This window comes from Taudactylus pleione, unplaced genomic scaffold (genome assembly GCF_031769625.1).
Source record: "Taudactylus pleione unplaced genomic scaffold, aTauple2 ptg000136l, whole genome shotgun sequence".
Classification (NCBI taxonomy): Eukaryota; Metazoa; Chordata; class Amphibia; order Anura; family Myobatrachidae; genus Taudactylus; species Taudactylus pleione.
In genome coordinates, this window is record NW_028284538.1 from 7,385,041 (window position 1) to 7,457,129 (window position 72,089).

Sequence of the window (72,089 nt, forward strand, 5' to 3'; positions counted from 1 at the left end):
GAATTACAGCTTTTTAGAAGCATGCTTTTTAAAGACGTACGCTACCGGTGTATCCTGCGGGAATAACCCGCTTCGTAAACTGTACTCATCAAGCGTGTTGTTTCTTAAATCAACCAGTAAATACCCATAAGGTGCTCTGGTCGCGCCTTCAAAAGCCTCTAAAAAGAACATCGATTTACCGGGATACATCTGCCTAGCCAGCGTTGTCACTTGCAATTTATCCCTAAGGTTTTTAAAAAGAACCATATATTTTGTATTTAAATGTATAGTTCTGCTCTTTTTACCCTGACAAAACATATTTTGCACAAGGTACATGATACTGAGATTTCTATGGTGTACATACTTTGTGAATCTTTCTCAATCTCCGAATTATTACTAGCCGACTCCATCAGATCATCAACCACTGCTAAATTAACCTTATCGGGTGGGAAAAGTTGGTCGTCGTTAAAAGTCTGAGGTAGCCCCTCTATAAAGCGCATACAGGGGTAATCACGCAGCAGATGATCGTACATTGACTGCCAGCAAGCGTAAAACCAAACAATATTATCGGGAATGTGCGAGAGGTGCGTAGTGGAATTATGCAGCAGCATTTTCACAAAATAACTTTTACCCGAGTTGGAGGGGCCTGCTAAAATACATGAAAAGGGGTGTTGCAGCCTGATGTCCATCTTAAAACCCAAACGGTAGCGTTGTAAAGTTATCTGTAAGCTTTTGTTTAGTGTAAACGCACTTTTGCGTTTTCTGCAGCACTCGCGTTTCAATCTGCCAAAACCTTTTAAAACACACTATACCGGGCTGGCGAATCACAATATTTTTCTGGTCGTCGCCTTCGGGGTTTAAAGGATAATCTAAGACCAGGTCTTTCAGGCTGTCAAAGTTGACATGTTGCACATTATCAACATGAAGCGTGATTCCTTTAACTTTTAAACTAGTCTTTCCGTTATTTAAACGATATCCATATGACTTGGGCCCCGCTGAGACAAACTCTGTTATATGCGCACCAGCCAGGATTTCGCTAGTCAGTTCACCTAGATAATCACCCAATGGTGGATTCCAATCACCGGGCCTGCTGACAAAAATGACCGAGTCTGTATCATGGTAAAGACAACATTCTTGCAACCTATCCAGCAGTTTGTACAGTTCAATACGGGCATATGCCGTTGTTATTGTGGCTATAAAAATATTACAAATACGCGAGCTGGTGTAATGATCTTTGGCATATTTCCAATTCACCATCACCGCTTCATCATCTATGAAGTCTAAAGAAGACACCTCATAGTGGGGAAAAAACACGTATTCAAAAAGTTTGTCAGGGTCTGAGACAATTGCGGTGTTGGGTAAGTTACACTTCTGTGCAAACTTACCCCACAATGAGTTCAAAAAGAGCTTAGATAGTTAACACTTGGCCGGATTAATATGAATATGATCCAGCCGTAAAGACACCCCTTAATTTTTTTGATAGGCATCTATATACGCTTTGCGTTTCTCAGAGTCTGTACACCATTCCGGATAACCGGACGCCTCTTGTTTGTCCCTGAGATGTAATTTAATGTACCCTGAAAACAAATCATCGGATTGGTTATCAAAATGGCACACCTCATAGATTTTACACACTTTGTAACCCTTGTCAACGGCTAATTTTAACTCTACGGTACACCACGTACCGACGAGGGCTCGTTCCTCATCATCATGTTCACATGTCTCTGCCTGCCCAGACTCGCAGCATGTTCGACATAAGGGAAACATTAGTTTACCAAGCATTTTAACCAGTAGAACCGGAAAGAAAAGCCCAAGCGGCGGGTACACTTTTACTTTGGCGATGCCAAAATATGTTGTGAAATTGCCAAAATCTTTATAAATGATCCTGGGATGTTTTACATGATATGATTTGGTTTTGTTGACAAATGGGTACAGACTGGTAAAATCATAGTAGTGTATGCGCTCGTCCTGCTGCGTTTGGTGATACAGCTTTATGGCATTTGTACGTCCGCCGTAAAGCACAGCGCGCGGGTCCAAGGGTTCGGGCAAATCCCTGTCCTTAAGAAATGCCTGTAGACATGCATCCTCTTGTAACATTTTTTTCCAATCGCACTCCCAAATAACACACACGTGAAACCCGCACATTTTAAGAAAGTTCATTCTCACCTTCATCTTGTGACTCAACTGGCCGTAGGTCTTTTGAGTCACTTTGTTTTCATCATCGGGGTTGTAACAAGCGCTACATCCATGATAAAAACAACCTTGGAACTCAAACGCCGTTTGTACACCGTTGATAACGGCGTATCCGTCCAGGTAGTATCTACCGACTTTCTTCTCACCCCCTTGTAACGCGTGTCTTATGTCTATGCCCTCTGTATGCGCTATGTACATTAACCACTGTATAGCCGGTGTTGAGTAGCGCTTCTGAGTTTTATGATAGTTATCGCCCGGTACAAGTGCCAACGTGTTTTCCTTTAAAAATTTACATCGGTACATGGCCATATATACCGACGCTAATGTGGTAAGTTGAAACGGGTCAACGTGCCTCTTAACAATGATGGGCCCATTTTTTTTTATATACAATTACGTCCTGTGATGTCATTGCTAAAATGGAGTCTTGGGAGGTCCGACAAGCCCTCTGTAGTATTACCACATCCTGCTTGCAATAGTGTTTATGTTCATCCTGGTTAAATGTCATATGCTTGTATTTCTCATACCACTCTTTGAATTCAGCTAACTCTCATTCCATCATATATTGTATGCCGAAATGCTGAATATCTGGCATGACGCCTATATAATTTTGGTTAGCGGCAGTGTTAAAAAAATGCGGGAAATGGCCTATTGAGCCCTCAAATCCCATCGCTTTTGGTAAACGACTGAGGCGCATGGGCAAAAAATGTAAAGAGTCGATAAATCTTATCTTTAAATCAAGAACCTTAATGCACATCAGTTTACCGCCTTGCACCAGCACATCGATTTAAAATTTCTCCTTAATCAGTTAGCGCCTTACAAAGTCAAAACAACCAGCGTTATGGGCTATGAATGTGTACCCATCAAATTTTGGTCTCATGAATGTTTTTACAAAGTCTTCGATACAAGCAATGCCCTGAAATTCCCAGGATTGTTCATCCACTGTTGATTGAATCACCCAGGACTGTTCACCCCTAGTGCTAACGCATAACAGTAATTTGGTACACCCGTCTCCTGCATACATTAAAAATCATAAAAAAAATATTTTTTGTAGGATTCACAGGTTTAATGTTTTGGATATAACACAAATGACCTGCAAAACTGCAAACGCACACCTTGCAAATGGGACATGTAATTTCCCGACACTTGTGACTGGGGATAGTGTACAAACTGCAGCAGTCGCAATACAATTTTTCAAGACACAGTGTTTTGGAAGACAACGCTAGAGCCTTGTGCTCTTCTAAACAATCGGTTGACCTGCAAAACACCCTACACACAGGGCATCTTAGCGCCGCTTTTCCTGTATCAACACATGCCTGTCTGAGACAGGCCTTACAAAAGAAGAGGCAGTCGTGATTATTTTTGTGGTGGTACGCGGTGTGGCAAAACTTGCAGAAGAATCGGGCACCCACAAATGCTTTTATGTCTAATATACCGTAGTAATGGTCATCGTGCCATAAGATAAACAGTATGTTGTCTTTGTATTGACTGTACAATAATAATGTAGTACAGTATCTTAATTGTTGCTTTTAAGTGATTTTCAAAACAAGCAACGTCGCTAAAGCTGATCGGCTTATCAAGGGGCAGATTCAAAGCTTTATGAAGCTCAAGAGTATATTTGTGTATAACAATATCCGTGGAATTATCATTGTCCAGAAGTTTGCAGAGACTAGCCGCCAGACACAAATTGTTACCGCTGTTATTGAAATCGTATAACAAACACCTGCGTTTCTCAATAATAAGACTGTGTGGTATTCTCCGCAGGCGTCGGACCATCAGGGCTCCGCCTACATGATTCTTGAAAACAGAGATCACAAATTTCAACTCTGTATCAATTAAAACCTCTGAATTACTTTGCAGGGTGTTTGTTATCTGATTCAAAAAGCTGACGGCATCTAATGTATCATGCGGCCTACAGTGTGAATAAATCGCATTGCGTAACCTACTGCCCTCCAACATTAACAACAAACGGTCATTAGGGTTGACATTAACCATGTAACTGTCAAGCATAGTCTGTATTGCGTCGTGTATTGCCCTCATAGCATCTACAAACGATATAACCCTATCCAAATTGACAAACCGGAAATGGTGGTGGATTTCAGACGTCCTGAAATTAGGGTGGTTTCGCTCGTATCTGTTGATGGATTCTAAAAACACAGGGTGCGTCTCCTCATTATTACCAGGAGATTCCGGACCGACAGGTACGGGTGATGCTACGGCATAGTACATCTGTGATGATCGTCTATATATGCGGCGCGACGCTGCGTTGTCATTCTGGCCACTAAATCTAAACATGCCATGCCGTCCTAGTCTAAGCTGTTTCTGTCTTGCATTTATTAAAGTCTGAATAGCGCGCTTTACTTTTAAACATCTGTATGTATTTTTATAGCACTGCGCTCTACGCACTGCATGGCGGTTCAATCCACACCCATCATAATTAGTCATTTCTTTTTTTTACCGAATGCATGGGCCTGTATGAATGCATTAGTTTCCCTACCTAATCTGCCCTGTTCTGTTACACCGTCCATATAACAGTTAATAAATTCAAAAAGCACGCTCTGGTCATGTTGTCCACCGCGCATTATTTCAGCGTGTCACATTAACAACCACTCCGCTATGTGTTTCACGCATGTGAGCTCTCTAAAAATCATGCCTAACAAAACATGATATTTTAATTTTGATAGTTTACTCATGTCTTCTGCCCTCACTGGTGTACCTGTAGTGGGTTGTTGACCAACACCTGCACCTGTCCGATCCTATGGCTGATGGACCTGCGACAGCTTCATCCAGTCTGTTCTGCAGCACTGAATGATGTCTACCACCGACGCCTGGTGGCCCTGCGACAGCATCATCCAGCACAGCAGAAGGTGGCTCATTCACAGACACACTGACCCCAATGCTCGGGGCGCCTGAAACACCACCTTCCTCATGCGCGTTACTTGATTCTACACCTGACGCCCAGAACACCGGGGCATCTTGATAAGAATCAACATCATCCCATATCAAAATGGGCTCTACCTGTGTGTCTGGGATGATAATTGTTTCAGATTGGTTGTCTGATATTGTAATAGGACTGACCCGTACAGATGGAAATATCATAACATTATGTACTTTTGTATGCCTGCTCTTTCTTTTTGAGGTGATATTGCTGACCTCTGCGGTAGTGTTAACGCTGGCGCAGGGCACTTGTTCATCATGCCTGTTGACCCTCTTAACCTTTGCGCAATCTGTGCCAGCGCTTACACTAAGGAATGGTGATTGATCATCATCATTATCACCTGGTAACTTCCTGTATTTCTTACCACCATTACAACTTTCTGGTACACTTTGCAACAGCGTCAATCGCCTTCTTTTAGGGGCTGATTCATCAGTATAACTCAGTCTTCTCTTTAATCGCTTTTAATTTAATGGTTCATGCACCCAATGTGTTGTGTGTGGCAAAGCTCTCACCCGTCTGTTTGGCTTGATTTTATTGTACAATTGGTTCATTATCAACGGTGTAGAACCGGCTAGACGATTATGGCGGTTCAGAGGCGCCGGTGTGCGTTGGTTCTCTTTGTCAGCATCGGACAATTGCGGCGGTGTTATTCCATCTGCTGTTGTATAGGCCTCTGGTTCTCCAGGCAATTCATCGACCATTATTGCGCAGCAATAATCCACCGGATCCATATTATATAGCGCATCTACATCGAACGCTAAAATACAAAAAAAAATGAAAAAAAATACGAATAAAAAAGCATTTACTTGTGCAGCGGTGATATACATTTTGCTCTGTGGAAAAATGATCATTTTAGATGTGTGTAATGAACGTACAGCATCGATTAATTAACTTACTCTCGATAGAATGCTCTCGGGGCAGTTCTGACGCCGGCGCCAGTGGTGCACATGCTGGTGCATCGCGTATAAGATTTTCAGTGGCTGATTGCCCACATGGTATGGTAGGGCTGTCTGTGGAATACAGATGCATAATTTAAAAACATATCGCATGATCAGGCATTTTGTATTGTCGTTAAAATACCCATGGATACTTACAGCTGTTTTGTGACTGCGGCGATGATGCATACCCCATGTAAGGATTCTTGAATGTTCTGATATCATCCCCAAATGCGCATTCTGCACCGTATGGGTCGGCACTTCTCAGGTCTTGACCGGCCGTTCCTGCATAAGATTAATTCTGATTAATTATGCATGAATAAACATTTGCAAAATAAATTTAAATTATGTGGCAGCTGTTGAAGACATATTCACAGGCTTTAACATTTTATTTAAATAACTTTATGTAGGCGTCGTTAAACAATATATGACCTCTTACGGGTTAGAGGCCGTTATACATGATCTTCCTCATCTTGCGAAAGGCACGTGATCATATCATCATCAGAAATCTCAAAGATGTTCTGGCTTGTTGACTGTTAAAACAAAATATAGTAATATGCAAATCATTTATATTTTTTACCGTTAACGCATATTTTTACATGTTAAAACTGTGTTGTACATACCTCCATTATTATTTTTTCTAAGGGAGTGCCTTGGAATAAAAGTTATGCTGAAAGACAAATTAAAAATATATATTTTAATTATGCACGATGCCGCTAATCATCATATTTACACAATGCTTATGAACCACAAAATTTATTGTACATTTTATTTTAATTACGCTAAAACACAACACCCTGTAATTGTGATAACCTATTTTAAATAATGCCATAAAACATTTATTCGCCGTTAGCAAAAGAAATTGTAAGCTAATAAAACAATGTACAAACATAAAAGCGCCACCATATATATATTATTTAATTAGAGTCAGCTAACATGTCTGCTAACAGTTGCAATACCAAAAAATAAATAAATAAAAAATAAACCACACTAAAAGTAAGTCATGTCAGCTAACATGCTAATTCACGCATTTTAAACAATATCAGACATATATATGACAACGAGGCATTACTCTAATACTTGCAATACCAAAAGAAAACACTAGCTTAAAATTATGCTATCATACAATTTATAATCACAGCATTAAAAAGTATAGTAAATATCTGTGTGTGTATATATATATATATATATATATATATATATATATATATGTTTAAATTACACACCATAATCAAAACCAACATGCACATACATCATGACATGTATACCAACCACTGGTAATAAGTGCAATACCAAAAAAGGCCACAAGATGCCGCTCAAGTCATACGTAATACTTCAACAACACAATCATCATAAGTATATAAGAAAATGATGGCATTATGAATGTGATATGCTTGTAATAACCGGTTAATAAACCATAGTATATTAATTTTCTACACAAAATCAATCATATTTAATATTAAACAAAGCCAGCATGTATATATATATATCTATATATATGCTTAAATTATGCACCATGCTTCAAACCACCATGTACATATATCATGCCATGCATAGTATCAATCTGCAATTCCAAACTTGTCACTAGATGCTGCTCAAGTCATACGTAATACAGCGTCTATCTTTGAAAATTTCAAATGCTATCCCAATGTTAGCATTGTTATATATGTAATAAAAACACAATTAAAAGAAGGTAATATTTGTTTAAACCAAAAAAAGAAAAAAGCAAACAAACAAAAAATTATAAAATCATATATATATATAGTTATATATCTAATAAAAACACATTTAAAAGAAGGTAATATTTGTATAAACAATAAAAAAACCAAAAAAAAACGGATATGCGGTTTAACTTCTATAAGCCGCACAGCCGCAATGCTCCACAATTATTTTAATTACACATGGTCAACACCCGCTAATCATCATATTTGCACAACATGCTTTAAAATTAATCATATGCATATTAACGTATGCTAACACATGCTGTTAGATTAGGAATTACCATGCATATATTTATAAGACGCTTGTTATGAAACACAAAAATAATGGTAACTGTTATAACCACAACGGTGGCTTTTTTTTACATAAATCTCTAACCTAATAATCTAATAATGTATATATCCATATTTACTACAACTGCGGGTTATTAGATACAAAACAAGTTTTAAGAAATATACTTCACAGAAAGGATAGTGTTAGCGGTGATAATCGCTGCTAGAACAATTTAAACAAACTGTATAATAATATCAAGTGCTTAGGGTGCAGTCACAATGTGGTCATTCTATGATTAAATTAATATTTCATACTGTGAGTATAATATAACTATACACAAAACATACAATGGGATTTTACTATGCAGAAATGTTAGTATGTGTGCTGTCACTAGAACATGAGGATATGCGCTGTAATTTCTATAAACCGCACATCCGCAATACCCCGCAATAGACAAACCACGCATTATATATAAAACGGCTAATACATATTGAAGACACATGCACCTCTATATACAGCTGATAAGTATTGTATAAGAATTGCTATGCAAGAACCGATGATCGCACAGGTTACATGCAGTAAAAGAATATCGATCGCTTAGAGTATTTGTCACAATATGGTCATTCTATGATTAAATTAATACTTCATACAGTTTTATAACATAATTATACACAAAACAGATACAATGGAGAATTTACTGCTATCAATTCCAACATGTACATATATATCACATTTAAAAATAAGAGTAAATGTTTGTATAAAAAAAATAAAAAAATATATACTTACATTCTCCTCTGGCCGTTTGCTCAACCTCAGATTTTTCAAAGTTGTGGTTCTCTGTCTCTTCAAAACAGCTGTGGATGTGTAGTAGTCCTAGCCTGGTGGCCCCCCTTATATTCCATGGTCAGTTACTGATGCATACAAGGTACAGCCCCCCAGTAGGCATAGTTATAGAGGTGTGCGCTATTAGCAACTAAAAATGTATCTTTTTTATTAAAAATTATATAATTTTTCTATGGATAATGATATTCAAAAATTTTTTAGGTCTTTATAATGTACGGAGAATTATTTATCATATGAGTGTAAACAAGCCATGGTTTTACAAGCCTGGCGCAATTATGTTTAAATGTTTAATCGCCCTATATATATTTTCTTTTCTTTTTTTCTTCATTGATTTAAATGTGCTACATTAGACATAAACTGGCCTACAATTTAAAAGCAAGCACAATATATTTTAACAAACGGTATTAAGTTATTTTATGACAAGCACAAATTGAAATTAAAGACAGCCTAACAACGCGCTATATCAATTTAATCATACCAGCTGTATAATACCTGCATTTAACAGCGTTCTGTTTTAAACTAGTTATAACACAGTTTATCATTTGAGGTTAAAGGCGCCCTAATGGTGATATTGAATCATGATACTTATTTGAATATGTATCTTACTAACAATTGAATATGTACTTATAATACAGCTATTGTATGAATCTAAATTAAGGGATGTATCTATCAAAGGCTGCTGTGAAATAAAATCAAATGTTGATGTGAGATGATAAATTGGGATTATTATGTATGCCACTTCCTCAGGAATGTAGCATTTTATTCACCAGCTTTGTCAAGTGTGAAGGCAGAACATGTGGATCACATATTCTGCCTTCACACTTGACAATAGCCCATAGTCCTGTTCTGACCAGAGCTGTAAACACTTATACCATTCATCATATTCAACATCTGTACTCCATAACAATAAAAATAAAGGTGACATGTCCTGACTTGTTCACAGCCATATCTTCTGTAAGAATAACAGCGCAGGTAATCCCCCCTGCTGTTTATGCAGGATATAGCCCTGTGGTAATTAGGCATGCTGACATGTTCTCACACTGAATAATGACCTGGTATGCCTGTGTACTTTGTAGGGAAAACTTATATATGTGAACTTATGCATGTGTTTTTTCATAAGTTCATAGTATACACCTTTTGTGCCCTGTTCCCCTGATATACCAATCCATAGCATCATGATAGAAGTAAGATCATAACATTTAACATGAATACTTCATTTGTAATCCGACTCATCAAACCCTGTCTAATATGACATTAATTCAAGAGACAAGGGCTCCATAACTATGGAGCGTCCTCCTGGACACTCGTATAGCTGTGGGTCACCACCCACAGCCTATACGAGCGTGCAGTTTGATGGCCGCGATGGTCTTGACCATCGCGACCATCGAAACTGCGAGCCGGAGCCTGCAGTTGAGGTTTTCAACCGCAAGGCCCGGAGTGATTTTGGCTCTATCAGAGCCAAAATCACTCCCACTGACATCACTAGTGATGTCAGTGGGCTGGCTTCTGATGGTAGGCGTTCCCTTAGGAACGCCCCCGTCAGGGAGGAACTCCCCCGGCACGCCCACCAAAGGGGGCGTGCTGTCAATCAACACCGACAGCACGCCCCCTTTGATCAGACACAACGAGCAAAGGAAAGTCCTTCGCTCGTCGCATCTGGCACATGCGCACGACGGAGCTCCCACCGTCGTGCGCATGCTCAGTGCAGAACATCGACCCACTTGCGAGTGGACAGCTGCTCGCGAGTGGGTCTGAATCAGGCCCAAGGTGTCTTACTGATGTGCCTCATCTAAGGGTTAACAGCAATGCTGTCTATGGGACAAACATCTCCCACTGCTGATGCTTCATCTAACAGCAGCACTCATTTTATATCAAGCCCTATCACATTTATATACATTTGATTTCAATTATTATATCAAAACCCTATAAAAAAAAAGATATCAGTTTATATGGATTTAATATGTCTCAATATTAAAACCATATTAAACGATATCAAAAGGGGAGGAAAAGTGGGAGTGACAGGGGGCGGGGTTAGGGAAGGGGTTGGGGGTGTGGTACCTGTCAAATTAAGTTTGATGAAAAAGTGTTCTCTATCTACTACTGTGTGCCAGGAGCAGGTCAAATACATAGGAAGCAGGGGTTGGTGACAGTAAGCGATGACCTCCATTGTCTCCAGTAGTTCCTTAAATGCCAGCTGAGAATTTGTCAGACATTTCAGAGGAATGCCTCACTGTAAATTGTTAAGATGCCACCTTTAGAACCTAGCTCTGGATTTATATTTGGGAAATATATTAAAGTCATTTTCTTTGGTAGCTCCATTTTCTCTTTTACTGGGGTCCTCTTGTGTTGGGGCCCATATTTTCTTACAGAACTGAGCACCCAACTAAGCCTGAAATTGTTCTTGAACAGCATAGCAGATTTGGGACACAGTTATTGTAGCACGATAAGCCCTCTCTCTAGACCCATATAACTTAATAAAGTAAAAGCGGGACCATAATATGCTCACACTCCCCCTCAGAGGCAGCTGTGGAGTTAAGTCTTTGTACATGTGTAGTAGTTGGGGCAGAACGATTAATTAACATAATAGACCATCTTATAAACTATAGATGAAAAAAATAGGGAAAAATAGTGTTTATAATACCTCTTTTACACCAAAGTGGTGGGTCTGATCCGGGATTTGGAACACTGTAGCAATCCAGATCAGACCCAGCACTGAACCTTTTCAAATTGCATTGCCGGCCCAGGATATTCCCGAGTCGGCGCCGCTCACACTGGAGCTGGGTCTGCAGTGACCTGGCTCTTCCGGCATTGCAGTGGACACTTGTAGATGATGCCACTAAAACCAGCCAATCGGGTGGCATGCTGCACGATCCGGGTCATCGTGACCCGGATAGCGCCGTCTACACTGTAGGGTGGCACAGGAGCAAAACATGGTCAACCCTGAAAAATACACTAGGATCCCCGGGTTCCTGGACCCATGTGGATCCATTTACACTGACAAAAAGATTTTTAGGTCAGTGTAAAAGGGGTATTAGACTGCCCCTATCTTTCTTGGAGTGCTCATTTAATCAGGCACATGTATAAATAACATAGAAATCAGTATTTATCATTGTAATTATTACAGGCTGAGTCTCCTATATCCAAACTGCTTGGGACCAGGGGTATTTTGGATATTGGAAAATATTCCGTATTTTGGAATATTTGCATACCTTAATGAAATATCTTGGGAAAGGGACCCAAATCTAAACACAGAATGCATTTTTGTTATATATACACTTTATACACACAGCCTGCAGGTCATTTTATACAATATTTTTAATAATTTTGTGGCTCAAACAAAGTTTGTGTACATACATGAAATTCATTTTTGTTTCATATACACCATATACACACAGCCTGAAGGTAATTTTATACAATATTTATAATAATTTTGTGCCTTAAACAAAGTTCCTGTACATTGAACCTTCAAAAAGCAAAGTTTCCACTATCTCAGTCATGCTAAAAAAAATCCATATTTCAAAATATTTGGGTATGGGAGACTCAGCCTATATTAGTGTTTTTGTTGCTCTTTTTGTTAATAATAATAATAATAATTGTTATAATAATAATTAAAAGTTGTATTATTTTTTATGATCATTTATGTATATACCACCAGCGTTTCAAGATTTACAACAAACACAATACTAAACACAATACTAAAATGGTTATCAACAGAGAGAAAACTTTGGCCCTCATTCAGAGCCGCTCGTTAGCGGCAGTACGCTCGTTCCGAGCGATGTTTGCACATCTGCGCATGCGTACGCTTTTTAGTACGCATGAGCGAACCAGTCAGTGCGGCCGAAAATCCTTTGTACGCTATATAGCGAGTGCCTGCTATTTTGAGTGACAGAATGAGGCGTATGTGGGTGGTAACAGGGGAAGGTGCTTGAAAATGGGGAGTGGAGATCCGAACGCAGGCGTGCTTAAAGGTCAAAACGGGCGTTTTATGGGTGTGTATATTTAAAACAGCAGCGTCATTGACCACGTCACTGGGTTATTTTATAGCCAGAACTGCTCGCAAATTTGTGGTAGCAAACACCAACCACAAGAATAGCGAGCAGTTCATACGCTGGTCGATGTACTCGATTAATCTAATAAATAGCGGACATGACGTAGGATGCGTGCGGCCAGGGGGCGTTTTTAACAAATAAACGAGCGTATGTTTTGCTCGTTCGTTCAGACTTAGAGGTGTGAACAGACTGCAATGTGCGTACGGATCATTTGAATAGCCACCCCTTGTTTTTAAACGAACGACCGCAAATAGCGAACGGCTCTGAATGAGGGCCTTTGTTTCCAACCTCTATAATAGGCAATGGAACTAGTGGACCCTTAAAATGTGGCCTGGGAGCATGATACTGACACTCAGGGCAGGATGCGCAAAAGTCAGATACCTCTTGAAGCCCGGGCCAGAAAAACCTCTGCATTATTTGCTCAGTGGTTTATTCTAACCCTAGATGGCCTGCCGTTATATGACCATGGGCCAGATCCAACACTGTTCTTCTGTAGGCTTTGGGAACTATTAGTTGTTCCACAACATATTCCCCCTTCTTATTCACCTGATATAACAAATCCTACCACATTGCCATGTGGGGATAGGACAAAGGACTGTCAGGGTCTACGGGTTTACCATCAACTACTTTTACATTCTCCCTGGCTTTTACCAAAGTAGGGTCATTCAACTGCTCCACGGCAAAGACCTCTTTAAATCAGGCAGACGATCACCTGGCCCAACAAAACTTCCCACATCAGTTAGCGGGCCACCGTCACGCTCCGCATTCTCTAGTTCGCCAATCATAGTAGAAAAAGGGAATAACTCTGACTCAGAAGAAACTCCCTCCTCCACTACATCGACAACCTTCTCAAATGGATCATTTTGTTCCAGAGATGAACAACCCCGTTCTACTCTGGAACAAAACGTCTTTCCCACAACTTCCAGAAGTGAGCAAAGTCTCTCCCCAATATTGCATCGTACATCAGACCATGCACCAAACCTACAGAAACTATAGCAGAACCACATGGTGTCTCGATGTTCACCTCAGCAGTAACATAATATCGAGTATCCCCATGTATGCAGGTCACACCAACAGTTGCATAGGTTCAGTTGTAAGTGAACAATTAGCGGCAATATGGCCAAAGCCACCACATCGGAAACACTGAGTCATATTAATGTCTAGTCGTTTACGGGGCAAGAACCTTCCCGGCCTGGCAGGCCTGTCTCCCGGTTCTACACCCTCAGTCTTAGGTACATTCCACCGCCCAGCACCCTTCTCCCCTGGAACAGTCTTACCAGTGTCTGTAGGAGTTCGCCGGTGCGCCATCGGGGCTCGGTGGGGCATACTCATCAGCTCCTCAGCCGCCACGTACCTCTCCACCAGCTCAACCAACTGGTCCGCGGACTTAGGGTCTGCATGGCTCACCCACTTGCGCAGAGTCACAGGTAATGATCGCAGGTACCGGTTCATCACGACCCTTTCCACGATCTGTGGTCCCCGTCAGCGTCTCGGGCTGTAGCCATTTTGAGGACAGATGGACGAGGTCATGCATCTGTGACCATGGAGGCTTATCCATATGGAACTCCCAGCGGTGGACCCGTTGGGCACGAACAAAGGTGGTGACTCCCAAGTGAGTGAGGATCTCCTGTTTTAGTTTTTTATAGTCCTTGGCATCAGCCAGGCATAAGTCGAAATAGGCCTTTTGTGGCTCCCCAGACAAAAAAGATGCCACCAGACTTGCCCACTGCTCCTTGGGCCAACTCTCCCTTTCGGCTGTTCTTTCAAATGCGGTGAGGTAGGCCTCTACACCATCGCTCGAAGTCATCTTTTGGAGGAAGTGACTGGCTCGTATGGAGTGAGTGGTGGTGGGAGGACCAGTGGTAACATCTCTGGGCTGGGTGACCAGGTGCTGTACCACCTCTTTTATGGCCTGGCTGTTTTCCGCTAAGGCCCGGCTGTTTTCCGCTAAGGCCTGGCAGGTTTCCTCGACGGCGACCTGTTGTTGCCTCTGGGCTGTCTCCAAGGCCAACAGTTGCACCCTGGTGGATTCCTGCTGAACTCTGTTTGTCTCCTGCTGAGCTGCTGTAGCTTGGAGCAAGGCCATAATAATGTCCTCCATTTTGTCCTGGGGTGTAGGTTGGAAGCTGAACCTTGCCTCTCTGAGCATTGGCTGACGCCTCCTCTATTGGACTCCAAGGACACAGTGTTATTTCCACACTCACCAATTGGGTGTCTGTCCCTTTAATTTTTAAACGGAACATTTTCCTCTCGCTGCAACTTCAGTGCGTGTGGGTGCCCGCATTCTCCACCATATTGTGACACAGTCAGATTAGGAGGTCCCACTCCTGGGTAGGGGACTCCGTCCTTACACACACACACAGTAGCAGGGAAGCAGCACACCAGTCTGGATGCGAGTTCAAGCTGGTCGGCACCAGTCTTTATTGTACAAATGTCAGAAATAACATAAAGAAAACATAAACATAAATCCTAGCCCTGTCGGGGCACTAACTTCACAGGTGGTTCCCTCACTACCCGAACCTGGCAGGGCTTAATGCCCTCACCAACAACAAAGGTACAGCACAACACTCGCAGCTAGGTTTTCAAGTGTCTCTGAGCAAACTCCCTGTCTGCTCTCCCAGGTGAGACCCTCAGCCCTAAACACACTAGGCTTATATTGGCCACTCTCAGGTGGAAAACTAACAAGCCTGTTACCAGGCTGTGAGTACCAAAACCTGGAGTGGCCGTGGGTGGAGAGCCCTCCCTCTCCTCTCACCCACAACCCCCAGGTCCCAAACCGGCTTTTCAAAAAGCCGAAACTCAAGCCTGCTACACTGCAGACTTTCTCCTGGGGGTTTAAAACACAAAAGACAGGAATCTGGGACAAATGTACCTGCCACAGACCACTTTACCAGTGATCCTATCACAATATATATATATATATATATATATATATATATAAATATACACACACACACACTATAGATGTGCGCCTACCCCAGTGTTTTGGTTTTGAATCTGCATCTCCTTCAAGGTTTTGGATCTGGATTTGGTTTTGAAAAAACACCCTCAAGTGTTTTGGTTTTGGATCTGGACTTTAAAAAAGAAGAAGTTTAAAAACAGCTAAAATCATGCAATTTTTGCAATCCAAAACCTTAAATTCAAATTTAAAATCTCAATTCTGAACCGGATAAAGATCAGAACCGCGATCCAGATTTACCCAGCTCTCCTCAGCAGATCAGAACCACGACTTGGATTTACCCGGATTCACAAATTCTGGTGGTTTCGGATATCTGAAGAACCGAACCGCACATCTTTAACACACACACATATGTGCATCCGGAAAGTATTCATAGCATTTTCCACATTTTGTTATGTTACAGCCTTATTCCAAAATGTAATAAATTCATTTTTGTCCTCAAAACTCTACACACAATGCCCCATAATGACAACATGTAAAAAGTTTTTTTAAGATTTTTGAAAATTTAATAAAAAGAAAACAACTAAGAAATCACATGTACATAAGTATTCACAGCCTTTGCTATGAAGCTCAAAATTGAGCTCAGCTGCATCCTGTTTCTACTGATCAACCTTGAGTTGTTTCTACAGCTTAATTGGAGTCTACCTATGATAAATTCAGTTGTTTGGACATGATTGTGAAAGGCATGCACCTGTCTATATAAGGTCCCACACTTGACAGTGCATGTTAGAGCACAAACCAAGCATGAAGTCCAAGGAATTGTCTGTAGACCTCCGAGACAGGATTGCCTCAAGGCACAAATCTTGGGAAGGGTATAGAAAAATATCTGATGCTTTGAAAGTCCCAGTGAGCACAGTGACCTCCATCATCCATAAATAGAAGAAGTTCAGGACCATGAGGACTCTTCCTAGAGTTGGCCAGCCATCTAAACTGAGCGATCGTGGGAAAAGGGCCCTAGTCATTGAGGTGACCCAGAACCCAACGGTCACTCTGTCAGAGCTACAGCATTCCTCTGTGGAGAGAGGAGAACCTTCCAGAAGGACAACCATCTCTGTAGCAATCCACCAATCAGGCCTGTATGGTAGATTGGCCAGATGGAATTCACTCCTTAGTAAAAAAGCACATGGCAGCCCACCTAGAGTTTGCCAAAATGCACCTGAGGGACTCTTTGACCATGAGAAACAAAATTCTCTGGTTTGATGACACAAGTATTGAACTCTTTGGCATCAATGCCAGGTATTATGTTTGGAGGAAACCAGTCACCTTTCAACACCAGGCCAATACCATCCCTACAGTGAAGCATGGTGGTGGCAGCATCATGCTGTGGGGATGTTTTTCAGCAGCAGGAACTGGGAGACTAGTAAGAATAGAGGGAAAGATGAATGCAGCAATGCACAGAGACATCCTGTATGAAAACCTGCTCCAGTGCGCTCTTGACCTCAGACTGGGGCGACAGTTCTTCTTTCAGCAGGACCCTAAGCACACAGCCAAGATATCAAAGGAGTGGCTTCAGGACAACTCTGTGGATGTCCTTGAGTGCCCCAGCCAGAGCCCAGACTTGAATCCAATTGAACATCTCTGGAGAGATCTGAAAATGGCTGTGCACTGACGTTTCCCATCCAACCTGATGGAGCTTGAGAGGTGCTACAAAGAGGAATTGGCAAAATTGCCCAAAGATAGGTGTGCCAAGCTTGTGGCATCATATTCAAAAAGACTTGATGCTGTAATTGCTGCCAAAGGTGCATCAACAAAGTATTGAGCAAAAGCTGTAAATACTTATGTATATGTGATTTCTTTTTTTTAAATTTAATTAAATTTGCAATAATCTAAAAAAAAACATTTTACACGTTGTCATTATAGGGTATTGTGTGTAGAATTTTGAGGGCAAAAATGAATTTATTCAATTTTGGAATAAGGCTGTAACATAACAAAATGTGAAAAAAGTGAAGCGCTTTGAATACATTCCGGATGCACTGTATATACATTATATATATATATATATATATATATATGTTTTGTGATAGAAGCACTGGTAAAGTGGTCAATGGCAGGTTATTGGCCTATGTGTTCTAAAACCCCCAGGAGAAGTCTGTTTTGTAAACAGACCAGAGTGTCTGTTTTTGGAAAAGCCGGTTTGGGTCCTGGGGGTGTGGATGTGAGTCTAGCCTGTTCAGAGACACTTGGTTAAAACTGTGTAAGTACTGTGCATGTGTTTTGTTGATGGTGAGGGCAATAGGCTCTACCATTGTAATAGCAAGGGAATCTGCTGTGTAGTTAGTGCCCAGCCGGGCTAGGATTTATGTTTATGTTTTTGTTTATATTATTGTGTGTGGCACAATAAAGACTGGCGCCGATCAGTTTGTATGAGATTCCCAGACTGGTCTCCTGTTTCTATGGCTGCTGTGAGTAAAGAGGGAGTCCATCTACCCCTGGAGAGGGACCCCAATCCCAACTGTGTCACATTTGGTGTAGAATGCTGGCCTACACACTGAAGTTGCAGCCTGGAAAACATTTCTACATTTAAAATTTAAAGTGACAGACACCCATTTTTTATGGTGGATATAATGTTGAAGTCCATGGAGGTGGCACCAGCAGATGCTTAGAGAAGCCAGATTTTGCTTCCAGACCACACCTAAAAGCAGCATGGAAGATGTTGTAAATGCCTTGCTCTAAGTTACGGCGGCTCAGCAGGAAGCTACTAGAGCTCAACAGGAATCCACCCAGGTGCAACTGTTGGCCTTGGAGGCAGCCCAGAGGCAGCAACAGGTTACCATTGAAGAAACCCACCAGGCCTTAGCAGAAAACAGCAAGGCCTTAAAGGAGAAGGTACAACACCTAGTAGCCCGGTCTGGTGATGCTACCACTGGTCCTCCCACCACCGCTTGCTTCATACGTTCAAGTAACTTCCTACAGAAGATGACTTCAGGTGATGATGTGGAAGAGTATCTCACCGCATTTGAGAGAACAGCAGAGAGGGAGAGTTGGCCCAAGGAACAGTGGGCAAGTCTCGTGGCACCTTTCCTGTCTGGAGAGCCACAAAAGGCCTACTACGACTTATGCCTAGATGATGACAAAGACTATGAGAAATTGAAACGAGAGATCCTAACTAGTTTAGGAGTCACCCTATTCATTTGCGCCCAATGAGTACACCCCTGGCAGTTCCAAATGGAAAAGCCTCCACGCTCACAGATGCATGACCTCGTCCATCATGGCTGCAGCCCAAGACGCTAACAGGACTACAGATTGTGGAAAGAGTTGTGATGGACAAGCATCTACGATCGCTACCTGCATCTCTGTGCAAGTGGGTGAGCCATGCAGACCCTAAATCCGCAGACCAGTTAGTCAAACTGGTGGAGAGGTACATGGCGGCTGAGGAGCTGTTGAGTCTGCCCCACCGAGCCCTGATGATGCACTGGCGAACTCCCATCGAGACTGGTAAGACTGTACAAGGGAAGAAGGGTGCTGGGTGATGGAATGTACCTAAGACTGAGGGTGAGGAACCTGGAGACAGGCCAGCCAGGCCAGGAAGATTCCTACCATGTAAAAAACTAGGTTATAATGTGATTAAGTGTTTCTGATGTGGTGGTTTTAGCCATATTGTGGCTAATTGTTCACTTACCTCTGAACCTATGCAATGCGATACTGCTTATATTAACCGCAGGATGTCTTTCTTTGCATAGCCAGCCTGTACTGCTGACCGGCAGGCTGAGACAGATAAGCACATGTGTGTACTCACTGTAGAAGGCAACCGAGTAGAGGCTCTGTTAGATTCTGGTAGCCTGGTTACACTTATGAAAGCTGAACTGGTGAACCCCTTGAAGCGTAAGGGGAAAACTGTTGGCATGACCTGCATACATGGGGATACTAGCTATTATATTACTGCAGAAGTGAACATCGAGACACCATGTGGTTCCGCGATAGTCTCTGTAGGTTTGCTACATGGCTTAATGTATGATGCGATATTGGGGAGAGACTTTGCCCACTACTGGAAGTTGTGGGAAAGCCAATTTGTTCCAGAAGTAAACAACCCTGAACCATTTGAGAGGGTTACTGATGCAGTAGAAGGGGTAGTTTCTTCAGAGTCTGTGATGTTCCCTTTTTCTAGCATGGTTGACGAACCAGAGAGTGATGGTGTCTCACCAGGCAGTGTGCCTCCCACTGAGGTGGGGAGTGTTGTTGAGCATGTGGATCACCTGCCTGATCTTGAGGTCAGGAGAAAGGTCTTTGCCTTGGAGCAGTTGAATGACCCTACTCTAGTAAAAGCCAGGGAAAATGTAAAAGTAATTGATGGCAAACCCATAGACCCTAATAGTCCATTGTCATATCCTCACATGGCGGTGTGCCATGATTTTTTGTATCCAGTGACTAAAAAATGGGAAGACATTGTCGAACAATTAATAGTTCCCAAGGCATACAGAAGAACAGTGTTAGACCTGGCTCATAGTCATATAACGGCAGGTCACCTAGGGGTAGAAAAAACCACTGAGCGGATCTTGCAGAGGTTTTTCTGGCCCGGGGTCCATAAAGAGGTGTCTGACTATTGTGTGTCCTGTCCTGAATGTCAATATCATGCTCCGAGGCCGCATTTTAAAAGTCCACTTGTCCCGTTGCCTACTATTGAGGTTCCCTTTGAAAGAATAGCTATGGACTTGGTTGGACCATTAATAAAGTCTAAGGAAATATAGAATAATGCAAAAAGCGCCAACAGGAACTTACAATGAGTGTAAAACTGAACTGATTATGCAATAAAATGATAATTATTTTAATGTGTCAATAATGAAGTATAAATGCATAAGAATAAAATAAATAAATAAAATCAGAATCAAAACCAAAATCAAACCAAAAAAAGAAACAGAATGAAAACTGTACTAGGAAATATGACATATAAAATGTCAGGGTAGCAATGAGTCCCGCACAAATGCGAGTGACACAGTGGGGTTCAGATCCACAAGAACCACCACTGTTGTAATGAGTATCGCCTGTTAGAGAGTGGTTTCCCACATCTCTAAATAGGGTAGTGTATAAAGGTAGTATAAAAAGTCTTGCACGATATTGCAGAGTCTCTGTGGGGGTGGTCCTATCTCAGCTTGGCCGACATCGGTATAGATAAAATGGGTGGGACTGCCTTGCAGGGCCGGTAGTGAACTCTGGACTCACTTGCGGCAGTCGGGGTATGTGGGGTTCAGTGTACAGCCCCTGGGAGAAGGGGCAATAACACTGACCTGTACCACCGAGTTAGCCTCGGCAGTCTTGGAGGGGTAATCTCTGGAGAAAAAAGCCTTGCCGGGCCAATTATCCAGAAATCCCTCCTACGGAGTCTTACCTGTGTCCGATGCGGGCATCCCAAACCACGTTTCTGTCCGTCTTCACAGTGCGTGCCTATTGCACGCTCATGTCTCTGCCGGGATTCTCCTTTCCTGGTGACTTCCGGGTTCCCTTGTCTTCGATCACGTGATCGCGCCTCAGATGCCGGTAGTTGCCGCGGGTGGGTTTATCAATCCAGCTGTGTATAGGGGGAATTCCACCTTCCATTATACCGCAACTCAGTGCTGAAGGTGTGTGAAACAGATAATGTGCTCCTACACGTATCAGCCTTCCGGCCTTCGTCAGGGAGTATACAATGTCCATCTTAGGTGTGGGCAATATATGCCCATAAATTGTGATGTCACTTCAAAGTGATTGGTCCTGGACTCTCATTGATCATAGTCTTTCCTATTGGTCTCTAAATGCTTGGTGATTGGTTATAGGACTGTCACTCAAAAGTCTCTGACACAGATCAGCAGGGAAATAGAAATAAAATAATAATAATAATAATAATAATAATAATAATAATAATAAAATAATAAATAAATCAAATATCCATAATTTTATTATTTTTTATTTTTATTTTTATATTATTTTATATTTATTTAATTAATTTATTTTTATTATTATATTATTATTATTTTTTGATTATTTTTGATTGCATTTTTCTGTTTTCGTTTAGATATTATCATTATCCACATTTACCAATATTATTTCTATTTCCCTGCTGATCTGTGTCAGAGACTTTTGAGTGACAGTCCTATAACCAATCACCAAGCATTTAGAGACCAATAGGAGAGACTATGATCAATGAGAGTCCAGGACCAATTACTTTGAAGTGACATCACACGTTATGGACATATATTGCCCACACCTAAGATGGACATTGTATACTCCCTGACGAAGGCCGGAAGGCTGATATGCGTAGGAGCACATTATCTGTTTCACACACCTTCAGCACTGAGTTGCGGTCCAATGGAAGGTGGAATTCCCCCTATACACAGCTGGATTGATAGACCCACCCGCAGCAACTACCGGCATCTGAGGCGCGATCACGTGATCGAAGACAAGGGAACCCGGAAGTCACCAGGAAAGGAGAATCCCGGCAGAGACAGGAGTGAGCAATCGGCATACACTGTGAAGATGGACAGAAACGTGGTTTGGGACGCCCGCATCGGACAAATTTAAGACTCCGTAGGAGGGATTTCCGGATAATTGGCCTGGCAAGGCTTTTTTCTCCAGAGATTACCCCTCCAAGACTGTCGAGGCTAACTTGGTGGTACAGGTCAGTGTTATTGCCCCTTCTTCCAGGGGCTGTACACTGAACCCCACATACCCCGACTGCCGCAAGTGAGTCCAGAGTTCCCTACCCGCCCTGCAAGGCAGTCCCACCCATTTTATCTATAACGATGTCGGCCAAGCTGAGATAGGATCACCCCCACAGAGACTGCAATATCGTGCAAGACTTTTTATACTACCTTTATACACTACCCTATTTAGAGATGTGGGACACCACTCTCTAACAGGCGATACTCATTACAACAGTGGTGGTTCCTTGTGGACCTGAACCCCATTGTGTCACTCGCCTTTGTGTGGGACTCAGTGCTACCCTGACATTTTATATGTCATATTTCCTAGTACAGTTTTCAGTCTGTTTCTTTTTTTGGTTTGATTTTGGTTTTGATTCTGATTTTATTTATTTATATTATTCTTATGCATTTATACTTCATTATTGACACATTAAAATAATTATCATTTCATTGCATATTCAGTTCTGTTTTACACTCATTGTAAGTTCCTTTTGGCGCTTTTTGCATTATTCTATATTCTCTTGTATTTTTCTGGAGGACTACGGGGTACCTCCAATTGCAATTGTTCTGCTGCCATGGGTACACCCTAATGAGTGAGCGCTACGTTACCTATTTCTTTAGTCCATTAATGAAGTCTGCCCGGGGCCATCAATATATTCTATTGATAATGGATTACACTGCCCGATACCCGGAAGCAATACCATTGCGTAATATGTCAACAAAGAACATTGCTAGGGAAATAGTCCATGACTTTAGCAGGTTGTGAATACCTAAGGAAATGGTGACTGACCAAGGTACCCCATTTATGTCAAAAATCAAGAAAGAGTTGTGCCGCCTGTTTAAAATTGATCAATTAAGAACCTCTGTGTACCATCCCCAGACTGATGGGTTAGTGGAGAAGTTTAACAAAACTTTAAAGCACATGCTAAGTAAAGTAGTGGACAAAGATGGTAGAGAGTGGGATTACTTGTTACCTTATTTGCTGTTGGCCATAAAAGAGGTTCCCCAATCCTCCACAGGGTTTTCCGCTTTTGATTTTTTGTATGGGAGACATCCAAGGGGATTACTGGACATTGCCAAAGAGACATGGGAGGGGCAGTCCAGTCCGTATAAAACAGTTATTGAGCATGTTTCCCAAATGCAAGAAAGAATTGCTTCTGTGGTGCCGATAGTAAGAGAGCACTTGGAAAAGGCCCAACAGGCACAGCAGAGGGTGTACAACTGCAATGCTCACTTACGCAACTTTACTCCTGGGGACAGAGTGTTGGTATTGGTTCCCACAGTAGAAAGTAAATGTTTAGCTAAGTGGCAAGGACCCTTTGAAATTCTAGAAAAAGTGGGGGAAGTTAATGATAAAGTTTAACAGCCTGGGAAAAGAAAGCCAGAACAGATATAGAATGTACATCTTATAAAACCCTGGAAGTATAGAGCAGCTCTGTCAGCCATCTGAGCCCCTCCAGTAAACCCAGGGCCCTTGGTTCCCGAAGTGACAGTAGCAAAAACTCTGTCAGCCGTTCAACAGCAGGAAGTTAAAGAATTTCTTATCAGAAATAGGGTCTTGTTTTCAGACATACCAGGGAAAACCACGGTCATTAAACATGATATAATCACTGACCCAGGAGTTAAGGTTAACCTAAAGCCCTATAGGGTACCAGAAGCCCAAAGGGAGTCAGTGTCTAAAGAAATAAAAAAAAATTAGAATTGGGTGTCATTGCAGAATCGCATAGTGAGTGGTCAGGCTCCATTGTGCTTATTCCAAAGCCCAACAAAAGTGTGCGTTTCTGCAATGACTTCCAGAAATTGAACAGTGTGTCAAAATTTGATGCCTACCCAATGCCTAGGGTGGATGAATTAATTGAAAGGCTAGGAACAGCTAGATATTTAACCACATTTGACTTAACCAAAGGGTATTGGCAAGTCCCGTTAACTGAGAATGCCAAAGAAAAGACAGCTTTTTCAGCACCAGAAGGGTTGTTTCAATACAAGATGTTGCCCTTTGAGTTACATGGGGCACCTGCGTCCTTTCAAAAAATTATGGATAGGATTCTAAGGCCCCATAGACAGTATGCTGCTGCTTATCTGGATGATGTAGTCATTCATAGCCCTGATTGGCAGACTCACTTGCCTAGAGTACAAGCAGTGTTGGACTCCATTTATAGGGCAGGTTTGACAGCCAACCCAAAAAAGTGTTGTCTAGGGATGGAAGAAGTAAAGTATCTTGGGTACACCATTGGCAGAGGTTTGATAAAGCCACAGCTAAATAAAATTGAAGCAATACAAAACTGGCCAAGACCCTTGAATAAGAAGCAGGTGATAGCCTTCTTAGGGATTACTATGTATTATAGGAGGTTTATACCCAATTTTGCCACCATTGCAGTCCCACTGACTGACCTTACCAAGGGCAAACAGAAAGTCATGTAGTCCTGAAGCAGAGAAGCCTTTTCAGGCCTTAAAAGCAGCATTGTGTACCCAACCCATTCTGGTGACTCCTGATTTTGACAGGGAATTTGTGGTGCAAACTGATGCATCAGAAGTAGGTATAGGAGCGGTCCTATCCCAGAGCAAGGATGGTGAGGAACACCATATTTTTTTACCTAAGCAGGAAATTAAATGTACATGAGAGAAACTATGCTACAGTTGAGAAGGAAGCATTGGCCATAAAATGGGCCTTAGAAAGTCTCATGTACTATTTGGTGGGAAGGAAGTTCAGATTGATCACTGACCATGCCCCTTTGAAGTGGATGTCAGAGAACAAAGACAGTAATGTGATAATTATGAGGTGGTTCTTGGCATTACAGACCATTAAGTTCACGGTAGAACATAGGCCAGCAAGCCAGCTGGCCAATGCAGATGCTTTGTCATGCATTCACTGTTTGGGGGCTGCAGTTGTTCCGGCCCACAGGTTGAAACAAAGGGGGGGATATGTGATAGAAGCACTGGTAAAGTGGTCAATGGCAGGTACATTTGTCCTAGGTTGTTGGCCTATGTGTTCTAAAAAACCCCAGGGGAAGTCTATTTTGTAAACAGACCAGAGTGTCGGTTTTTGGCAAAACTGGTTTGGGTCCTGTGGGTGTGGATGTAAGGATAGGGAGGGCTCCATCCACAGGCCACTCTAGGTTTTGGGCATTTCAGTCTGGTAGCAGACTCATTAGGGCTTCCACCTGGAACTGGCTGATTGAAGCTGGGTTTGTTTGTGGCTGAGTGTCTCATACCTGGGGGAGCTGGCAGTCTAGACTGTTCGGAGACACTTGGTTAAAACCCTGTAAGTACTGTGCATGTGTTTTGTTGATGGTGAGGGCAATAGGTTCTAACATTGTTATAGCAAGGGAATCTGCTGTATAGTTAGTGCCCAGCCGGGCTAGGATTTATGTTTATGTTTTATTTATATTATTGTGTATGGCACAATAAAGACTGTCACTGACCAGTTTGTACAAGATTCCTAGACTTGTCTCCTGTTTTCACGGCTGCTGTGTGTAAAGAGAGAGTCCATTTACCCCTGGAGAGGGACCCCTATCCCAACTGTGTCACAATATATATATATATATATATACATACACACTTACATATATGCATTATAAGGGCACAGTCGTGCCCTTATATTAAGGCTGAATCGAAAAAAAAATGAATTCTCCCATAGGGAACTCCTGAGGGGGGATGGGACATGGTGTTTAAGGGGCTACACCTCAAAAGCTATTGGAGGTACCAAGCTGAAATTTAGCAAGGGTGGGTAGAACTGTTGCTTGGTGCTGCCTGCAAAATGTCAAGGCAAAAAAAAATCAAAATTGAGGATTTGGGATTAATCTAAATTTGGGAGCAGTTTTTACCTGGTCCCCCAGCTAAAGCATCACCCCTGACCAATAGCTAGCCCAGACCTGGGATCCCTAGGAGGTGGGGACCCCAACAATAAAGGGGTCCACCTCTCCAGGGCACCCCAGGCCCAGGTCTATCCACGACACCTCTGGGCTGTGGGTGCAGGGTTGATTGTGTAGTGTGGTGTATTTGTTGTAAAAATATTGTCTTTTGCTGTGGACCTGTAGAACCCAGCAAGCCTCCTTTGCATGCTGGTACTTGGAGAATTACAATACTAGCATATGGGGCATTACGGGCCCGCTGGTACCTGTAGTTTACACATACCGATGCAATAAAAATATTATTAAAACATACATACATACATACATACATACATACATACACACACACACATGTACACACAAATGCACACACTATCTCACATACTCACTGATGTATCCCTGAAGCTATCATGTCCCCTTGCCCAGTAGGAATCCATAGGGTACCTGTAATAAAAAATCCATACTCATCAACTCCTATTTGTGGATCATGTCCTCTTCATTCCATGTAGACATCCCTGGGCTTGGCAAAAAAACTCTGCAAGTACCCGGACCCACAAACTTAGGGTCCGATTCAGACCCACTCACAACATTGCGTTCGCCCGTAGCTGGCTGATGTTTTCTTTCTGTGCATGCATATGCCATTTCTTGGGCATACATAATTAAAAGGTTACCTGGCTGTTTAACATGCCGCTGTGATCACAGTGCATGTGGTAGGGTATGGTCAACCACAAGTACTGCGTATGCCTTTGATGGTTCTCGATGTTACCAATTGTCTTAAACACTTCCTGGAGATGATATAGGTCACGAAGGGAAAGTGGGCGGCAAAACACAGACAAGGGTTCACACGGTAAGACATAGTGGGAGTGCTTATGGCATGCTTGCGATCATGGGATTTGCATACTCAGGATGCATACGGATGCGGGCGAGCACAGAGTTGCGAGTTGATCTAAATCGGGCGCCTTTAGTACTGTCCACTGAGAACAGTACTACCTGAATGACGGCTCCGCAGCGGGATTTCACTACAGAAATCCTGGTGTGGAGCGCTTAGTGCCTGAGAGAGGCAATACTTCCGCCTCTCAGCCAATGAATGGTTCCCACAATTAACTTCAATGGTAAGAACCGCAAAAGTAACTTAAGGTTACTTCCATTCCAATTTCAAAAATAGTGCCTCAGCTCCATATTTTAAATTTAAAGATGGCCATCACGAGCCAATCATGGCTTGCAACGTCATCACCCCGTCCCCTCGATTGCTTATCTAAGCCAGAGCGAGGCAACAGAATGGCAGTCTGATGGCGGGGAGGCAGCAGTGAAGAGCTGCTGAAGAAAGAAGACACCAGGGAAGTCCTAGATGGGTGGCCCCCTCCAGGTGAAGATGCCATGGAAGTCCTGGGGGAGGCAGCAGCCATGTGAAAGAGTTTAAAGGCTGCCACCCCCAGGTGAAATTGCAGGAAAATAAACTATTACAGGTTGAGTCTCCCATATCCAAAATGCTTGGGACCAGGGGTATTTTGGATAATGGAATATTCCGTATTTTGGAATAATTGCATATCATAATTAAATATCTTGGGAATGGGACCCCAATATACACACAGAATGCATGTATATGTTATATGCACATTATACACACAGCCTGCAGCTCATTTTATACAATATTTTCAATAATTTTGTGGCTCAAGCAAAGTTTGTGTACATACATGAAATAATTTTATGTTTCATTTACACCTTATACACACAGCCTGAAGGTAATTTTATACCATATTTTTAATAATTTGTGCCTTAGATAAAGTTTGTGTACATTGAACCATCAAAAATCAAAGGTTTTATTATCTCAGTCATGCCAAAATTATTCCGTAATTCGGAATATTCCGTATTTGGATATGGGAGACTCAACCTGTATAACATTTGGTGTTCTTGTTTTATTTTAATATCTCTTTTACAGGGGTACAATAGCTACCAGCAGGCCCTTAATCCCCCGCTTCCTGGTACTTGTGGTTCTTCAAGTACCAGCATGCAAGGGAGGCTTGCTGGGACCTGTAGTCCTACTGCAAAAGACAATATTTTAACTTTCATATACACCACACTACACATTCAATCCAGCACCCACCGGCCAGGGGTGCCATGGATTGCCCCGGGCTATCAATCCAGGCCTGGGGTGCCCTGGAGAGGTGGTCCCGTATATGAGGGGTCCCCAACTCCCCAGGGATCCCCAGTCTGGGCTGACTAGCGTTTAGGGGTGATGCTTCAGCTGGGGTGAATGGGCACTCCCGGCTGTGGCATAATCCCCCCTGCTGCTAGAAAAAGTTTGATGCTGGTTCTGGATAATATAGTGGAATCCTATGCATTTTTTCCCTGTATATCCAGAACCAGGACCCTAACTGCCGGTTGCATTTAATACAGGAGTCCCTGATGTCGTTTGTCCCCTTTATTTTGGAAACCAGGACTGGTCCTGAAAAGTCCAGTTGTGGTTGTGCCTGATGCGGGGGACCCCTACATAATTTGTCCCCTGTATTTAGCACAACCAGTACTGGGTCTCCAAAGCCCGGGGCTGGTTGTTCTTTTTTTTGGGGGGGGGGGGCTTGCATTTTTTTTATATATATACACTTTTATTCATTTTTTTTAACACAGATGCATGGACGAATCTCACTGATCCGTCCATGCATCTGTGTTTTATTGATTTTTTTTTTAGATACAAACCACATGGATCGCACTGATTCATGCATGCATCTCTGAATCATTTATATTACACAGGTGGCAGTCAGCTATCTTTAGATCTTGCACAATAGTTCTCAAATTGTGCTGTTTAAGCACCATATTGTCTCCTGGAGTGCCAGGGAGTGTTCAAGGGAAATCGTTCACAATATCAAATCATAAGCACATAGGACCTCATTCAGAGTCGGTCGTTGCGGCCGCACGGTCGTACGCAGCCGATGTTCGCTAAACTGCACATGCGTAAAGTTCTCAATGCGCGTGCACAAACTAGCTGTTACGATCAGAAATTTCTGTCTCCTTGAACACAGCCAGGTCGTTAGTTTGAGTGACAGAATGAACCGTTTGTGGGTGGTAACAGGGGAAGGTGCTTGAAAAAGGGGGAGTGGAGATCCGAACGCAGGCATGCCTGATTATGTGAACAGCGTTTAATGGGAGTGCATAATTAACAAAGTTGTGTCATGGCACACGTGACATGGTGGTTATTGCACTGACTAGATCGTTGTGCTTAAGAGAGGGTATGGTCAGCATTAAGCTCTGCGATCAGCTCCGATGTGTACCGATGGTCATGATTAATCCTTATATCCAAGGAGATGACGTGTGTTGTGATCGAGAAGGGGGCATGATTTAGTCTTACGACCGCTTCTTACCCTCGGTCGTTCAGCTAACGATCTCATCTTAGGACCGCAACTTGTGATCGCTTCATTTGCATATCCGGCCCCTTTCCCCTACGACCGTGCGGCCGCAACGACCGACTCTGAATGAGGTCCATTGTTCCAAGAGTAGGGGCAGCACAGATGGTGTAATGGTTAGCGTTACTGCCTCACAGCACTGAGGTCATGGGTTCGATTCCCACTACGGCCCTTAGAGTTTGTAATTCTCCCTGTGCTTGCGTACACTGGTTTCCTCCCACACTCCAAAAATATACTGGTAGGGTAATTGGCTCCCCACAAAAAAAAAAAAATTGATCATAGTTTGTATGTGCGTGTGCATGTCATAGGGAATATAGATTGTAAGCTCCACTGGGGCAGGGACAGATGTCAATGGTAAGATATATAAAGTGCTGCGGAATATGTGTGCACTATATAAATAACTGGTAATAATAATAATGAAAATAAGCAGTTCAGGGCTGGGACCATCATTGCCAGTGAACCTTTCTGTCCCCTGCTGCTGAACCTGTGCACTGCCCCGGAGCTGCCACTGCTCCGCACCCCCACTGCTGCCACTACCCTGCATGCCTGCTGCCTGCCCCATCAGCCGTCGCTCCCCCGATACACCTCCTGTGTGCTGTCCCCTCTACCACCAGCGCTAGTTTACCATTTTTTGACCTTCTCCCCTGCAGGTAGCCTGGTTTGCTGATCCTGTCCCTTATAGTTAATAAATTATAAATAAAAAGCAATGAAATTATATAAACAAAAAACCTTATGGTTTCACATGATCTGAAATTTCACAAATCCTACTGAATTTCTGCCACTCAAGCAATACTGATATGGTATGCCATCAAACCCTGTGGTTAACTGCAGATTCAGCGCTCTCACAGAGTGAGATTGCTGTCACTCACAAAATGGTGGAGCTGCTAATTCACAGAATTGTGTGCTAATTGGAAAGGAATACACACATTCAGTCTATGCAACTGAGGTCTGAGCAGAAGATAAAGCTGCCCCGGAGTGAGAGAGAGTAAGAGAATTTCTTTCTCGCTCCGGGGCTTGCGCACGCGCCGTGTGCACACAGCGCGTGCGCAGTGCCCCACCATTGACCCGCTTGCGAGCACATAGGTGCTTGCGAGCGGGTCTGAATGAGGTCCAAAAAATGAAAAGTGGCCGGTGCACACCCCTACTCAGAACTAAACAAAACTAATATTCAAAATGATTGTATCAAACACAAGGTAAACAAACCATACAAATAACAGGTTTGACATGAGAATGTCAGCATGGTCTTAATGGCGACATTTTGAATGCTGACAGATTTTCAATGTTGATAGTTGTCATGTTGGCATTCACTCTGTCAACACTGACATGATGTCAACATGTTCAGTATGCTGACATTATGCATGTTGATTGTGCAAATATTGACACTACTATCTAACTCTAACCCTAACGACACCATAACCCTAATACATAACGTAGACATACATAATGTTGAAATTTTGAACATTTTGTCAAGTTGACTGTTGACATGTTGCCATTATGACCATGTCGATATTATGAATGAAATTGTCAACATTCTGAATGGTGACATTCAGAACCATTTGACTTGTGAATGCCGACAATAGACCACATGCTCATATTGCATTATTGTAACATTATAATCTGCATTACTGTTATCAAATTAGAAAATAGGCAGTTAGGCGACAAAAAAAAAACATTAGCATACTGTAAGTAACAATTTAGGCTACCTAACAACAAGGGGATTGTGAGGGAAGCCACAGAGAATCCAAATTTCATTTTGAAGAAGCTGTTGTATAGAGATTACTGACTGAGACTGACAACTTTTGTATTGAAGGAGTTATTGCATAGAGGGCCTGATTCAGTATGGATCACAAATGCGATTGCAGCTCCATAATCGCAAGCAGATCCACTGCGAAAATATGCTAATTATTGCAATCACAATGCAATCTCAGTACAACATAAGGACGCCCACTTCCCAATACTCACATCCATAATATTCAGAAAAACAGCAAAACCATCGGAAACATTGAGTACCATCGGAGCCTCATGCACAGTCAAAATATTCGGAAATTGTTAATTTGATTGCATGTTGTGGTAGCTCATACTGCGTATGCCATCACAGTAGATAATTTATACATGCCCCTTTGATGGCACTCAAACTTATGGGCACACCTGCGTTTTGTTGACCCCCCCAAAATGGCACCTCCTGTCACTCACTCTGCGATGGGTTTGCGCATTACGCAATAATCATCCATCTGCGTGCATAATTGCACTTGCGATCCTTGCTTCATCAGGCCCAAAGTTCAGTGGGTGAGACTGGAGTAAAGATGCACCCTTCAATCAAGAGCTCTGCATACAACTGACTGATATAAGAGGGTGGCTCAAAAGAGAAACCCATACTTGACTATTCTCCCAGGATGACTGGGAGGCTCCTAAAAATCGTGTGGCACTCCCTGCCACCTGGAAGAGTGGTCAAGTCTCCCGAGAAGGCCACCATCCACCCGCAAACCCAAGCAGCTGATGGCATAATTTGTTCTGAATAGCATCATCGTGGCACTGCCCCCCACTTCACAATGCTGGCATTGAGCAGCGGGAGCAGAGCTATGATGACACGATCAAGTCATCATGCCCATCGCGACATGGCTCCCTGCTGAGCCGACCTGGTTGCCCCATCAAATCAGGGTTGGAGTTTGTTAGAAAACATCAGGAGGGACCCAAAATGTGGGATACGGTTTGAGACAAATATTTAGCTTTATGACTCCACTTCAAACACTTGTGTGGTGTAAATATAACACTGCTCATTCCTCAGCAAACACCATCCCAACACTGAAGTATAGGGGTGGCAGTATCATGTAGTAGGGAAGCTTTTCCTCAGTGGGGATGGGGAATCTTTCAAGACCACCTGCTTTAGTCTGCTGGAAAACTAAAGCTTGGGAGAAAGTTCCCCATTTAGCAGAACAATGATCCCAAGCATGAGATGCATTAAAAATCCCGACTGTGGGTATACCGGTGGTCAGGATGCTGATGCTGGAATCCCATCGCTTATCAGAATCCCGATGCTGGCATCAGTACTGGAGTTAGGATTAGGAGTTAGGGTTAGGCACTAGAGGGAGGGTTAGGCAGTAAAGGGGGAGGGTTAGGTTTAGGCTGCAGGAAGGGAGGGTTAGGTCTAGGCTAGGGAGATGTGAGGGTTTAGGCTGCGGGGAGGGAGGATTAGGGGTAGGGGTTAGGTTAGGTTTGCTTTCCTGTAGGCGTCGGGATTGTAACCTGGTTGGGATGCAGGAGTCAGTATTCTGACCAGCAGGATCCCGATCGCCGGCATCCCATACCCATCCCCCAAATCACAGGGATAAAGCAACACTGGTGTGATTGAAAATCAAAAAGATGAAAGTTCTACAATGGCCAAGTATCAATCCAAATTAGAATCTGTGGCACAATTTGAAAACTGGAGTCCACAAGCATCATTCAACAAACTTCAAAAAACCTGCAACAAGAAGAATGAGCACAAATCTCTCTCAAATAGTGGGCAAAAGCATACCCCAAAGGACTTAAAGCTGTTATTTCAGGAAAAGGTGAGGCTACAAAGTACTAGTGTGTATGGGTTGGATACTTATGCAAGGAGCATTTTGCAGATTTTATTAAAATTTTTTTTGAAAAATAATGAATTATGAGTTTGAAAATACACTTTAGGAGCTTTTTAGGGGGGTGAATACTTTTGAAAGCCCCTCTATGTGTACTACACTGATATTGCTGGATTGTGGACATTTTCCTGGATGGTCCCTGATTATTTCAACTGTAGAATCCCTTAAGACAGTGGTAGGTAATGTGGGGCATCCCAGCTGCTGTGAAAATACACATCCTAGCATGCTCTTCCACAGCAAAAATGTATTAACACCAGATGAGATGAGGTAAGAATCAGGTAGGAAGGCAAGATGGCTGTTTCCCCATCTCAGTAGAGTTGTGTTTACCTCTTCTTTTTATCTATCTGAGTCCTATCAGCGCTCTTAGGGTCTCATTCAGATATGCTCGCGAGCGTTGTACGCTCGCAAGCGGGTCGATGTTACCCAAATGCGCATGCGCACACGGAGGCAGGGTCACAGGAGCACCAAGAAAGACTGACATAGCTGACAACAAAGGAGTCAGCGTGCTCACCAAAGACGACAGCGTATGCAGCGCAGCCATGGCCTCACTAGAGTACGAGGGACAGGAAAAAAAGAGGCTACCTGGGGCGCAGGCTTAGCTGAGACAGCCTGGTCGGACAGCCTACTAGGGAGCAACCAAGCCCTTTCTAAGCAGGACCACCATGCTCTGCGCAAGGGGGAAAGCCCAAGCAACCATACAGGTGCTGATGGACCAACCCCCCGGCCTAACGCTGCAACAAGAACCGGCCTTGGTGACCAAACTCCGCACACCACCTTTGCAGCTGCACCTGTACCTGTGGGAGCAACTTTGGACACAGGAGCAGCAGTAACCGATGTCCTGGCCAGTGTTGGGGCAGTGGGGTACAAAAAGGGGGGCTGCATAACTGATGTCCGGGCCAACATTGGGGCAGTGGGGGGCACTAAGGAGGGCTGTATACCTCGCCTGGAGTGAGTAGCAGCAATCCCCTGTAATTATGAAACTGGCCGCACATCGTGGCTAAGCCACGCCCACCCCGTGGGCACAATGTGCGCACTCGCGCACGCACGTGACTGGGTTCATTATGGCCAGTATACCTCAAGATGGAGGTGGAGCCAGCAGCCAGACCTACCTGCCGTCAGGCCGCTGACAGGAACAATAGGCCTGCCACGGGCCGTGTTGCACCGGGGCCTGGTGGGCCTGCCATTGGTCCACAAGCACAGAGGCAGAGCCATCGGCAAACTGCTCAGCCATGGCTCTGCTCAAGGATGAATGAGCCGCACCCCCAGGCCTAGTACAGACCCGGGCACGTCAGCTACACAGCAGTGAGGGAGGCAGGAGCGGCGCAAGCCACCGCCTGCCCCCGGGACCTGGAGGCACAAGCAGTGCCGATGACCACAACCGCAGTCACGGCCTTGCTAAAGGCACCACACGCAGCCACTGGGTCTGCATCAGCACTAGGTGAAACTCGGCGGCCGCGAAGGGGAACTGGAGGAGAGCCTGCATCCGCAGAGCTCCTCTTCAGCAGATATGTGGCCAGGGGCCTAAAGAGCAGCGTGGGTGGGGCATGGTAGAACAGGACAGATGAGGAAATAAAGATAAGTGAGAATGAAAGGGATAGCAGAAATGACAGGAACAGTGAGGAGAAGAGGAGAATCAAGCAAGAGTAGGAGAAAGAATTGATAGCACTAAAATTTCTTATAACTGTAAATGCACTTCTCTGTCCTGGAAAAACTGGAACAAAGAAACAGATTAACATGAAACTCTCCCTTAAATACCCCTATGCCACCCCCACCTGAGAATTCATTGGCTGCCTAATATCATCTAAACTTAAAAGGGCACTGACCAACACCATATTAAACTGGCAACACTCAAATTGTGGTTTAATGCAGGGCCGCAACTAGGGGGGGCTGAGGGGTCATGTGCACCGGGCGCCATCCTGCAGCGGCACCGGTCACACACTTTTCTGTGCCGGATGTCTGCAGATAGAGACCTCCAGCAGTGGTGCGCGCCGGACATTGAAAAATCGCCGGAAGATCCCGCCCGCCCTCCTGCTGTCGGAAGGTAGGGTAAGCGCTCAGGGGGGGGGCGAAGAGGGAGTGAGAGGGGCGGCAGTGCTGCACTGGGCGCACTGCCGTCTAGCTACGGCGCTGTTTAATGTCCCTCATGCCTAATTGTCAGCCTTTGGGCTTACTATTGTGTGCCAGGAGCAGGTCAAATACATTGCAAGCAGGGATTGGTGACAGTAGGCAAAGACCTCCTTTGTCTCCAGTAGTTCCTTCAATGCTAGCTAGGATTTGTCAGACGTTTAAGAGGCATGCATCACTTTAAATTGTCAAGATGCCACCTTTAGTACTTTTAGGAGCTCTTTAAGACCCACTCGCTAAGATGCAAACTCTCGCTGCTGCCGTTGGTATGCAGTGTATATGCATTGTGTGCATGCGTATGTATCGCAGTGCGCATATGTACGCATCGCAGTGCGCATGCGCATACCTTAGTGAAAGATCACAATGCATTTGCTCGCTGCGCATAGACAGCCGAGCAGAGTGAGTGACGGGAAGCCGTAGGTGATAACAGGGGCTGGCATTTAAAAACGGGGGAGTGGAGGTGTAAACGCAGGCGTGCCTGATCATCTCAATGGCGTTTTAGAGGTGTACATAATTAAAAGACAGCATCATAGTACTGTCACCTGGCTTGTTTTTACACTGAAGTGCTCGCAGTGCTTGCAGCACGGTATGGTCAACCTCAAGCGCTGCGATTGCATCCGATGTACCGATGGTTGTATACACTTCCTGGACATGACGTGCACAAGTGGGCATCTTAAAACAGGATGGTGGGTGTCTGCATTCACTATGTGATCATTGTCTAAGAAATACTGGGCGTGCTAATGCATTGCTGTGTGGGAGCACTGCCTATGCAATTTGCATACATATCGTGTGAGCAATCGCATCTAGCGAGCGGCTCTGAATCAGGCCCTTAGCTCTGGATTTATATTTGGAAAACATATTGAAGTAGTTTTCCTTTGGTAGCTCCGTTTTCTCTTTTACTGGGGTCCACTTGTGTTGGGGCCTATGTTTTCTTACAGAACTGAACACCCAACTAAGCCTGAAATTGTTCTTGAACAGCATAGCACATTTGGGATACGGTTATTGTACGATAAGCCAACAGGTAACAAATAATCTCTAGACCCATATACCTTAATAAAGTACAAGGGAAAACATAATATGCTCACACTCCCCCTAAGAAGCAGCTATGGAGTTAAGTATTTGTACATGTGTAGTAGTTGGGGCAGAACAATTAATTAACATACCAGACTATCTTAAGAACTATAGGGATGAAAAATATAGGGAAAAATAGTGTTTATAATACCTCTTTTACACCAAAGTGGCGGGTCTGATCCGGGAGTTGGTACACTGTTCCACTCCAGATCAGACATGACACAGGATCCTTTCAAATTGCGTCACCAACCCAGGATTTCCCGAGTCGGTGCCGTTCACACCAGAGCCGGGTCTGCAGTGACCCGGCTTTTCCTGCATTGCAGAGGACGCTTGAAGTTGATGTCATCTGCAAGAGCCACTGAAGCCGCCCAATTTGGTGGCATGCGACCCGTATTGTGCTGTCTACACTGCAGGGTGGCACGGCGGTGACCTGTGGCCAGCCCTGCAAAACAGCTGAGTTGGGTCCCTGGCAGGGCCGGCTCTAGGGCTGTTCGACCAGTGCTGTCGCACAGGGGCGCCACCCATAGAGGTCATACCCCTCCCCAGCATCCCGATTCCAGTGGGACAGTACTGTCTCACTGTTCCACCTGTGGGCCGAAGTGGCCTGCGTGTGGTCAAATTGGGAGGCTGGGGACCCCCACCGCTGCAGCTGTGCGGCGGTGCCGGACCCTGGAATGTGAATGGATGCAGCTCGCATGCAAGCGGCATCCATTCACTGATGGGAGAGGGCTGGGGGAAGCTCAGCCAGTGATGGAGGGCTGGGCTTTACCCCCAGGCTGACGTTACGCCTCCAAATAACATCACGTAGGGGGTGTGACCTATGGAAATTATTCCACACCTCCAATTTCAGACACGCATGATGTGAGGGCACCTTATTAAGGCCCGGCACAGTGTGCTGTGACCCTTGGAGCTGGCCCTTGTCCCTGGACCCGGGTGGATCCATTTAACTAACAAAAATCCCAGGTTGATGCGCATCAACCTGGGATTTTTAGGTTGGTGTAAAAGGGGTGTTAGACTGCCCCTATCTTTCTTGGAGTGCTCATCTAATCAGGCACTTGTGTAAATAAAATAGAAATCAGTATTTATTATTAAAATTATTATTATTGTTTTGTTGCTGTTTTTGTTAATAATAATAAAAATATAATTATTATTATTATTATTAATAATAATAATAATAATAATAATAATAATAATAATACTAATAATAATACTAATAATAAATAATAATAAAAGTTGTATTATTATTTTTAATTATCATATATTTATATACCACCAGCGTTTTAAGATTTACAACAAACACAATATTAAAATGAAACTGGTTATCAACAGATAGAAAACTTGGTTTCCAACATGTGTTATGCATCAGATATGTGTCAATTGCCGGCCCATCTAATATATGCTGAACTCTATTGAACCTCTTGTATCTACACTCCACTGACCTCGGAGTCAAGCGATTGACATTTTACAAATGACAGTATACAAAATGGTCTGACAATATGATTCAAATATTTTATTTATTTTCACTGCACAAATTCTCTTACTATGTTCCTCTTTTTTTCAGTAAAATCCCATAATGCAATATGGCAATAATCCACCACCATGGAGTTTTTCTGTTGCCCCTCCTATGGGTACTTCAACTGTAGTTCAAACTAGCGCCCCTCAGATGACTCCTCAGTACATTATACAGACTCCTGCTTTAAAACCAACATTGAAACGGAAACTAACAGAAATGGGGGTAAGTACTAATGCTTTTTTTCTTAGCATTGGATATTAAAGGGAATTAAGCTGCTACTTATTTGAGAGGCTTGATAATGATATTGAATTCATAACCTGAATAATAACCCAGACATAAAGTGGAAGCTGCTCAAATCAATTTGGCAATACTCTTCAGGTGCATGAAAAGGATGGGTCATACTAAACAGAAAAACAGAAATATCCTCCATCACACTAAATTGTACCTGCAACAATACATGAAAACTATATGGTAATAGAAATTAAGAGATATTTGTTGCATGCATTTATAAGTACATGGTAAGTTGCCAGGCCACTTCATGGCTTATCTGATACCATCAATTCCTACACTACATGATAATAGTGCCCACTCTGGACCATGTAATTATCTATTGTAAGGCCTCATGATAAAGGCACATACATAAATACATCCAAATAATAACCCAGACACCAGAGATGGAGTTAATGGTCATAGCATATAATAATCTAATCAGATGGATTGCCTAAAGAACTGGGCTTGCTACGAAAGCATTGCATTCTCAGCTGTAGACTAATATCATATACTACACTTGAGGCAGTTATAAGCCCCTGATGCAACCTGACCTACACAGGTATAGTACTATCTGGCCATATTGTCTCTCTCCTTATTGGGGAGAGACAATATGCCCTATGAAAGGGAGGCAGCCCACAGATACTAATTATGCCCAAATGGGCTTACCAACCTCAGCTGTGCATCATATAAAAATGAAACGATAGTAAACATATACAAGTCACAAACAAACTAGGGATGTGCAGGCTCGGTTCTACTCGGTTCCGTTCGGTTCTTTTTACCGGATCTTATTGGGTTTCAGCTGTCACGAGTTTTGGATAGCCAATAAGATTCGGTAAAAAGAACCGAACGGAACCGAGTAGAACCGAGCCTGCACATCCCTAAAACAAACAACAAATAAGTTGCAATACAAAAGCACAGGGGAGAGATGTGAACTCTGCCAAGAAAGAGAAGCATAAGGCAGAGCCAGCCCTCTGGATAAAAACCTAAAATCCTCCCAGCTGACACCTAATTGGCTGGTGGAGTGATGTCATAAGTCAAGTAGCTGCACTTGTCCTTCACAGTGTGGAGAAGTGGATGAGTGGAGAAGTTGCCCATAGAAACTAATCAGCTCCTGCCTATTATTTTATAGACTGTACTTGATAAATGCTACTTCAATGCTGATTGGTTGCTATGGGCAACTTCTCCACTGGTCCACTTCTCCACAATTTTCACTGCTTGATAAATAGACCCCTAAGTCAGTCACTGAGGCAGGCTGCTGCATACCAGTACCACAGCTGTGGGGTGAGGTAGGGACCAACAGACTTGTCCAACCAGGGGCGGATTGGGAGTGAAAAGTGGCCCTGGAAAAATACCTGGTAGTGGCCTCATGTGGGCAGCACCAAATCAACTGTAAGTGGAGCCAACAACAAAGTAGGCGTGATTAGTACCTCACTACACCTGAAGACATTGTGATAGGGAAGGCTAAAGGAGGTCATGCACCAAACCAACAATCCCCCAACTGACAAACTGTACTGCTGTGCTTTACACACCTAACCAGCTATTTTATCAGACCAGCCAACTTCTTTCCAACTTGTGAGGTCACAGATGAAGGTGGACAGTGTCTGCCTACTTCTGCATGTTTTTAATAAATATTTGGTGGGGCAATTTGACATCTCATAGGTGCTGCACAGAGTGACAGGCATACACTTTATTTACAGTATATACTAGGCAGAGCCATAACTAGACTTTTTGGTGCCCTGTGCCAGAAAGAGCATTGGCGCCCCCTCTTTTTTAAAGGGACATAATGCACTAAAAAAAAGGGCCATGGCTTCATGGGGAAGGGCCAGGGAAGAGATAGAAGAGGCCAGGAGATGCTGGGAAAGAAATAAGAGGAAGCTACAAGCAAGAATGATAATAAACAGAAATTTGACAGGCCCAAACAGCGCCCCCTGACCTGTGGTGACCTATGCGATGGTACCGGCCGCACTACCCTAGCTATGGCTCTGATACTAGGGCTGGTGAAATCCCCATCACTGAGATGGGGTGACAGAAGGTGCAGTGGTGCTACATGAGTGACAGGAACAATTATTGAAACAAAGTGACTGAGGGTCTGATTCAGAGCCGGACGCTATTTGCGGACGGTCGTTCCAAAAAAGAGGCAGGCTATTTAAATTATGTGCTCACTCATTGCGGTTTGTTGACACCTCTATGTCTGAGTGAGCGAACGAAAAACGCTATTTTGTAAAGACACCCCTTTGCCGTTCGCATCACACATCATCTCCGGTATTTATTAGATTAATCGGGTACATTGAAAGGCATCTGAACTGCTCGCAGTGCTTGTGGTAGGTTTTTCCTACCGCAATCACTGCGAGCAGTTCAGGCTAAAAGACAACCAAGTGACGTGGTTGATGTCGTTCCTTTACTAATTATGCACTCCCATTAAATGCCCTTTTTACCGTTAGGCACACCTGCGTTCGGATCTCCACTCCCCCGTTTTCAAGCACCTTCCCCTGTTACCACCCACAAACGCCTCATTCTGTCAATCAAATTAGCAGCCCCTCGCTGTTTTGTGAGTGCTCGATTTCCGACCGCAATGACTGTGCATGTGCATTACGACTCATATGCATGCGCAGTTGTGCGAACATCGCTCATAGCGAACGAGCGGCCGCTTATGAACGGCTCTGAATCAGGCCCTGAGTGTGAGCGAGAGAGAAAGTAAGAGAGATAGGGAAAGAGACACTGTGTAAGAGGACAATATATAAGTGGAGAAAGAGAGAGAGAGAGGAATAGGGGGTAGTATATGAAGAGGGGAGTACAGGAAGCACACTGCCTCTTAATAATTAAAAGTTGTTTCCCTGTCTTATTAGAATTTACAAAAGAAAAGAAAGAAAAAACTTTGTTGTGTGACCACTTTTAATTCATAAATATGAATTGTATAATGAAGACAACAATAAAAAATAACCTTTATTGATCTAGTAAAATATAAGCCACCTAGTATCATCACAACAAGACAAACAAACATAAACACACTGAAAGGAAATGCATATGACTGATAGCATAACACAGATCATGCTCCCTAGTCATCTATTAATATAGTTGGATTCCCTATACAGGGAGCTAACGATAGAAAATATCAATCTCCTCTTTGTTGCGAAATATATGATGCAATTCTTGATAAATAATAACTTGGATAATAGTAGCATATATATGCAACAGTTTGCATCCCAACTGGTGTGAAATATATTAGAGTAGCATTGGCGTAAAGATCTAAGGGTGTAGCCCAAAATGAAATGAGGAAAGTCAGGGTAAATAACTGTTACTCCTAAATCTGCTGCTCCCCACTTGTGCCGTGGCTATCTGTGAGGAGTGAGTGACTACCAGAGCACAGTTACCCATAGAAACAACAGACTGACAGGGATGTTGCTCAAGTGTGTATTTCAGCTGTCAGGTGTCTTACTGTGAGATTCTGATTTTGTTTTGGACCCGGGGTGGTTATAGGAGCAAACACAGAAGCAGACTTACATGAAAAAGTGGAGTTTTTAATAAGTGGCTTAGAAGACATGGGAATGGCAAATAAAAAAGTCCAGGTTTAGCACTAAAGTGCACTTGATAACTGTAGTGGGGGTTAATGGGAGAATGTCAAGATAGTGACAGGCAGGAACAGTCCAGTATACAAGTATGATGAACTGTAACAGAATGCAGGTATGATGAACTGTAAATGAATGCAGGTATGATGAGCTTTAACGAATGCAGGTATGATGAGCTGTAACAGAATGCAGGTATGATGAGCTGTAACAGAATGCAGGTATGATGAGCTGTAACAGAATGCAGGTATGATGAGCTGTAACTGAATGCAGGTATGATGAGCTGTAACAGAATGCAGGTATGATGAGCTGTAAATGAATGCAGGTATGATGAGCTTTAACGAATGCAGGTATGATGAGCTGTAACAGAATGCAGGTATGATGAGCTGTAACTGAATGCAGGTATGATGAACTGTAATGAATGCAGGTATGATGAGCTGTAACTGAATGCAGGTATGATGAACTGTAATGAATGCAGGTATGGTGAGCTGTAACAAATGCAGGCAGAGGTAATGAAGTCCAGCTGGGAGTGAAGGGAGGCAAGGTGCAGGGAAACAGCAGGTTAAGGTACTCAGGCAGGTGGAAAGGTATATGGAGGCTGCAGGGTAAGTCCAGCAGGTTGGAGCAGGCAAGGTTCAGGCTAGTAGTGCAAACAGACAGGCATGTAAGGCACAGATACTCTCTCTCAGCCACAGCTGAGAAACACTTTGCACTGGCAAAGGAAGGAAGGCTCTGGACCTTCCTAAATACTCAGTGCCGCGTTGTGACTGGCTTGAATGAGCACATGACCTACCAGGATTGTACAAGTGGAATCATATGGCCGCAGGCAAGATGGTGGTGCCCATGCTAACAGAACGGAAACACCACCAGACCTCACCAAGCCTAGCAACAATGTGCCCGCACAGAACCAGGCACAGCCAATGCCCCTCGTCAAACACCAGCACCACTGCCAGAGACCCCCCGCCATAACGACCTCACAGCTAATACGCGGTGACTACCATGCCGAGAAACCCTGGCCGTGATACTTACGTCTGCATTGGACACCTGATGAGAGAATTACTTATTGAGGTTGGCTCCAGTCAATAGAGGAAAAGGATAGGTAGACCTGTCAGATCATGTTGTACCATAACGACGGCTGACTATGTGCCTCTATTATTGCAATAAACATAATCCCCTATATGCGGACAAATGTATGTTTCAATATTTGTCAGAATTGATCAAAATTTTGTGGAAAAAAAGTGAGAAAATTATATATATATAGATATATATATATATATATATATATATATATACTGATGTATTGCATATAAGTATGCTTAAATGTCTGTGTGTCATACTGAGTGAAAGGCAGAAAAACTTCAATAGCACCATTCAAATAAATGTAATGTCCTAAGTCACTGTATGTTTCACAGCCGTGATACTCTTATATACACCACATATATTTGTAATAGATATTCAGAGTGACAAACCTAATCTCAAATAATAATTTGTATTCTTATACTTCTTATAGCGTGATACCTCTGATCATGCATGTATAATACCCACTGCTGGATTTGTATTGTCATAGCTAATTCTTTGTGTGTCCAAAACATACTGATACACAGTTGCATTGCTACACCAGCAGTTAGAATAGAAACAAAGTGTAACAAACAATATTTGGTTTGTAATGCCGCAAGTACCATATACACTGTTAGATTTGTATTATCACAGCTAACTGTTTATGTACATACAAAACATGCGGTTACACAGTTGCATTGCCAAACCAACAGTTAGAATAAATATAATGTGTAGCATACACTATTTGTTTTGTAATACTACAAGTAACTGGCTTACATCAGACACATGCTGTTAAATGTAGGCATAGGCGGGTCTGTCAGTTGGAACACAACCCTTGGAAGTACCGCATATAAATACGTAGCCAGTAGTATAGCCTCCTAAGGAATCCTGGCAGGCCCGCTAATAACAGGTATCAAGTCTGGAAATTAATAAATCCAACAATGGGGTACAAACTGTATTTCAGAGTGCCCCTGTTGCGCAGTCATGGGCCCTCCTCCTGCCGACGCATGTTTCGCCGCTGGAGCTTAGTCACGGAGGAAGTCACATGGTATGGAACGCCTGTGTTTAAGTAGTTCTTGTTTTTCTGTTGTTCAATCCAAACTGATTGAACATGAGCCTACGTGTATCTCCGCCTATGCTATTCTAATTAAAATACAGCATAGTGTGGTCTAGTAACCAGTATCTCAACTTTTGTGAGCCCCTTACCGGCTTCCCTGTACTCGCTATGCAAATATAGATTTAAAATACATCAATTATAAATACCTTATTTGTATAACAGGAAAAATAAACCTCTAAGTAGAACATAATAAAAATGGGCATGATTGTATCAATTCTATATGAACCAGTAAGATACATCACAGCCTACTTTGATAATTAAATTGCTTGATAGATAAGGGAAAAAAATGTGGAAAACAAGAAGAGGGTGGGAAAGAGAGGGAGAAGGAGGATTTAATGAGCAGAAGTGATGATAAGGCCAGGGTAGTTAATTCATGCCCTGTACCCATATTTAAGCCACTACAAAATATAATATGTGGCTGCATACTATTATAAGGAACCTATTCAATACACAGAAATCCTGTTAATTATAGAAAAGGGGAATAAATCTATAACTCAGTACAGTGTATAAAAAATGAAGCTACCAAATAAATAATATAAAAATAGTTAAAAATGTGTAATATGATAAAATAAAAATGATCAAATAATCCTATATAGAGAATAAAACCAAATTATATCTCACATAGAAAAAGAACTTAATATGTGTGTGTACAATTATAATAAATTAAATCTAGAATAAAGATATAGCGAGTAAAACAATTGTGTAAATAAAATGATTAAATAATATTGTGTAAATGAACAGGAATCTAACTAGTGAAATAAGGGGAAGAGGAGTGGATAAAAGTGTATATAAGGGTGTATGGATTAAATAATTAAGCGAATGTAAGGGTGTGAATCAACTATTTGAAAAACATATGACCCACTGTGTATCTGTGTATGTAATCAGTAATAAAGTGCTCAGTGAAGGGATTAGGAATAAAATAGATGTGAAGTGATCAATGTGTCTATATGTGTGACATAGAATATCTATTGTATAATGAAAGTAGATTTCAAGATACCTAACTCAATTTATAATGTGATAAGTGGTGGAGCAATATAGATAAATGCACTTGACTCAAAAAATATATATATGAATGTGAAAGAACAAACTCCGAAAAAAATCACACGTGAGCAAAACAAAAGCAAACTGCAATGAATGTGTGCCTAAAATCAATAAAACCATATTGATCAAAACTAGATAAAAGTAACTTCATTGATGTTAATGGTGAAAGCCCTGTAGAGAAATATGGATTAATTACATAAACTAAATACAACCAATAAGCATATACTTAATGTGCTTCATGAATGTATGGTCCCTAATCTCGATCACATAAGGTGTACATCTTATATACCTGGTCATTAAAACCTCCTATTATGCACTGGAAACATATGATGTCATTGGTATCCCCATATGGTCAGCTTGATTATAATACTCTTTATATATTACCGATGTATAATAGAGGCCACACAGAGTGTCCACAGATAAACTTATATAATAGATTATTGGGAAGGAGTGAACTAAGAGAAAATTTAAAAAGGCGGACATCACAGTTCTAATTAGTGTTAAATATCCAATTGATAAAGGGGATCCATTTGAATGGATTAGATACTGTGAGATTAAAAGTTTATCTAACCCCGTCTATTCTAGGGGTATTCTCAAAGAAAATGATAGGTAATGACTCTACAGAAACTGTGTATAGCTGTTATATTCATTCATCCCTCCAGATGTTAAGGTGCCTAACCTAAATATCCACTCAGTTTCTTTTCTAAGTAGGACTGTAGTAATATATCCTCCTCTAATACCTGCTTTCAGTTTTTCAAGGCCAAAAACTTAGTAGTTTAAGGTCACCTCCATGTTCTCTTAAGAAGTGCTTGGCTACCAATGTTATTTTTTTCATTATGCTGCTGTCTGATATGGCATTCCTAATGTTACTGGCATGCTCCAACACTCGGATTTTGAGGACCCATGTTGTCATGCCTACATATCTATATCCGCAGCTACATTGTAGGCAGTAGACAACCACTGTGGTATTACAATTGAAATAATTTCGACTAGGAACCTCCTTGCCAAATTTATATTGGATCTTGGTAGTCCTGATCATGTGACTGCAAGCCTTACACTTACCACATGGGTATGTTCCCTCTACTATGGCTTTTTTCTTTGGCCGCTGTTCAAAATGGCTATGAGTCAGGAGGTCCCCAATACTCCTGGCTCTTCTCCAACTCATGGAAACATCATATTTAAGATGTGTTTTTAAATTCATATCCAAGAGGAGGACTGGCCAGTGTTTCTGTATAATCTCTTTCAGTTCCTTCCATTCCCTACAAAAGTCTCCAACAAATCTAATTTCCTGTAGTTCCTCCTTCTTCTTAAAACTGGGAAAAAGTAAGGTTTCTCTATTGGTTTGAGAGACCTGATATCAGGCTTTTTTGATACGCCTCTTACTGTAACCCCTGTTGATTAGTCTGAGAGAGAGGGCATCACATTGTCTAGAGAAATCCTCTTCGTGGGAGCAGTTACACCTTAAATGAAGAAATTCTCCCTTGGGGAGATTCTTTATAGTAGGTGGAAAATTACTACTCTCTTTATGTAAGAGACTATTGGTTGCTGTTGACTTTCTATACAGATTGGTTGTAATCTCACCATTCTCTCCTTTGCATATTTCCAGATCCAAAAATGGAATTTTCTTGTGGCTGAACTCCCAGGTGAATTTCAAATTTTATTGGTTAGAATTCAAAACCCCCATGAATTCCAAGAATTCTTGTTAATTTCCTCCCCAGATGACAAAATTATTGTCAATGTATCTTAGCTACTGTGTCACATGTTGTGTATACTTTTCATTGACTACTGAAAAAACCACCTCTCTCTCCCCCCAAACTAAAAATAGGTTTGCATAGGTGGGAGAACAGGAGGATCCCATGGCCATCCCCCTCGTTTGCAGGTAGAATTTATTTTGAAAATGAAAAAAAATTCCAATGGAGAATGAAGGAGAGTAGATCAACAAATACAAAGGAATGTATACATCTGCACACACCTAAAATATCTGTTAAGGATAACCCTGCTTGATATTGTAAGTTGATTACAATTTTATTCAGGGGTGCTGCCAAGGACAAAGGATGAACATCATGACAAAAATACAAGAAAAGAGGAAGGTGATGTCCTTTAGGTGGCGCACAAAAAGATTACTATGTTATATGTAAAAAAACAGTAACATTTATTGGATATACTTTAAAATGTCCTTATATTTAGTACAGAAGCCAGCGACATAATGGTTTAAAAAATAGAAAAGATAGTGATAAGAAATGTAATAAAGAATATGCAATAAAATGAAGAAACCCTACTGTATGTCTGTATTATTGTGAGCTAAATAATATATAGGGGGATATTAGGGTTAGACTCTAGGTTGCATAGATAATGGAAGGAGTAGTAGTAAGGATATATATCTTCTCCACTTGTTAAAAATATCACTATTGAATTTAGCTTTTATTAATACACAGCAGGTTATTAATCCTTCTCCTATAACCATATATTATTAATATATACACTTCTGGTATTTGGACTGTATGCAAGATCACCTATCTTGTCTTTAACTCTGTTAATATATTAATCTGTTACAATCCAAAATCAGTATTTAATTATTAAAAGTTTGGTAGTATGCAATATTATTGTATCTCATTACACATGCAATTGCATTACTATTACCATCTGAATATTCCAGATCAAATACATTATTGTTATGGTATAAAGATATAAATATGCAGGAGGGATCATTAATATCAGAAGTCCCACTCAGCAGACTGGGAAAGCTCACTTTCAGTGAAATGCGCGTTGGCATGGCATGTCCGCTCTGCATGTCTACAAACTGAATATGTTTTAGTAATAACAAATAATGTGATACCATCAATGAGCTAAGGGGAATGGTCCTAGTTACAAGGACAAGTTAGACAACTGTGTATGCAGACTGGGACTGCAACATATTGTTACAAATTGCTACAATGTTAAAAATTTAATAATAACAATTGCAGGAAGCACGTGCAGTCTGAGATGATGCTATAAACATAACATTATAATCGACTAAGGCACAGGTTCTCAAGCTCGGTCCTCAGGACCCCAAACAGTGCATGTTTTGCAGGTCTCCTCACATAATTACCAGTGAAATAATTAGCTGCACCTGTGGATCTTTTAAAACATGTCAGTGAGTAATGAATACACCTGTGCACCTGCTCGGTGACCTAGAAAAAGTGAACTGTGTGGGGTCCTGAGGACCGAGTTTGAGAACCACTGGACTAAGGCATCAGTCTGCTGAGTGGGACTTCTGATATTAATGAGCCCTCCTGCATATTTATATCTTTATACCATAACAATCACGTATTTGATCTGGAATATTCAGATGGTAATAGTAATGCAAGCCCAGCATCATTAGTAGTTTGTGGAGACTTTAATCTCATATCTTCACCTTATTTGGATCATTCACTGGAGCTCATTCAGACCCAGACGCTAAGCTGCGCTCTAACTCAGCTAAATGGGGCAGGGTATGCAAATGCCGCGATCTCACTGTCTGGTGGAAGGACACCCTCTATGTCTTAGAGAGCAACAGCATAGCGAATGCATGCCAGTATAAAGACGACAACCTTTCTTAGTACATATCATCTCCAGGAAGTGTGTGATTAATCGGATACATTGAGAGCCATCGGAGCTGCATGCAGTGCTTGAGGTGGACCCTACTCCACCACAAGCACTGCGATCACTGCAGGCTAAAATACAACCAAGTGATGTGTACAGTGACGAGTTTTTGCTAATTATGTACACACATAAAACTCAGCTTTGATGCCCAGAGACACCTGTGTTCACAGCGTCACTCCCCCGTTCACAAGCACCATCCTCTGTTATCACTCACAAACGGCGCTATCTATTACTCAAAATAGCGTCCAGTTTGTGTACTACGAGCGCACGATTTCCAGACGCAGTGACAGGTTCGCACATGTGTACTTTGACACATGCGCAAACATGCGATAATCGCCATAGTATGCATTCGCAGCTTAGTGAACAGATCTGAATCAGGCCCACAACCCCCCTTAAAGGTTCACTTTCTTTACCAAAATTAGGTCTTCTCCTTTTTGCCAAATGCCTTTTACTTGTAGATATATGGAGAGCTCTCAACCCAACTGAAAAAAACTACACCTGTCTATCAGCAGCATACAACACCCTTTCTAGAATTTATACTCTCTTATCTAGTCACCTATTCACAAACGTTCTGGATTCATATATAGAACCAATATCCCTCTCCGACCATGCCTTCGTATGGGTTAAACTACTGTTACATACTGAAAGAAGTCCAATTAGAGCTAGGAGATTTCCTACCTACCTTTCCCAATCCATCAAATTTCATAATAAATTAGAGTCAGCCTGGGAAATTTACAGGCTTAACAACATAGAACATGCTGAGTCTGATCCCTCTTTATATTGGCAGATGGCCAAGTCAGTTATTTGCGGTGACATAATTTCCTATGTGGCGATAACGACAAAACAATATGCTACCATTTATTCAAATCTTCAGCAAGCCTTAACGAATTCCTTTCTATAATTTAAAATTATCCCTAATCCTTCCACTAAAGAAATATATAAAGAACCTAAAACCCATTTTGATGCATTTCTTGTCAATTCAGGAAATAAATATTTATTCATGACTATAAATTTCACAGATTCGGTAACAAGACTGGGAAATTGCTTTCCAATTTACTAGCTGGATCTCGACCCCCAATGATTGTCCAACCTCTTAAAAAACAGGATGGCTCCCTCACCCCTTCAAATAGCCAGATCTCTGAAGTCATGCAAAACTTCTATAAATCTCTTTATGCTTCCACACCTTCCACAAATACTGTGTCTTCTCATTTCTTGACAGGTCTCTCCTTGCCACAGATCGCCTCTGAGATGAAATCTCTTCTTTCTGTACCAATTACTTTAGAAACAGTCAACACTGCGATTAAACATTTAAAACTAGGTAAAGCCCCGGGTCTGGATGGCCTCTCCAGCAAATTTTATAAATTCTTAGCACTTAGAATTGGTGACTCATTAGTATCTTTCTTCAATCATATTGTTAACCAAAATTTGATTCCCTTATATTTTAACTCTGCGGTAATTAAAGTCCTGCTCAAACCAGGTAAAGACCCCTCTCTTCCTACTTCATATCGACCAATTTCTCTCCTGAACATTGATTATAAACTTCTGGTGAAAAAAATACTAGCGGAAAGATTGAAACTCATTCTCCCTAGTATTGTACACTCTGATCAAATCAGATTCATTTGGGGGAGACATTCAGTGGTCAATGTTCAAAGAGTTATATCTAACATTTTTCATACACATTCTACAGATATTTCTTCTCCAAGTATTATAGCCTCCCTAGATACAGAAAACGCTTTCAACCTTGTTTCTTGGTCTCATCTTTATTATACTCTACAACAATTTCGCTTTCCGGATTCCTTCGTTAATATACTGTGCACGCTCCATACATCTTCTCAATCTCAGCTCTCTTGCAATGGATTTCTCTCATCTCATTTTCCAATTTGTAGAGGCACGAGGCAAAGGCTGTCCTCTGTCACCACTTCTCTTTGCCATAGTCATCAAGCCTCTTGCTATAGCTATTCGATCGTCTTCCCTAATAAAAGGATCACGGTCAGTCAAGTTGATCTTCGAATCACTCTTTTCACAGATGACATGTTGCTATTCCTATCTGACCCATTTAATACACTTCCAGTTGTGATGGATATGATCAAATCATTTGGTCTGGGTACAAGATTTGTACCTCAAGGTACAAGATTAATGTCACCAAATCTGAAATATTAAATATTTGTGGCAACTATTCTTGCCCTCCTAATCAATCAGATATATCATCATTTCAAATAACCAATTCCCAAATTCGATATTTAGGAGTCAATATTACAGCAGATCTTTCCACGCTTTACAAGGCAAATTTTGCTCCAGTTATTTCTAAAATCACATTGGTGCTGGATAATTGGAAATCTCTACCTCTCTCTTTATTGGGTAGGATGGCGGTTATAAAAAGTATAATTTTCTCAAAGATCTTTTATTTTATTAAGATGTTGCCCATTGCTTTGACTAAGATAGATATTACAAAATTAGAAAGAGCTTTCTCTAGATTTCTGTGGCAAAATAAGAGACCAAGAATAGCTATGCAGAAGTTGAAAGCCAACTGTGCAGATGGTGGATTGGGTGCTCCAGATCTCGTTTCTTATTCTCTCTCAGTTTCCTTTAGATATATCAGTGACTGGTTACCTGAAAAAGACACATATACAGACAAACTCCTGGATTTAGCGTTATTCGAACCTTACTCTCCAAGCTCTCTCTTACATACCAAACTCTTAGATATTCCAAACCCCATTTTGTCTCATATTATGTTTAAAGACACTTATTTGCTTGGATAGCCCTTAACAAACAGTTTAGTAGAAACCATTTAATCTCCGAATTCATACCATTATGGGGTAATCCATCCTTTTCTCCATCCTTAACAAATATAAACTTCTTCACCTGGAGGAATAAAGGACTAACCTGCTCTTTCAAAGTATTTGACCAGTGAGGTTCTCTATTTTTCTTTGCTGAACTCCAATGTAGGTTTGAACTCCCTAATCATCACTTCTACATGTATCTACAAGTAAGGCACTATTTATCCTCTGTTACCCGTCTTTCTTCCTCCAACCTGAATCCTGACTATCTAATCTCACTACTAAGACTTTTAAAAACTAGCTCATTTAAGATTAAACATTTATACTCTTTTACCTAAAATTCCTTCTACACAATGGACTGTTCTAGTTGCCAAATGGAGGTCAGATATCCCCGAGATAAATGACTTGACAGATTTAACTTCTCATTCTGAATTAACCTTACATAGCTTAAGTTCAGCTTACTTACAAGAAGTTCACATATCTATTATCCATAGAGCTTATATTACCCCTGCCCAAAGCCATCACATGTTATCTACAGAGACAGGTATTAGTTTAAAATGTGGATTTCATCCAGCTAACTTTATCCACTGTATGTGGGAATGTCATAAAATTAAAACATTCTGGAATAAACTCATTGATTATGTTAACACAGTGGGCCTGATTCATACCCGGTCACAAGCGACCCGATGGTCTGCGTACGCGCATGTGCAAGCATCGCAGTGCGCGTGCGCAAACTACTCATTGCGATCGCATACCGCCCGCTCACCCAGCAAAGGCAGCCCAGCATGTTGAGTGACAGGAGAGGACGTTTGTGGGTGGTAACATGAGCAGTCCATTAAAAACGGGGGAGTGGAGGTGCGAACGCAGGTGTGCCAGAGTGTTTAAACACCGTTTTTAACAGCCAGCATCATAGTCCATGTCACTTGCCTGTTTTTTAAACTGATGTCCTCGCACTGACTGCGGTATGGTAAGACAACCTCAAGTGCTACGTTAGCTTCCTATGGTGCTCGATATACCAATGTTTAAAGACACTTCATGGAGATGACGTGCAGTATTGGGCATCTCTGCATACTCTAATGGGAGTCTGCATACACAGAGTGATTCACTCGCACAGCCAAAGTGGGTGTGCTTATGCCTTGGTGAGCGATCGCATCCCATGACGTCAATTTGAAAAATTTGCATACACAGGATGCGAGCGTTCGTAACAAGCGAGCAGGTCTGAATCAGTCCCAGTATTCACACTTAAAGTATGACCTGACCCCTGCGGTGTGTCTCTTTTCAGCATTTAAAAAATTTGGACTTGGGATCTCTCAAACCAATTATTTTACCGCTTTTGACCATCCTAATGACTATTGGAAAAAAGATCATACTCATACACTGGACAATTAGAGCAGCTTCTAATCTTATGGAAGTAAAACAAAAAATGTTACAGCTTCTCTATATTGACTGATGATCCACCTTTCCAGTTGTTAATAATGGGGCTGAGAAATTTACATTGATAAATTGGATATAAATACTCAAAATTGTATTGCTAAGGTATTTGAGTCCACTGATTGGATGCTTCTTAAACGTATTTCAAATGCTTCAGATTGGTCATTTATTTCTGCTGGGTGATTACCACTCCTTACTCACTCTGTCACTTCAAACAAAATAGATTAATGACTTCTGATATGCTGAATTCTGTGTTTTTCATATCAAATGTTTCCTGAGGTTTATTTGCTGTAGTCTCATTTAACTATAACTAATGTAGTATGCCCTCCCCCCCTACTCCCCTTGTGTTCTCTCCCTTTTATGTTGAATGTCCTCCCCTTTTATTTATCCCCATATACAAATGCATTTATTTGATGTTTCTCTTTTTAAATACTATACAATATCTCTTACAACTGTTTATTTTTGGGTAACATTGATGGAAATGTTTCTAAAATTGTTTTCTCATCATATTTTATATACAGTATGTCTCTTCTATATATATCGTCGTTAGAGACATCATTCTAAGTATTGTATAACTTTGCAATTCTACTGTTTTGTATTACTCTACTCATTGCTCACTTAATGTAAAAATAATAAAAATAATAAAAAAAAAAAGTCCACATATATGAGCAAATATAAATCATAACCAGATTGAATGGGTCCAAGTATATCATTTCTTTGAGATTATAGAAAAGGAGAAAAAGAGAACACCTCATTCAGCCCATGGGGCACCATGGTTCTGAATTGATGAATACATCTACACTCCTGTTTCAAAAGCAGCTTATGTCAATCTCCTCCCCTCCTTAAGGGTGGTATATGGTCAATGGATATAAAGAGTAAGTTCTTGATGTTTTGGCCATGGGTTACAAAATTTTTGGCAACTGGTAGTGTGCTGGAATCTAATTTAACAGCAGCTTTTTAATTGAGGACTGATGCATCGCGATCCTCTCTTTAATCATTCGTATAGTCTTGCCAACATAAAGTTTCTTGCTAGGACAAATGATCATGTATGTCACAAAATGTGTATCATCACACATACGGTGCCTGAAGTGATCTACAGTCCCACTGGTGAGGTGTGAATGTGTTACCAGTCAACATATGTTTACAATTCACACAGCCCATACATTTAAAGGCACCATACTGTTACTTTAGCCAGACTCTGGCTAATTTTTGGACTAATGTCAGAGAAACTAATTTGTTGCTTTAATATGCGACTTTTCTTATAACAGAAGAAAGGTTATTCTTTGCAAAGATCCTTCAGAATGGGATCACTCTGGACTATATGCCAGTGTTTTAAGATAGCTTTCTTTAAAACACCTGATGTAATAGAGTACTGTAGGTACTTGTAAATACCATTCTAGTGCTTTCATTCTTTTTATCTGTTATTCTGAGTAGTTTCTCTTTGTTAAGTCCCAAACACTTTTGGATGGCTCCCCGGACATCTTTGGGGTCATAACCCCAATCTATAAATTTTTTGCCCATTTTTTCTAATGCCCTTGGTAAGCATTCTGTCTCTGATGTAATACATACAACACAGATCAGTTGAGAATAGGGCAAACCCCTCTGAGGGGATGTGGGTGAAAGCTTGTTGCTGCAAACAAGGTATTTTTGTCTTTTGGTTTTCTAAATATCTCAGTAGAGAAACCTTCTTGAACAATTTTTACACAAACATCAAGAAATTCAATATGTTTAGCACTACAAGTACATGTCAACCTGATGTACCCAGGCAATCAATTTAATTGATCAATAAACCTCACATAAAAAATATGAATTCAGAAAAATGTGGATTAGTCATAATGTGTTTGCTTTGCCCATATGAAGGGGCCAAGTTTGACCCCATTGCAGTCCCCTTAACCTGTAAATAAAAAAGCATTATTAAACATAATTTTTTTTTGTAAGATGACTTTCATCAACAGCAAAATAATTAAACTGGCACTCATACTGTGGAGAGGAGCAGACAGCATCTCTGACAGCTCATAGACCTTCAACATGTTTGATATTTCTATACAAACTGGTAACATCAAGTGTCACCAGTAAACAGTCCACAGGTGGCTGACCAACCAAAACCATTTTTATAAAAAAAATCAGAGGTATCTCTAATGAAGTATGGCATGCTCTGTACGACTGGTTGCAGATAGTAATCCACAAATTGATACAAGCTCTGACTCAAAGACCCCCTGGAGGATATAATGGCCTACCAGGTGGTTGAGTCAGAGACTTGTGCACCTTAGGGAGTTTATACAACAAAGGAACTTTAGGTAATTCCTGCATCAAAGAGCAATCTGTGTGTTCATCAATCCATTTGTTGGACACACCTAATTTTATCAATGAATCGATCTCTCTATTAAATTGAGCAGTTGAATTATGTAACAATTGTTTATAGCAGGTGCTATCTGTGAGTTGTCGATTGACTTCCTCAATGTAGTCATCATGATAGAAGACATCTATAAGCCCGCCTTTATCGGCATGGCAAATTACAATCTCCGAATGATCACGTAGTGTTTTAATGGCCCTTGAAATTTTTCTGGTCTTTGATATTAAACATTTCTTGGCAATTTAAATGGTGTGCTATTAACATTCCTAAACTTGAGTTTATTAAAATGGATAGTGTTTTATATATATATATATATATATATATATATACAAAGCAATAGAATGGCACTATAAATGCAAAGCAGTCCTGGGTGCCCTCCGCAGCATGCTGTGTCACAGCAGCAATACATACAACCAATCTCAGTGGCACTCCGGTATAAAGATCACACAGGCACAGGAGTAAGCTACATCAATGTTTTGATGCCTTTATTGCATCGTCATCAGGATACAAACATATCAAAAACTGTCACTTACTTTTACCCCACCACCAAACACCATGTGTGGCTCCACAGCTTCCGGGTCTGGTCAGTGAATGCCCACAGATGACGTCATCCTGCACGGCCCGTTGCCATGGTTACCATCAATATCTAAAACAAGTTAAAAACAAAGAAAGCAATGTTGTTTCAGTTTTGTTAATCCAGCGTACAATTGAAAACCAAGACATCAATTTTGTATTCCTCCCATAAGACATAGCATTGTACCAGAGATTTCATATATATAAATCCAATACAGAGAGCGCATACCCACATAATTATAACACCTATGGATTTATTGCAGGCAGGCCGCCTGACAGAGATATTAGACATTCTTAAAACTGAGTAGCTAATCATCATTACATCTCTCCATCATTACCACTAACATCAGATTTCCCATATTGTACCCGGACAGACGTCCGTAGTAAACATGGGACCAATGTAACAAATATCATGAAACCAGCACTCATTAGCACTTACAAAGCTGACATGCATATTGTTAATAACCACACTGCCATGCATAAGGCACATTGTGTTAAATAAAACAGTGCAGGCCCAGATTGTCATTAAGGCCTTTAGGAAATAAAGTACCGAGTCGGTAAATCCAACGGGATTCACACTGTAACAGTCTCCGTGATCTATCGCCCCCTCTATACATCGATGGTATATGATCGATAATCATATAGCAAAGTGTCGATAAATTATGTCCTGCTTCGGCAAAATGCCAAGCCACTGGCTGATCACTAGTGCCAGACCTAATCACTGCCCGATGTGCTGCCATCCGTTCACGAAGAGTTCGGTCAGTTTTCTCAAAAAAACTTAGCCTGCATGGGCATGTAATCAGATACACCACGAATTTAGTTATACATCCTACTCGATTTTGGATCCGATAGTGTACCCCTCTATGCGGGTGGGCAAAGCTGTCACCTGTTATTAAGTATCTGCACGTCAAGCAATTGAGACATTTGAAACAGCCTTTCTTTTGCCCCAAAAACAGATCCTCTTGTTTATTCTCAATCCTACTAATATCAGTCTTGACAATCCAGTCCCGGATATTTTTACCCCTAGATTAGCATGTCATAATTTTAGTATCTGCCAAATTCAAATCACTATCCTCCTGTAATACATTCCAATGTCGTTTAGAAATTGAATTAATAGTACTACTAAGTGTGTTAAAATGGTTTGTCCAAGTTATGCACTTTCTCTGGGATGTTTTATTATTAGACGTCAATAATTGCTCCCGAGGAATCTTAAACACTCTATCCTTTATCCTCTATCTTTTGCTTTTACTAGTAACTCTTCGTAATAACCTCTCCTCAAAAAGTAATTAATCATAATATTAATCTTCTGTTCTGCAACCTCCTTATTGCTACAAATCCTGCTTGCTCTCAAAAACTGTGAGTACAGTAGACTGTATTTTGAGTGTTTAGGATGAAAACTGGTTGCATGAAGAAGAGTATTCCTATCAGTAAGCTTAAGAAATAGTGAATTATTTAATTTACCATCTTGATGTAATATCTCAACATCAAGGAATGTTACTCTTTTTGAGTCAATACATGTACTTAATTTAATAGAACTAGATGTAGCATTATGTTCCCTAATCTCCTCTTCTAGGTATTCTCTGGTGCCTGTCCATATCAAAAAAATATCATCGATGTATTGAGTGTAGAAGTGAATCCACCTCGATACATCGTATGACAAAAAAAATATTATCTTTTCTGCCAAAAACATAAACGCATTGGCATATGTTGGGGCAATGTTCGACCCCATCAAAATAAAAATAATTATGGGTGAGAATCATCCTCAGTAGTTACAGGACTAATTTAATATCAGGTCCCTTATACAGAGGGTTATCCTTAATCAACTGGAACACTGCATTGATTCCATCCTCATTCGGTATGACAGTATAGAGGCTAGAGACATCTTCACTGCACAGTAAACTGTGCGGTGGGATGTCCCCCAGGGACATTAGTTTTTTCAAAAAGGATGTAGTGTCCAATAAGTACTCGGGATGTCCAACAACACAGGGCTGCAATAAGAAATCGAGGTACATAGAGGTCGGCTGAAACAACGACCCCCGTGCCGATATAATCGGTCGTCCGGAGGGGTTGTCCAAACCTTTATGCACCTTTGGCAAGGTATACAATAAAGGTGTAACTGGAAATTTAGGTAATAATGCCTCACACAATTCTTCAGAGATAATACCCTCAGATACAGCTCCCTCAAGACAATATTGTAATTCATTTTTAAACCGAGCAGTTGGATCCCCATCCAATAGAGTATACAAATTTACATCAGACAGTTGTCTCATCACCTCATTACAATAATCGACTAAATCTTGAACAACAATCGACCCGCCTTTATCCGCGGGTCGAATTACTATGTCTGAGTATGAGGAAAGATCCTTCAGGGCCTGAAATTCTTCTCTACTAAGATTATGCTGAACATAAGCATTCTGCGATGAAATTCTGTTGACATCCTTTTCTACCAAATTCATATAAGTCTTGATAGAGGGGTTATTGGAGACAGGGTCATAGGCAGACTTATATATAAGTTTCCTTAAATTCTGAGGTACATCAGATGGCTTATTGTTCACCACCTTTGCTTTTGTTCCTCTATAAATTTCATGGAGCTTGAGCTGTCTATTGAGTTTATACTTCTCAACCTCCCAGCTCATGCCATCAAAACATACAGTTGGGACGAAGGACACGCCCTTAGATAGTACCTTAGTCTCAATGTCTGTAAGTTGATGATGTGACAAATTCAAAACTATCGCAGAAGAAACGATGACCAAATGCTTAGTCTGAGGACTACTCCTCTACACACCATCTTGAGGGGCCCTTACAAGTTGACCTTATTCTTGCCCATGGAGCTGCTCAGCTAACCGGACACACAGCTGATCAGCTACACACAGGGTCATTGCAGCCCTGAGCGGCTTGCGCCACTTCAGATTTTGAGACCTGTGAGTGAAGGAGCGGACTCCTATACTTGTCCTGTATTTGGATGTCATGAGATCCCTATTTGGACAGACTGTATTTTACTAAGTTACTAACTTACCATCGATGGTTAAGATGTGGACTTTTTAGGTCACTCGGTATAGCCTATTATATTTCCATCTAAGTGGATTGCTGCTATTAATATGATGTAATTAAGCTACAGTATATGAAGTGCTGTTTTAATGGTACTAATGTATTGTTATTTTGTACTTAATATAATTGGCATCTTTTTTTTACCATATCCTATATATATATATATAATATATATACTGTACATACATATATATATATATATATATATATATATATATATAGATTAATTGTAATTAAAACAATGCAAAACTATATTTCTATTGTATTTATTTCATGGTCACGTATTGAGCCTACACCGACTCATTTTTTGTTTTGCAGCTCTAAACACACATTTTTTATTTTATACTAGCACCAGTATATTTGCACTTGCTAAGTGTTTTAGTTTGAGTAATTATCACAAACATTGCCCCATGAGAAACACAATGACTCTGGGAACAGTTCAAACAACAAATAAATTCTACTAACAAGGGAAGAATATCATTATATCTGAGCCCTAAGACACTCATACATATCACTTGACAAACACCCAGTATAGTGGATGCCCTCTCAGCCAACTGGGAGTGAGACACTCAGAAAACATTAGTGACCCACAAACTACAATTCTGAAGTGGAAACCGGAGAATCTGTAAGAAACAATGAATTAACAGTCATATAACAGGTAAGCAAAGAACAGCTAGCCACTCAATCAAACATAGCAGAGAGTAAGACACAGGACAGGTAGAGGTTAGGAGAAACAGATGTAAAGGGCAACCCAGGGTTTTTTTCCATAGAAGAATAATTTTTTTCATTTATTCCACATGAGGTAAAATTAAGGCAATATTCCTTTGTCCCCCCACAGTAGTGATGAGCTACTAAATCGTGGACTATCCCGCAGAAGAACATACTTAAGACATGCTAGTGACTCTAATATAGTATAATACAGCAGAAGACTGTCAGCGAACAAGGGCCTGGATATATAAAAGCGACCAGCCACATTGAGCAGCATGAGTAGAAGAACCAATACATAAATTTTGCATTCCGTATAAAGATTAATAAACCTTAATGTCCCAGTAACCAAATTTAATGATGACATAAAACTCATATTTAGTAAGCCGGGAACATGTGCTAGCCATTCCGTGTAAATCACAGGGCGGACCAATGGAAAGTGAGACTTAAATGTTATAGGTCACAACTCAATGTGCTGTGACTGATGGGTAACCCAGTGCCCCATCCCCAATTGGAACATTTTGGAACTGAGAATAATTTAGTACTACACTTAATGTCAACAAACTGTGAGTATCAGAGTAAATGGATGTCTTAGAAAATGCCACCAGCAAATCCTAAACACCCCAAATAAATCAGTAATGATAATGTTGTGCTTCAAACTCACTAGATGTAACATAAAAACAACTCTTTCATAAGGAAAAGTAATAAATACATATCAAAAAGGTGACTCCTATTCTCCTGAATATGCTCACATATAGCCCACAATTTCATTCAATCTGACAAATATTTGTGGGCTATTCCTGTCTATACAATCTCAAAAAATAAGAAAAATACGCAAGTCACATAGACATGGACACACTAGGCACTGCTCGGACATCTTACTTGCTGTCAAATTGGAGTCAAGGAACTGAACTTAGACCACACAAGCAGACAAATTCTACCATCTCATGGATGGTGCCATCATCATCAATCTTTCTATGCTGTCTTGTGCCATCCAGAAGAAGGACAAAGTAAGCTCTGAGAGCTAACCACAATGCATCATCTATGCAATTGTCAGCCCATGCACGTGGTATGCTTTGGAGCTAATATTAGTCTCTAAACAGCAGAACATAAGGTGACATAATATGCGCAGCATGGGGGGATAGTTCGACCCTTGAGTATTGATGGTATGGACCACCTCTAATTATTGTGCCAAGAGACAATACTGTTATTGCCAAGATACTATTTCTAGATATCCATTGCATCTACAACTGGAAAAAAAATCCAACAGCAGTTCTCAGTAAGCCTAGTAGTGGGCCAAACCTGAGGCTAATACTCGGCACACTACTCACCATGAATATAAGCCCCAAATCCCAATGAGCCCACTGCATCTGTAAAAAGCTGTCAACTAAGGCTAGCAGTAGGTGGCTCCTATGAAATCCTGAACCCATTCAATTCCCACAAGAAAAAAATCATCCTTCATTTCACTAAATAAATGCAGCTTATATTGTGGTATGGATAAACCTGCAGTGGCACTAGCTTCCTGCTGAATATCCTTCCTATCAGAATAAACTTACAAGTAAATTTTGACAGAATCAGTAGGGACAACAACTTTCATAATGCCATCTATTTCGCCAACAAACAGGACATTATCTGCACAATCTGTTTCCGTACCTTGTAAATGACAACAGCATCCCACACCAGCCCACATGGGTATTTATTTCAATGCCTATAAAAGAAAAGCAAGACACATGCCCCTCTGTCTTATCTAGATTGGCAACCCAACCCACTGAACAATGACTGAACCAAAAAACAATACATTCAGGAATCATCCAGATAGTGGGCTATTCCTGAATATTTCATACCTACCTGCATGCACCATTGCAAAAAGTTACTGAATCTTTTGAAAAACATAAAGAGTATTGCACAACCCATGGGCAAGCAATGGTTAAGAAATAATTGGCCATCAACACAGAAAAACATTAGTTTAAGAGTGTGAAAAAGTAGAAGGAAGAAAGATGTATCAACGTTGACCTTTGCCAGTGAGGCTCCTGCCCTGAAACTGCAAACCAAACACAGAGCATAGTCTGGGCTGCATCTTATCTTTAACGTATTTGGGCCCCACATGACTGACTATTCCAGAACATATACACCCATACTATTTAGGTTGTATAGTGGGGCTTATTTCATTATCATAATGCATATGTTGAAAATAAGTTAATAACTAGTTTTCTTTATTATGTTTTATTTTTTATCCTTAGTGTGTGCTGATTACTGTGGGCATAGTGCACATTGCTCTGGGTATCGGACTGTGCTTCATCATTTTAAGTATTTCTTTGGCTAGTGGAATCCCATTCTGGGGAGGAGTGTTTGTAAGTATAAATTATATAATTACTTTTGAACCAATATAACAAAAGGCAAAACATGCAGTTATTAGAGGCAAATAATGAGCAAATCAGAGCAGAAAATGCTTTTATTATTTTGTCAAACCATGGCACCTAATTTCTATTAAAGACTAAACCATTAGTCTACTGAATAAAGACATATGTTATACCCCTTTTAGGAACAGCCTTTCCATTCTGGATATTGCTGGGGCTTGCAGCTTGCACTATGTGTCGACAGACCCGAGTCGGTTGTCCTGGGTTCAGGGCCCTGCTTGGTACAAGGGTTATTCCTTGAGTTGCCTGTAGTGTGAATGTTGCAAGCCAGGTTATTACACCTGGGTTGTGCTGAAAAAACTTGATTGGCTGTTTGGGGTGCTTACAGATGACATCATCTGCAGGCGCCAGAGCACATGACAGTGGAGCAGATGCTGTTCCTGACATCATGGCTCACTGGAATTAAGGTAAGACGCCCTTCTACTTCTGAAATTACACTGTGCACTGTAGCACAGTGTCAGCTGCTACATTAGTCTCACATAAAACTGCAAAAAAATCCATAAAACCAGGAACTCATGGGCTATTCAGTAGTAACTCGTCGGCCATTATTACAACAATGCAGTCTCCACTCATCAACCAGCAGCCAAGTCACCACCCAGTTTTTATGAGCTCATTATTGTGAGCCAAAAAAAGTCCCCTTTTAATGACTCACACTGAGGACCTCATTCAGAGTCGGTCGTTGCGGCCGCACGGTCGTACGCCACCGATGTTCGCTAAACTACGCATGCGTAAAGTTCGCAATGCGCGTGCGCAAACTAGCTGCTACAATCAGAAATTTCTTTCTCCTTGAACATAGTCAGGTCGGTAGTTTGAGTGACAGAATGAGGCGTTTGTGGGTGGTAACAGGGGAAGGTGCTTTAAAACGGGGGAGTGGAGATCCGAACGCAGGCGTGCCTAATTATGCGAACGGCGTTTAATGGGAGTGCATAATTAACAAAGTAGTGTCATGGCACACGTGACATGGGTGGTTTGTACACTGACTTGATCGTAGTGCTTAATAGAGGGTATGGTCAACCTTAAGCACTAAGACCAGTTCCGATGGTCCACGATGCTCGCGATTAATCCTTATACCCCAGGAGATGACGTGTGTGGTGAACGATAAGGGGGTGTTATTTAGTCTTATGGCAGCTTCTTACCCTCAGCCGTTCAGCTAACGATCTCATCTTAGGACCGCAACTTGTGATCGCTTAATTTGCATATCTGGCCTCTTTCCCCTATGACCGTGCGGCCGCAACGACCGACTCTGAATGAGGTCCTGAATGCCAGGGCAGACTCCATTATAGTGTGAACAGGGTTGACTTGATAATTTCCCAGGTCCAAGGTACTGTATAATGTGAGTTCAAAAACCCAGGACGGAGCCATGTTGGAGCCCTGGCTCATGTATGAAAGGGGTATAAGCAGTGGTCGAAGTGGGGCAGTATGCGGCGGCATGATATACGCCACTTCCCAACCCTACTTTATTTTAGCCGCAGAAGAGAATGTACCAGCGTTGGGATCCAGTATGGCATCCCAGCACTGGAATAGTAGTGGCAATGTGTAGAGATGTGTCCCGCAGGGGACACATCTCAATCGTTGACAGCAGAGGCACTGTCATGTAGCCGGGACAAAGCATCAGGTCCCAGCTGCACTGTAAGCAGCACGCACATAGGCAAATGCAGGGGGTGTTTCCGTCTGCCTGGAAACCCCCCTCCCCAGCCCACACCATGACCACAATAGAAATAGTAATATAATAGATTGTTACTAGAGCTGCATGTTCTTCTCAGTATCACAAATGAAATAATTAGCACCACCTATGGATCTTTTAACATGTATCAGTCAGTAATAAATAACCTGTGCACCAACTAGAAGATCTGGAAAACATGCACTGTTAGAGATGCACTGCTATAGAGCCCAATTGTACATATATGTCCAGGGCAGTGCTACGTTCTTCTGCTGCTCCTCCAGGCTCCCGGACTTGCTCCAATAGACTGGATGGTGCCCACAACTAAAATAAATAAGTTCAGCTCAGGCAGGATGGCCTACTGGCACATCTAATGGTTTACTGTGATCACTGGTCCTCTATATGCTGGAATTATTACACACAATACACTTTGTATGATGCTTATTAAAGCTGGTTAAGTACTAATTCTGCCCTCTTCATTGACAAGCCACACTCACTCTAAAATCAAGAATTTGGAAAACCCCCTCTGGAAATCCTGCGTTTGCCACTGACGCACTGGCTGCCAGCTAATCGCAGGGCTCGCAGCTGCCAGCCAATGAGAAGCTGCCATGTGGCAGCTTCTCATTGGCTTGCAGCAGCACCAGATTAGTGTAAACTGCAGTGCACTACTGCAGCAGCAACGAAAACTTGATGTTTCCGGTGGCTCCATTCCAGCAGCGCAGGTCAGAGGGAATTAGAGAGAGAGGAGGGTGTGATTGTGGGAATAGAGAGAGGCAGTTTGTATTTTAGGGGGTGAAAGAAAGGGAATCTGTAAGTGAGAATGGTGGGAGCAGGCAGGAGGAAGTGTGGGGGAGGAGAGAAGTACAACATGGAAGCAGGGGCCCAAAGGGGAAGATTAAATCTCCATACCCCCACCTCTAAATTCCCACTTCAAGCACTGGGTATGGGAAACAGTCGGAAAGCTGATGGACGGATTCCCGACTGCATAATCCCGGCAAGGGTTAAATGACTGGCATCGAAATCCCGATGCCTGTAATTTTCCCTACACCGGGAGCCTGACACCCGGCTTACTGATGGAAGCTAAGCCGGGCGACAGGCGCGGACAGCCGCGTGGGGGGAGGGTCAGGTTTAGGGTTCCCGGGGGGGCTTTGGGTTAGGCACCCCCAGGGAGGTTAGGTTTAGGCTAGGGGAAGGGGTGGTTAGGATTAGGCACCCCCAGGGGGGAGTTTAGGATTAGGCACCCCCCACGGGGAGCTTAGGTTTAGGTGGCGGTGAAGGGGGGGTTAGGTTTAGGCACTTAGAGGGGGGATTAGGGTTAGGCACTTGGGGGGGGTTAGGGTTAGGCACCCCTAAGGGAGGGTTATGGGGGGGATTAGGTTAGTGAATACTTACCAACAACGATTGGGATTTCCATCCTTGTCGGGCTGCCATGCGGCCGGCAATAAATCATACTGAACCCACTGGGTATAAGTGATCAATTCTATGGGCAGAAGCACAGATCTGTCAGGGAGACATAACCACCATAACAATTACCTTCTTAGGGGGTTCCCAAATTCTACAGTAAGACATGGCCATGCCCCCACTCATTGCCATGTCCCCCTTTAGTATCAGGTATGTCTAATTTTTGGAGGCCATAAATATAAGTTCAATCTGCAGCCAATCAGCAATGTGTAGCTGCATCTATAGATGCAAAGCCTGCAGGTATTGGAGCTAGAGTCAAATATTCAGCTTTATTAAATGAAGAATTGACAAACTTGTACATGACAAACAATGGTCAGTGTATATTGGGATATACAAAGGTGGTTTAATAGATAAGGTAACAAGACCTCTCATTGCTTAAATTTATTAAACTCGTACATACAGTAAACATATAATTTATAGTATGGCCTTGGTACAGAGGGCCTGATGCAGACCCGCTCGCGAGCGAAGGACGATCGCAAGCGGGTCGATGGTGCGTGAATGCGCATGCGCACGATGGAGGGAGCTCTGTCGTGCACATGCGCGAGACCCGGCGAGCGACGAGGAATTTGTTGCTCGGGGTCTCGCACCAAAGGTGGCGTGCTGTCGATGGTGAGTGACAGCACGCCCCCTTTGGTGGGCGTGCCGGGGGCGTGGCAGCCAGACGGAGGCGTTCCCATGGGAACGCCTACCGTCTGAGTCCGGCCCCACTGACATGACTAGTGATGTCAGTGGGAGTAATTTTGGCTCTGATAGAGCCAAAATCACTCCAGGGCTTGAGGTCACCAAGACCCTACCGCAGGGTCTCGTCGCAAGTCAGATGGTCGCGACGGTCTTGACCATCGCGACCATCATCATGGATGCTCGCATAGCTGTGGATGGTAACCCACAGCTATGCGAGCATCCAAGAGGCCGCTCCATTTTTAGGGAGGAGGGCCCTGATTCAGACCGAGCGCTCTGGTCAGAGCGTTCGGCTCTGAATTAGGCCCAGATTATTTTTCCACATACTTCCTTGTTTCAATTGTATTCCAAGGCATCTATCCTAATATATAAGAAAATTGGTGTCAAGCACCTGAAACTAGGACATAATGACTTGCTGAACTTCACCGTCGGTTGCGAATCGCCTTCCACCCAGGTGTTTCTACAATGGTCCAAAGAGATGGAATCACTCGGTGGATGGTCACTGCTGTAGGAAGAATGGTCCGGTATCTCCCAATAATAGTGCCATAACAACTCATGCATGTGGTTGGCTGAGTGTGAAGCAATACAATTCCTGTTCACAGCAACCCAGGTTATTTTTGAAAAATTGTCCTCCACAACTGGTTCAATGTGTCACAATAGAGGATAACTTTCACAGAATCTCACTTGGAGCGAGATGCAGCTAAATCAAAAATTTTGTCAACCGCCTGAAAATGCAGTTTTTCGGGGCTTGGCCACAATTTTCAAATGAACCAAATACCAGAATGTGATACATTCTGGGGCTTGAATTGAGTTACCCTATAGAAGCCTATTCATTGCTAGCCCCTGATTGGATCTTTCCCATCACCCTCCACGGTTTGCATCCTTCTATGCATGCGCAAAAGGATGCCAGAGAGACTTCTGGGTCATAGACCTGGAAGTTCCTTACTCGCAAAGGATAGCTCTCACTGATAGAGCTTTCCTTCTCGTTTTCCATCATTCATACCTGCGTAATTAATGCCGGCATGCATTCAAAGAGTGGTGGAATACGATGCGTCATGCATTCTGCCCAGGGAGAGTAAATCAACTAAAAGAATGCCCTTGTGGTCCTAGAATATAGTCATCATGACCTTCTTTGCTGATAAAGGCCCTCATTCAGAGCCGTACGCTCTGAGCAGAGCGCACGCTCTGAATGAGGGCCGGGCTCCATTTTCATGGAGCGTCCTCCTGGACCCTCGTATAGCTGTGGGTCACCACCCACAGGCTATACGAGCGTGCATTGTGATGGTCGCGATGGTCGAGACCATCGCGACCATCGAATTTGCGAGCCGGAGGCTGCGGTTGAGGTTTTCAACCGCAAGCTCCGGAGTGATTTTGGCTCTATCAGAGCCAAAATCACTCCCACTGACATCACTAGTGATGTCAGTGGGCCGGCTTCTGACGGGAGGCGTTCCCATGGGAACGCCCCCGTCAGGGAGGCACGCCCCCGGCATGCCCACCAAAGGGGGCGTGCTGTCAATCAACATTGACAGCACGCCCCCTTTGATCGGACACAACGAGCGAAGGACTTTCCTTCGCTCGTCGCGTCTGGCGCATGCGCACGACGGAGCTCCCTCCGTCGTGCGCATGCTCAGTCCATAACATCGACCCACTTGCGAGCGGACAGCCGCTCGCGAGTGGGTCTGAATCAGGCCCAAAGTTGTTTTCAAATTCTTTGAAGGTGTGGACAATGCGTGTTTCCATGTCATGGATGCTTGCTTTGTCACATGATGCACCCATGTTTTATTGCCTGTAACAATAAGCTGCAGATACTGCGTCAAATGCATGAGAGTCAGGACCTCATTCAGAGTCGGTCGTTGCGGCCGCTCAGTCGTAGGTGAAAGGGGCCAGATATGCAAATTAAACGATCACACGTTGCGGTCCTAAGATGAGATCGTTAGCTGAGCGACCGAGGGTAAGAAGCGGCCGTAAGACTAAATAACGCCCCCTTCTCATTCACCACACACGTCATCTCCTGGGATATAAGGATTAATCGCGAGCATCGGGAACCATTGGAACTGGTCGTAGTGCTTAAGGTTGACCATACCCTCTTAAGCACTACGATCAGGTCAGTGTACAAACCACCATGTCACGTGTGCCATGACACTACTTTGTTAATTATGCACTCCCATAAAACGCTGTTCGCATAATTAGGCACGCCTGCATTCGGATCTCCACTCCCCCATTTTCAAGCACCTGTTACCACCCACAAACGCCTCATTCTGTCACTCAAACTACCGACCTGGCTGTGTTCAAGGAGAGAGAAATTTCTGATCGTAGCGGCTAGTTTGCGCACGCGCACTGCGAACTTTACGCATGCGCAGTTTAGCGAACATCGGTGACGTACGACCGCGCGGCCGCAACGACCGACTCTGATTGAGGTCCTCAATCTCATCCTATTGTTTTTGTGAACTCCTTTGAGTTGTTTTGGGACCCACAGTGCACACTTGTTCCCCAATTGCTCTTGACTGATGTTGTGCACAGTGCCTACTGAAATGTTCAGTTTGTCAACAATATCACTAACTCGAGTGCATCTGTCCTTCTGAATCAGACCTTCAGTGCAGCACACATTGTCATCTGTGGTGTACATGCTTGACCAGTAGAAGCACTGCTTATCTTAAACATCTGTCCTTCTGTTATCAAAGCAAGTGCACCAAACCCAAACCTCTTTCCATAACATGACATTATCACTGTACTCCTAGACAAGTTGGCGATGAATTTAAGCTGCTGATGTGCCCTTTAGAGGCAGAAATATGATCACACTACACACCTCACTGTTTGACCATGTTTCCATCAACCCCACCATCTTATGACTTATATGAGGTGCAGTCTAATGGCGGTGAGGGGGAGCACATGAGAGTTCTTGTTACCTTATTTATTGAACCACCCGCATAACATCACTTTACTAGTTTTAAACACTGTTTATATTTTGCATCCATAAATAGGATTTCATATGTCCCATTGGCTGTTATATTTGTGTTACATTACCTACTCATACAAAATCATGTTATCGATCTTATTAACTATAGAATAAAGCAAAATTTGTAAGCATATGTTCAATTGGCATGAATCAGAGTTCTAATATTCTAGGCTTAGCATACTATCCCATTAAAACTAGATATGAGTGGGTCAGGTTCTACGGGAACCGGACCCACCCAAATTTCAGGGATCCGGGGGGATCTAAGACACAGCTCGGATCTCCCTGCCTGCCCTGAATTCCTAATCGAGGCAAAACCTTGCGATCTCACTGTCGGATCATGAGGTTTTGCATCGAGCAGGCTTAACGCTTATTGGTTGAAAGAGCCATCTGTCACGGCTCTCAGCAAATCAGCATTAAGCCCACTGGATATGGGCACAGGAAGTTAGGCAGATGCTGCCCTTCCATCCCCCTTGCCTGACACTGCTGGCACCCCACGCTGCAGACACCCCCGCTGCCGACACTGCTGGTACCCTGCATTGAAGACAGCACCGGCACCCATGCACTGCTAACACCATCAGGATTCCCACACTGAGGACACTGCTGGCACCCCCACTCTGCTGACACCGCTGGCACCCTGCACTGTGGACACTGCTAGCACCCCTGCACTGCTGCCCCACGCACTGAGGATACCGTCAGCACCCCCACACTGCTGACACCATCAGCACTCCCACACTGAGGACAAAACCAACACCCCTGCACTGCCGACACTGTTAGAATATATGCACTGACGACCCTCACACTCCCCATGTACTGAGGACACCATGAGCAATCGCACACTGCCGACACTGCCTGGCACTACCACACTGAGTACACCACTGGCACCCCTGCACTGCCGACACTGTCAGCACACATGCACTAAGGACACCACTTTATAACACACTGTATCTGTGTTGGAAGCTGAACTGCCACATGTTAGTGCCGCTCACTGCTGTCGCTTAGCTTAGTTAGCCAGTTAGCTGGATGCAACCTTTTGGCCCTAAAGTAGATGAAAAATCAATATTGTAAGGTGGTCGAAATTGATTGTAAATGACTGGAAATAAATGTTATTGAGGTTAATAATACTGTAGAAACAAATACAGGCCCAAATTATGTGATTTTAGCTGTTTTTATGATTTTTTTAAAAAAAATACAGATCCAAAACCAAAAACAAACCATGGAAAGGGTGGTTTTGGGAAAACCAATCCAGATCCAAAACACACGGAGATACAGATCCAAAACCAAAACATGGGGGTTGGCGCACATCTCTTATTAAATGTTTAAAATGGGACACTCATGAATCACACAGGTTCTGTGGTTGGCTGGCTTCATGCCTGCATTTCACCTGGTTTTAATCATCCACAAAACAGTGTAATTCATGAGTGTCCCGTTTTAATGGGATAATATGGTAAGCCTAAATATTTCAGTGTTTCCCAATTCCACATCTCAGGGACCCTTTACAGTGCATGCTTTTCTTATCTCCTACTGCAGATTCTGCACAGGTGTATTCTTTATTGATTGACACGTTTGAAAAGATCCACAGGTGGTACAAATTATTTCACTTGTGACACTAAAGGCCCCCATACATCAGCAATTGATTGTGTATAAAAATCTTTCCCTTTTTCAATCGATTGCAGATTGCAGAATTGCCACAATCGATTGAAAAAGGGAAAGATTTTTATACACAATCGATTGCAAATTGCACAATTGCTGATGTATGTTGGCCTTAAAGCTGGCCACACATCTAAAGATGATCTTTCCAACCAGCCAACTAGTTGATTGGTTGGAATGAAAATCTGGTAAGGTATGGGAGTAAATGATGATCAGCAATTTGCTCCTAAATGCCAGAAAACAGATAAAAATGGTTGTTCAGACAAGTTTATTAAATGTTTGATCTAGGGGAGTGCAGCGGCCACTTTTCGTGTTTTGGTTTTGGATCTGGATCTTTCTTCGTGTTTTGGATCTGGATTGGATTTGCCAAAACCACCCTTCCGTGTTTTGGGTTCTGGGTTTTGTGTTTTGGATCTGTATTTTTTTTTAAAAAAGCATAAAAACAGCTAAAATCACAGAATTTGTGGGTTTTTCTGCTCCTATGCTATTATTAACCTCAATAACCTTAATTTCCACTCATTTCCAGTCTATTCTGAACACCTCACAATAGTGTTTTTATGTCCAAAAGGTTGCACCGAGGTAGCTGGATGACTATGCTAAGCGACACGAGTGGGCGGCACAAACACGTGACCCATTTAGGAGTGACACTGCCGTGGCAGACAGGATGGCAGTTTGAAAAACTAGGCCCCAAACAGTACATAATGCAAAGAAAAAAAAGAGGTGCAAGATGGAATTGTCCTTGGGCCCTCCCACTTACCCTTATGTTGTATAAACAGGACATGCACACTTTAACAAACCAATCATTTCAGTGCCAGACGACTGTGGCTGAAATAATTGGTTCGTTTGGGCCCCCACAAAACAAGCTGGCAATTAATCTGTCCCTGCACAAACTGGCTCTACGGAGGCAAGATGTCGTCGTCATCCTCCTCATCCACCGATCCCTCACCCTCTTCAGTGTTGTGTACATCCTCATCCTCACAGAGTATTAATTCGTCCCCGCTGGAATCCATCACCAGAGGTCCCTCTGTACGTTCTGGAGGCTGGTCTCCCTGGAAGAGTTGATAATTAATTTTTATGAACATCATCTTCTCCTATGCCTTTCGCTGACAAGGTTCCCGGCTGCACTAAACACTCTTTCGAAGTACACACTGGAGGGGGTGCAACTCAGGTAAAATAGAGCCAGTTTGTACAGGGGCCTCCAAATTGCCTCTTTTTCCTGCTAGTACAGGTACGGACTGTCTGACATGCCTACTTGGATGCTGTCACTGATGTAATCCTCCACCATTCTGTCAATGGTGACAGTATCATATGCAGTGACAGCAGACATGTCAGAAATTGTTGCCAGGTCCTTCAGTCCAGACCAGATGTCCAAACTTGGTCCTGCCTTCCCTTCATCACTGACAGTGGGTTGCTTAGGATACCTAAGTTTTTTCCTGGCAGCCCCAGTTGCGGGAGAAAATGGAGGAGCTGTTGACGTGTCACGTTCCGCTTCAGCTGACAGTGTTTTCACCAGCAGGTCTTTGCACCTCTGCAGGCTTGTGTCGGCTGGAAAGACAGACACCACATAGGCTTTAAACCTAGAATCGAGCACGGTGGCCAAAATGTAGTGCTCTGATTTCAACAGATTGACCACCCTGGAATC